Here is a 72,089-nt window from a genome sequence, read left to right as displayed (position 1 = left end):
TAATATTCTTTTTATTTTCTTAACAGATATTTATATTATCTTATGTAGTTTTTTATTAATCTAATAATCTAATAAAAAAAATCTAATATAAATAATCTAACAAAAAAAAAAAATTTTATTTACATTTAATATTTTCGATAATTTTATTATTATCTTTTTAACATATATTTATATTATCTTATGTAGTTTTTTATTACCTATCTAATAAAAGAAAAAAATTTAATTTTTATTGATAAGTGTGCGGTTTTACCCGGTTTTACTTTATCATTTTACTGAGATTGTAATTTTTTTTTATATGATGGCTTATTATTTGTTTAATACAGTCGACTCTCGATATCTCGAATACTTGATATCTCGAACTTTTTTAGCGGTCCCATGGACATAACGTACTAGTTTAGGCTAAAATCCTCTCGATATCTCGAACCTTATAATCTCGAACTTTTTGGTATCTCGAACAATATTTTCGGTCCACAGGACAATTTTCTCTCGTTATCTCGAACTTTTCAACATTTTTTTTTTCAAAAATGTTTTAATAAAATTTAATTTTTTTAAATTCCAGTTTTCGAAAAAAAAAAAATTTTAATTCGATTTTTAAATTCGATAATTTTTAAGAATCGAATTTTTCAAAAGTTTTCCTTTAATATATAATTTATTCTTTTTGTCAAACGCAGCAACATGCCGCTCGTTAAACGAAAACTCACGAACAAATCTATAATAGAAAAATGCAAGACATTAAAAGACCTAGAGACTGGGATGTCTAACAAAGAGGTTGCCAAAAAGTATGGAGTCCCAAAGAACACATTATCAACCTGGATTAAAAATAAAACCAAGTTATAAACCTCACTGGAAAAAAATGGCACAAAATCTAAACGGAAGAAACTTCGTAGTGGTAATTTCAAAAATGTAGACAAGGCCATATACACGTGGTTCGTTGCAAAAAGAAGTCAACAAGTACCAATTGATGGTACCATACTAAAAGAAAAGGCACTAAAATTCGCAGAAGCATTAGGAGAGTTGGATTTTAAAAGCATCTGATTGTTGGTTTCATAATTGGAAAGAAAGGTCAGTTAAATTTTGTCAAATCTTGTTCAATTTTAATATAAACAAATAACATGTATCTGTTTATATTTAATTTATTTAGTTTCTTAAACGTGTAATTAAAATTCAATTATTCTGTTCCTATTTTTAGGAACGGCATCAGCTTTAAAATAATCTCAGGCGAAAGTGCCGCCGTGACGAATAATATGACTGCTTCGTGGAATGAAACTACACTTCCAACATTGCTTTTGAATTACAAGCTTGAAAACATTTTCAATGCCGATGAGTTTGGACTATTTTACCAGTGCCTACCAAACAAAACATACCATTTATCACGAGAAAAATGTTTTGGGGGAAAAAATAGTAAAGTCAGACTAACAGGCATAGCAGCAGGGAGTGCAACGGGAGAAAAATTACCTATGTTTGTTATTGGAAAATCTAAAAACCCACGGTGTTTTAAGCACATTAAACAACTTCCTTGCACATATAAAAATCAGCTAAAAAGTTGGATGACTGGAGACCTTTTTACAGAATGGGTAATGAAACTTGACTCATTTTTTCGTGCTCAAGACAGGAAAGTAGCACTCCTGGTGGATAACTGTTCTGCCCACCCACACATTGAAGGGCTAAGCAACATCAACCTAATATTTCCCCCCCCCCCCTAATACCACATCTGTCCTTCAGCCCATGGATCAAGGCGTAATACGAAGTCTTAAAGCTCATTATCGTCACAAAATTGTGCGTTTGTGTATCAAGGCTGTCGATAATAACGAACCCATGCCAAAAATTTCTATACTTCAAGCAATGAAAGATCTTGTTTCTTCGTGGAATGCTGTGTCGAAGAAGACTGTCATCAACTGCTTTAAAAAAGCTGGTATCAGCAAAACAAACAAGAGTATTGAAGAAGCTGATGATGATCATTCTTTTAAATTTTTGACAGAAGAACTTAACCGTTTGCGAGAGTTAGATCCTCGTGCCGTCCAAGAAGATCTCTCAGCGGAATCTTACATTGGTTTAGATTGCGATGTAGTAACCACCGGTTCACTTGCTACTGATGCTGGAATCATTGCTCAGATTTTAGACCCTAATTTTGAAAACGACGATAATGAAGTTGAAGATAGCGTTGACGAAGCTATTGACGTCGAAGCCCCGCCACGCCCATCTGATATTCAATTAGAAATTGCTTTTGAAACAATTCAAAATGCTTCGCTATACAGCTCAAAATACGGAAATGAAATACAATCCCTAGCACTAAAACTTGAGGATTTAATGAAGATGGAAAAGATGGATAATTTAAAGCAATATCAGATAACAGATTTTTTCCAAAAGTTGTAGTTTTTGTTGTTAATGATTTTTGTCAGAAAAATAACTTGTTTTAATGAAAGTCGGGCAATTTTATTTATTTTCAACCCTTTTCTTGATATCTCGAACTCTCGATATCTCGAACTTTTTTTCCGGTCCCCTTAGTGTTCGAGATATCGAGAGTCGACTGTATGTAAATGATACATTGGGGCAAGATGATAACTCTTTTGTCTTCTGCTTGCTTTCGTCACATCTTGACGTCACATCTTAACGTCACATCTTGACTAAAAATATTGTAAATAATTTATTAAGAAGATGACGTTATATATTTAAAAAAAAATCTATAGATAAAGGTAAAATTATAAAATATGTTTATTTTAAATTAGAAACTTATTTTAAGAGTGAGAATTAATCACAAATTCAGTATTCTTTTAAAGAAGAATACTGACTAAAACATTAAAACACACTTTTCTTGTTTTTATTTATTTCTTTTAATATTTTAATTATTAAAATTTTGATTTTGTCATTCAACCATTATTATCTTTTATAAGCTTCAATTCTGTCTATGCACTATATTAATATTTTTATTTATTTAGTATTGTTTTCTTTACTTTTAATTAAAAATGACTATTAGGCAAGTTAAAAAATCACTTATAACACCTAGAAAATTGATAAAAAATCAGCGCTTTTTAAATTTTGAAATAAATTTCGCAATGACTATATTCTTCGTTGATACCTGCTTTGTTTATTATATTGTAATTAATTTCTTTCGCTATTTCAGATGACTTTATAAAAGACCAGTAAAATAAGTTGTAAATTTAAAATAGATAAGTTTGTAGAGTTAACATTTTGGATAGTTGCTAATTTAATTGGTTATACTCTTGGGTTTGACACATAAGAAAGTGTTCGTTTCGCCTTCACTTAATATCGAAGAATAAAAGTCATTGCTCTCAACCAATTAACTTAAGGTACAGCTAATGATCTTTAAAACCATATATTTAACTCAGTGAATTACAAAACCTCAATTTATTAACACTTGAACTTGCTTTTCTTTTACCAATGCTGTTGTTTTCTCTCAACCAATTAACTTAAGGTTATCTCCAGTTGTTTGATTATCTCCAGTTGTTTGATTATCTCAAATGTATCAAGTATTAGGAAAAAATTCCAACTAACCTTACTATAACCAAATTTTGTGAAACGTAGTGAGAAAATCTTAATGATAATCATCATTACTATGACTCATTACTCAAACCCACAACTCCACAATGTAGGTAGTTAATCGGTATGCAATTAAGCGATGGAAGCATGGAAGGTTATCCAAAACAACACTTTGTCATATATATTAACTAAAACAAGATCAGGCTTTGAATTATTATTTGCACGATAACGTAGGATGGGGAAAGATGACCTGTGGGGCAAGAAGTCTTTGAGCTTTTGTAAGCCTATCTTAGAATAGTAATGTTTTATGCCTCTATTATTATTGATAACGTTAAAATAGTATCACGGAACAAAAAAAAATTTTAATATTGCTATTACCTGAGGTTTTATTCGATGTATATCCTTTTATAGTAAATTACTTTAAATTCCAAACCTTTATTGGACAGTCAATAATTATGCGATTAAGGTAAGAAATGTTTTACAGAGAATTTATCCAACAATAATATAAAGTAAAGAAAGTTTATTACCCGAGCAATAAATTTATTTTTATTTGTATTAAATTTTCACTTACTACAGATGAAGCAAGATGTCATCTGTTTTGTGGGGTAAGATGCCTTCTTGCCTTAAGGTTTTACGGCATTTCTGCCATTTTAAAAGAACGAAATAGCGATTTTTGTAACGAAATAGCGTTTAGATAATTCGTCGCGTTGGTTTGACAAGGTTCTCACTGACACTTTTCCAAAATTGAGATGACTTTATTGGACTATTTTTATCGTGACAAACATATAAACTAAAATTTCCTGCTATCGTAAAATAAGCAAAATACCAATGTGTCAAAGTTCTATTTGCAGGTTTAGTTAAATAATATTTAATTTGACCTAATTAATTTGGTTCCACTAACAGGTCAGGGTATACCCTAACTAAGCTAAATATATTACGATAAAGACTTTCATGCTCATCAAAAATCGTATAAAAAGATTGGTCTCAATATCAATGTAAAAAAAAAACACAAAAACACTAATATTTGCTGTTTTTTGTAAATTTTTTTAAAATATTAAGTTGCGCAACAAAAAGTACTAATTTCTACCAGCGTTAAAATAACTATTAAAAACAAAAATAAATTGCTATTATAAGGTAAAACTCTTTTTTTAAAATTAATAATTACAATTCAGTCAAAAACTTACCGTTAGTCGATGTAAGTACATTTTACCGCGCATATCCTTAACTGTCAGTCAATGTAAGAACGTTTAATTGTGTCTATCCCTCAACGGTCAATCATGCATATTTATTGCCCATTAGCAATGTTAAAAAGCAGGCTGTATTATAAATAAAAAAGATTTTCAAAACATTTTAAAAAGACTTTTAAAAGTACTGTAAATTAAAATAGTAATTCTGGAAATAAAACTATTTTTTATGAGAGAAAGCAAAGTGTGATTAACTTAGCAGCATATTATTCACCAACTAATCAACAATACTGAGCAATATAGGCTGAACCAATGGTGGACAACACCTGCGCGCATTTTTCTAGTGTCGTTTTGAAAATAATGGATGTTTTGCCAAACGAAAAGTGCCATGAGCAACTCAGTTACTTTGTTTGACTGCTGCGTCCCTCAAAATCGGAACAGTATAATATGAAATAGTATGTTACATTTTTAAAAGGAGATTCCTGGCATTAACATAGACACTACAAAATACAAACTTCCTTGCCATTTATGTGTCCAGAATGTGGATCATGCGCATAATTAAATGGAAGAGCTAACAAGGATAACTGATTTTTATAGTTCACTTGGATTGATAAGGACACTCAAACAAGTTAACGAAAAAATTCCTTATCATTATTAGTATGTTATTCAAATAAATACACAAGACTTCGAGGACAATTTTTTACCAGCAAAGCTATTTAACTGCAAGTTAAATCCTTTTTCTAACATTGCTGTCCTGAAATTATCTATCTACAATTGAAATGAACCTATGACTTGTGCTAATGTCAAATTTAATGAAAAAACCGAACAGAAAAAATGCCGGCTCTAGCCCATTAATATCTATAGCTTTGAATGTTGAACTAAAGATTTAAACTTGCACAATTTAACGCTGTATTTTTTTTTTTGTGTCTCTCCAGGACCGAGATTACGAACCAGTTTATTATACTGTTGTTTCAGTTACAAAATTTAAATGTAGATAATTACTTCAACCACGAATTTTTAAAGTAGCTAAACTGATTTAACTACCGTTATAACCGCAGTTAGAACCTTGTCATAGTAAAGATATGACTATTTCAATATGAAAAAGTTCTAACTGCATTTTATGGGTATTTATTTTTCAATGAAGATTGAAACAAATTTTAGTTACAAATAGTGGTACTAAAGGCAAATACTTATGTTACCATTGGTGAAAAATTTTACTAATTGATATTAATAAATTTTTATGGTAGCAACATAACAATTTTTGACATCAATTTACTCAAAACTATTCAGTTAGAGCCTTGTCAAACCAACACGACAATTTAGTTGTTGACTTTGACTATATGTCGGTTTAGATGTATTATACTTGTTTATAAATGTGTTTTTTTATAACTTTATATATTAAGTGAAAGGTATAAGATGTAGCTAAGTAAAGAAAAGTTGTATTACTACATTTTGATATTTTTTTAACTTAAAATTTTAGTTAATGATATCATTTAACTTGAAAAACTACTTATAGAGCGATTCCACGACCGTCTCATCTACTTAAATAACCGTAACATCTACTTAAATTATAAAAAAATTTTATCAAAAATTATTTATAAGTATATTGTATTTTGTATATGTATTTTGTATATTTGTAATTAAGGCTTTATTTGTTTATGGCAATATCGTGAAAGCTTTTATCGTGTAATTCTTGAGTATGATCTTAATTATCTTCTAAATTAAAAAGTTTTATTTATGTTTCTAAAATATTGTATTAATTAGATTATATTAAGTAATAATTATGTGTGTTTGTATGTTTAACTGCTTATGTAATATAAATTAAATATAAATTTTAAGGTTTTTATATTTCTTCAGATTACATAATAAAACATAAACAATGGTGAGAAAATATGTTTAATAAACACAGAGAGGTGCAACAAATGATAAAGTCTGAATTACACGCTATGAAAATGGGTTGCAGTCTGACAAATATTGCATCGGACTTTAGTATTAACAAAAAAAAATATTACTACGTCATCGTGAAGAAAAAGTAAAGGTAGCTGGTGGTCTGTCTCTGGGTAGAAAACCTCCTTTTTTTAGTAAAAAATTTGAAATAAATATTGTTACACAAGTTCATATTATGGAGAGAGCATTATTTGGCTTGACAACAATAAATGTGCGTCGTCTAGAATATGGTTTTGCAACAAAAATGGGCATTGATAATCCTTCAATAACCAGTCAAAAATGGCTGGAGTGGATTGGCTGAGAGGATTTACGTCTCACAATGCATAACTTTCTATTCAAACACCACAAGCCACCTGTGTAAGCAGGCTTGTTGGATTCAATAAGCCAAAACAAATTCAATTTTTTTTTTCAATATACAAATCATTATTTGAGGAACATAAGTTTTTAGCAAAAAAGCTTTGGAATATGGATGAAATCGGAATCACTAACGTCCATAAGCCAGGAAAAGTAATTGCAAAAAAAGGCAAATGACAAGTTTCAAAAATAACTAGTGGAGAAAGAGGTGCTACTTTAACAGTTGTGTGTGCAATGAGTGCCAGTGGTGCTTATAGTCCAACATTATTTATATTTCCCCGTAAGAGAATGACCGATAGATTGGCTGTTGTTAAACCTTCAGGCTCAATTACTAGAGTTAGCTCCAGTGGGTGAACTGATTCCACCCACTTGAACTAACTCTAGCTCCAGTGGACGGAGTCCAGTTTTGTAGCTGCGACTCATGTATCTAAAATTAATGAGTAATTAATTGTACTTGATGGTCGTCATAGTCACAAAACAATTGAGGTCATTAATTTTTATCGCAACAGTGGTGTCCGTCTCATAACACTTCCACCTCATTGTACACACAAGATGCAACCTTTAGACCGTATAATTTTTAAACCATTAAAAGTTAGCTACAATACAGCAGTAAACAGTTGGAAGTTATCTAATCAGGGGCATAGAAATTTATTTTTTATCATGGTGGGTATTTTTACAACTGCCTATAACTTTACCGCCAATATTGACAAAGCAATCAATGGGTTTAGATGCTCTGGTTTATATCAATAAATGAGCTTATTTTTATTGATGAAGCCTTTGATGCAGCTTTGCTTACTAATGAAGCTGAGCCTTTGGAAATCTGTTAGCAACCACTTGTTTTGTCTTATTTACCCTTTTTTGCACCATTACAGTCACCAGTTGTTTTGAGCACACCAAATGCTGCTGCAAAGTTGAATTATATTGTTACAAAAAAAACACCACAATTAAATGGTGTAGTTCTACCGCTTTAGAAAACATCATTATTGCAAGTTGTTGATATGTAACTTGGCCTTAGTTCTGCCCCAGAAATTTTGGAAAAGATTTCCCTTCGTCCCATAAATGCTGTATTAAAACAGCAAAAAAAAAAGCAGGGTCCGCTGAAAATCTTACTTCATCACCTTTCAAGAAGCGACTTGAAGGAGCATGAAAACAGTATCAAAATAACAAACGGCCATAATGCTAAAAAAAAAAGCTGCACTCAATAAGGTGATCAAGCAAAAAATGAAATTAATGAATTTGAGGACAAAAATGGTGAAGCCTGAAAAGCAGAAAGAAAAAAACGTTTAATGAAAATAAGAAACCAAAGACAAGAAAAAAAATGGTTTCTGCCTCTGAATGTATTACTGATAGAACTTTATGCAACATATGTTCTTGTGCATAAAAAGTGCCATCATTTAATGATTGGACGCAATTCTTATTTTTAAAAATTATTAGTATGCTTTTTACTAATATGAAAACGATTTTAAGAAATTTCTGTTTGGCTTAAACAAAACAGATTACCTCCAATGTAGAAAAAAAACTAAATGGACACTCTTCAAAAAAACAGAAACTGCCCTATATCATTACCGGACTTTCTAATTGATAATACAATCTTAAAAAAAAGAAAAAGATACAAAGTTTTTTAGAGTATTTAGTGACGGAAATGTATACCAGTTAACACAATTATACTATTCATTTATAATTTGTTGTATAAACCTCCTAAATATTATATGATGAAGCACTCAAAAAAAGCTAAAATCTCTTTACCTTCATCACAAACGCGCAGTTCGCACAATAAATTTTAAAAATCGTTTTTCTCACACGAAACAACATTATAAAGAAATGAATATTTTGAATGTATGTTAACAAAATGTTGAGAAAATTTGTCACCAAACGTGTTACAAAATCTTTATTGTTTTAACCTAAAAACAAATACTATTTTCTTACAAATAACATTTTTATTTTTGGCGAAAAACTGTAATGTTTTTTTTGTTCCAGATATAAAAGACCTGTTTTTTAAATCTGGAACAAAATATCGTTATTAATATAAGTTTTGATTTTTCTACTAAACTTATGTTTCTATATTATTCAAACAAAACTTATAAAAAGTTATATTTTTTATTGAAAATATCTTCATTTATTATCTTCGGGTTGTTTTTTTTTTAACTTCATTCACTCTCAACAAGGCTGCAAGCAACTTCTATTAAGTTGGGAATTACAGATTATATTTAAAGTGCAATAAAACGGTTGACAGAATGCTTGAAAAGTTGTAGGTTGTATGAGTTATGGAAACATGCAGGTGGGAGAGAATTCCGAAGGGTTGAAGTGCAGTAAAAAATCGGACGAATAAAAGGTTGAAGAGCATGCAGGGACAGATATAGCTAAAGGGTGAAACTTTGCACAACGATAAGTTAAGCGAGATTGAGTTTTAGTTGATGGAACTAGAGATGATATCTCCTTTACGCAATGTTTATGATAGTGTTTGCAGAAAAAAAGAGCAGACTTTTTGTCAAGACATCAGTACAAAGCTGAGTTTTTAGCAAATAAATCTACCTCAGATGTAAGATTGTCAGGAAGATCATTAATGTAGATAAGAAACAGTACAGGATCAAAGATAACCTCTAAGGGTACGCCAGATGTACCCCAGAAATTACGAAGAAGAGTGTTGGTCTATAAGGATGATTTCAATGAAGCGGTTCGGAAAAAATTATTTCATAAGCTCATTTTCATAGGTCCTTGCCGCCTCCACCTAATGCACAATAGAATCTCTCACTCACAGCAGTTAGAAACAGCTGTAGAGCCGTACAGCCATAGAACGAGAAGATAAGAAAACGTATTGATTATCAGAGAGTAATTTATTAGATTAAATATGGTTTTTAGAAATTATTTGATTAAAGACTCAAAGATCTTGATAATTATAGAGAGAAAACTGATGGGACGATAGTTGTAGAGGTTAGAATGTTCTCTAGAGTTTTTAAATATTGAAGCCACGTATACCATTTTGCAGCAGGTAAGAACACCAGATTCAATCAACCACTTATTAAATAGTTTAGTGAGAATAGAAGAGTTCTTTTTACATTTCTTGTACAATTTTTTGTTTGTTGTTTGTTTTAAAGAACACTTTATATTTTGCTTTTCGTATATTGTTTTGTTTTAACAATTTGTCTTTTTTTTAATTTTCGTTTATTCAAATTTTATAAATTAAAAGTGAGTGATTTCACTGCAGTTTTATTATTAAAAATTGACTATATATTAAAAAAGGCTTCATGGTATGATTCTCATGATCTTCCAGAAGTGCTGCCATTGCTTATGTAAACTATTGGAAAATATATATGGTTGTTGTAACTGTTTTTAAACGACAAACTATAATTTTTTTTAAAAACTGTGTTTAGAAAATCAAAAGTATCGTACATAACCGGTATATTTTTAAAAAAATATTTGTGTTGATACATTATAAAAATAGAAAAAAACATGTTTAAATTTTTTTTTTTTTTTAATTTCTGGTCAAAACGCGCCAACAACCCGCCATGCCGTCTTTGCCCCCCCCCCTCCTCTCATCTACAATAAACAGTTAAGTAGGGGAGAGTATCCACCCATGATCCTAAAAATCTATCAGGCCAATTTACTGAATATATGCTTTCATTTCGATCTCTAAACTAACAGTACAAATAGCAAGTTTTATACCTTATTATAATTCAATAATCATTTTTTTACCAAAATATTTTAAATAGAAATAAAATTATAAAAACTAAGAACGCTCAATTGGGATCATGGGTGCATACCAGTATGCTCCCTTAAAGTTTTCAAAACTATGTCTATAATAAATAACAATAAAGTTTCTATTAATTTTACTACAAATTTATCTTTCTTAAAAGAAGAAAAAACCAATTAAAAAAATGTTATTTTTTACTGAGGCTCAACGTTTTTTTTTTTTTTTTCATTACTTTCAAGATCAAGTTTTTTTTTCCTTGTCATAAAGGTCTTGTTTTGCGTTTTATGTTTTTTCTTTTTTGACTAAGACTTCTTTTTTTCATTTCCTGAAGCCTATTTAGTTCATTTCGAGTGTTTGTGAGTATTTGGGTACGTTGACGCTTACGTCCTTTAATGGACTTCCTTGACCCAGCTTTCGGAAATGGCCTAATTTCTTCTAAACTTACTTGATGAGAGATATTAATAGAAACACTGGACAGTTGAATTACAGAGACAGATATAGGCTGAATAGGAAATACACTACAAGTTGAACCTGATGACAGACATGACATCAATGATTGAACAAAAGCTGGAGCATGAGCATCAGCAGAAACTGGATCAACAACACCTGGAAATGGGTTAGCAGTTATAGGTTCTGGACGGTCTGTTACATATGAAGCCAAACCTCATTATCAGAAGATACATTAGGATTGAAGAGTTCAATTCCTACCACAGCAAATCCTGCAGAAATGTTAAAGAAAGTAAACGTTTGTGCATAAGCTTTCCTTACAACTGCAGCTATATCATATATGGTCATCGGTCTTGGATTAGATAAAACCTAATCATCAGAGGCTGCATAGAAGTAACGTTTCAGTGGCCCATAAACTGACCAGTCTAATGGCTGCAGCTTGTGATTACAGCGATAGCACAAAGCCATGACCACAGTTGAAAAACAAGAGAATTTTATTCATATTTGGCACAATATAAAATAAAACAGCAACTCATTGAAATAAAAATGACTCTGCATTGTCAGTAATAAGCGCCACTAATAAAACATAAGAAATTCTGACTAAAAGACTAGTATTTTGTATGTCCTCCATGCGCATCGAGCACGGCCTGTACACGTCTTGGCATAGACTGTGCCTTTTGGATGGTGTCAGCAGGGATTGCTAGCCATGCAGCTTGCAAATGTTGCCATAAATATTCCAGATTGCTGGGTAAGGTTTTCTGTACCTTTCTGAAGAGCTTCTCACACAAATTTTCAATGGGGTTCAGGTCAGGACTTTGTGGAGGCCATTCAATAGCATTAGTACGAGCACGTTTGAGATATTCCATTACATTCTTAGCTTTGTGGCAAGGAGCATTGTCCTGTTGAAAAAAAAATGTTTTTTTTTTACCAAATAGTTTGTTTGCTGATAGTTTCATTTGTGTTTTTATTATTTCCAAATATTTATTCTGGTTTATCTTGCCCGTACAACGATATAAATGAGTTACACCTGATCCTGACATGCAACCCCATACCATAAGAGAGCCTCCTCTATGCTTTACTTTGGGAGCTACACACAGAGGACTAAATCAGTTACCAACTCTTCTCCTCACTTAAGCTCTTTTAGCTCCACAGAAAACAGTAAAGGTACTTTTATCACTCCATAATACTTTATTCCATTGTGCGACAGTTCAGGTTTTGTGCACCTTCGCGAATGTTATTCTTTTCGCGATGTTATCAGGTCGCAATAAAGGCTTCTTCGCAGCAATTCTCCCATTCAAACTAGCTTGCTCAAGGCGTTTTCTAACTGTCCTTGCTGCCAGATGAACTTCATGGGGAAAAACTTCGTTTTTCCCCATGTAGCTTGCAAGATCTGAAGCCGTGGTGAAACGGTTGGACAAACTTGCCCGAACCAAAAGCCTATCCTGTTTTGCGGTAGTTTTACGAGGTCGTCCAACACGCTCCAAGTCTGCCACTATACCGGTATCTTTCTCTTTTCTGGCTGTTCTGGTAACAGCTGACAGTCCAATTTTCATTTGCTTAGCAGTATCTCTGTAAGAAATGCCTTGTTTAATCATAACAATGATCTGCAGTCGTTGCTCAGTTGATAGCTTCTGATACATGGCATACAAAATAATGAAATGTTTGTTTAATGAAAGAAAACATGATTTCAATTATTATTTAAAAACAGTAAATGTTTAGAAACACAATAAAACTTAAAAAGTTCCAAAAAATTGTTAGTTATAACTAATTAAGATTAATTAATCCTAATTAGCAATGCTAATTATAACTATAATTAAATCTAATTAATTTATTCTCAATATTAGCTCCACGTTTCGGTACAATATGTAGTTGAGTGATAATACATTAATTTCAAGTAAATATCTATTAAAACAATGCTAGAAAAATCTTAAACTTACCAAACTGATATCAACAATTTCTGATCAAATCAACACAGAACAGTAATTAACAAAAATTACAGTAATTATAATAACAAAATAATGATATTTGGTTGCTAATAACGCGCCACATCGGTAACTAGATATTTAGTAAGGTTTCCAAATATCGCTACAAAAATTAGTTATTATTGCCTAAGTACACTATTAGAGAGATCAAAATATGCGTGTGATCATGAATTTGTGTCACCACTGTACAATGTGGTGGAAAAGACAGCACAGTTATGCCATTTTATTTAGCAAAATCTAAACACACAATTGTAACATGGCTCTCATGGTTGTCAAGAAGTAAAAGCACTGGTTAGCTGGTGAAAATTTCACATTTTGAATAAAGTGTTTCATCCACTCTAAAAACGTTACAACATTTATCCAACCAGATGGGTTTGCAACCCCACATCCAGGTGGACCACCATTTATCATACTTCCTTTAAAATGAACTCTCGGAAAAATAAAAAATGGAGGGATTGAGTTTTCTATTGCATTAACTGCACAACAAACTGTTACCAATGTCCTCCTTTTTGCTGAAGTTATCCATCAAACTTGTTTATCTCCTTTTCAGCAATTACCTTAACTGGTTTTTGAACAGTTGTGAGACCTGTCTCATCAACATTGTATATGTTTTGTGGCTGAAACTTGTGTCGCAGACGAACAAATTTTAATTCGGTGAAAAACTCTCCGACTGTATAACGATTAAAAGCAGTTGTTCGTGCCATACTGGTAGCTTCTGGATTTCGTAAAGATAACTCATTCCTACGTAACATAAAACCATGAAGCCACTGTTTCCCAGCAATTTGTAAACTTTTCCACGATTTAGGAATGCGCTTAGAAAGAGTCATTGCAAATTCATAGGCAAGTTTTAGAGTTGTTTTGGTTGACAATCCATAGCGAATTTTTGAAGCCCTTAAAAGATAGTCTGATAAAGATGTTTCTTCTTCGTTGGTAGAGATTTGCATGGTAATGAAGTTAGGTTTGCAGTCTGTATTTGGATTTAATTGACATTTCCTTACATATCTCTTAAGGGTCATTAAATTGATTCCCCTCTCTTTAGATACACGATAAACTGTACCACCAATAAGAACTGCATTAACAACTGCTCGCATTTCATTTTTATTAACTTTACCTCTAGATGGTCTATTAGTTTTTCTTTTTTTATGATAAACCATATTTAACTGTAAAAAAATGAAACATATTTATATAGTTTTGCTATATTTCTAATTTTTGGAGGAATATTTATAAAGACTTTTACTTATTAGGATCTTCTTTATTAACAAACACACATAACATATAATATCTTCATTTTAGGGCTATATTTTGGAAGAAAAAAATATATTTAAAAACAATATTACATATTTTACATGTTAATTTATTGTTACCGTTGGTGCTTAATCTGTATTTTTTGCTGATGGTGTATAAAATAAAAAGGCCTACCAGTTCACACAACTCAGCTCCATCAAAGCTTCCTATTGTCTCGTCAAAATCGGAATCTCCTGATTTTTTAACCCACGTTTTATTTCTTGTAAAAAGTAAGGATTTTCTAAAATGGTAAATAATATCAGTTGTGTTATCTGAAATTTACGTAAAATTTTTGGCGTGAGTCAAAGAATCGTGGAGAAGCTGTTTAGAAATGGAAGGGTAAAAATCAACAATATCATATTGAACAAAAACACAGTTTTTTTTGTCATTGATGTCATGGAACCATTTTAAAATGTCATTTGTACTATGATGGAAAAATATCATTTAACTTCATCCCCATTGCCTTTACTAAATAAGCGAAACGAACTTGCGTCTAAGTGTCGCCATGAAAACAAATATATGATGAATAACTTTAATGTCATCAAAGAAGACACTCCACAGTATTTTTAATATATATTTTTTTGACTATGTTTTTTTGAGATTTGTAACATCTCATGATCGCTATTTGCGTGAAACTCTGAGTAATGTTCTAAATAAATCGAGTGTTATAAATATTTAGTTTTTACTATATATTGCTCTACTTTGGTATTGAGCACTCTTTAACAAGAAATATTTACACAATTACTACAATATATATATATATATATATATATATATATATATATATATATATATATATATATATGTATATATATATATATATATATATATATATATATATATATATATATATATATATATATATATATATATATATATATATATATATATATATATATATATATATATATATATATATATATATATATATATATATATTGTAGTAATTACACCTATTTATGGGAGACAAATTTAAAGTAAAAAGTGTTTTGTTTTTTTACAAGCCATTACTGAGAAGTTCACTGCCATTCCACTTTAGTTGTTATTGTGTTTATTATTAATTGAGTATATTTTTATTGCTTTAGAAAATGATAAAATATATTAATTAGTAAATATTTATGATATTTATAAATTATAAATAAATATTATGTTCTCTAAATTATTGAAGTGAAAGTTTAATATTTTTATTTTTTAAATAAAAACTTGTCTCAAAGTTCTTATAATTTAAGTTCGAATTGAATTGAATAGTTATGTTTTTGAAAGCAACTAAAAATTTTTAAAATAAAAAATAATTATTTTCAGATTTCAGGTATTTAAAGAAATTATCACTAAATCAACTTGGAATTAATTTTATATCTTAGATTTAGTCTGCTGGGACTGTTTTAGTATTTTCTGTAGACTTCACGTTTTGAAATAATTCTGAATCTGAACGCAGATAATTTTTTTTAGTTAAGTGAGAAAAAAGAGTTATTTTTATGTTTTGCTTATGATTGTAACATATGAAAATATATTTTATCTTTTTCATAGTTTTAGAGTTGGTTTTTTCACATTCTTAATAATAAAATAATAATAAAAAATGCCTCAGTTATAAAAATTTATAGTAATTGATTGAGAAATGCAGCCATTGAAACTTTGACTATTTTTTTAACAGTGCTTTTGGTGTACATGCTTAGTGTACAATAATCATGCAAGTAATTTTGAAAAATTATTTATTTCTTCACAGAATATTGCTTTTCATTTTCATTTCAAAACACTTTTTGATTCAAGTACCATTTTCTGACTAACTTTTTTGAAAAGCTAAACCCACCTGTGAAATGTAATATAAACTAAAATTAAAAGATAATTTAACAAAACAACAACGCTTTTCTTTAAAAAACCTAAAAAAGCATTCAGACCTAAAGATCCATTTGACAAAGGAGCAAGTTTTGCTTTATTAAACGAAAATGAAGCAAAATATAAATTAGAAGAACAAATAAAAAATAGTAAAGTTATTGATTACGACCCAACACCTACATTCACCACTAAATTTCAAAAACTCTTATGTAAATTATGAAAACAGGGTAAGTTAGATAACGCCACTTACTTTAAAATGTATCCATCAGATTGCGTTCCACCTAGAATCTATGGAATGGTTAAAGCTCACAAACCAGAAAAAAATTACCCAATGCGTCCTGTTGTTTCCTCTATTAACACACCACCTTATGGAACATCAGAGTATCTGGTTAAAATCATTCAACCAACATTAAATAAAAATACAACTCGACTAATTAATTCAAGTAGTTTTGTCAACAATGCTAAAGAATGGAAGATAGACCCAATTGAAATTCAAGTTTCATTTGATGTAGTAAATTTATATCCATCTGTACCGATCGATGAAGCAATACCGGTTATTATTAGCATATTGAACGATGATTTAGAGGATTTAAAAACTAGGACTAAACTAACTCTTTCAGATATACACCAGTTAATTGAACTTTCACTAAGCAAGTGATACTTTTTGTATGAAGATAAAATCCAAATTTTACCTATTTCAGCTCCAATTGGTTTATCGTTGATGGTAGTCATGGCTGAAGCATTTTTGCAAAAAATGAAAAAAAGAGCCCTTAATATAGCCTTTGTTAATTCATTCTAACCAATACCTTACAAAAGATATGTAGACGATACCTATGCTTGCTTCGATTCGAAAGAAAAACAAGAACTGTTCCTAAAAACTTTAAATGAACAAAACCCCTCCATAAAATATACTGTTGAACTTGAAAACGGAAAAAAACAACTTAACTTTTTAGATATATCTAATATTAGTTAAACTACCTTCAATACCTATTATTGGCCCTAAACTCCGAAGAGAGTTTAAAAAACAAAACATCAAAGTTATATTTACTTCACCTCCCAATTTAAATAACATACTATGCAACAACAAAACAAAACTACCACCGAACTCGAATCTGGGTGTTTACGAGCTTAAATGCTCATGCGGAAGTATATATATTGGTGAGACCAAAAAGAAAACCATTTCAAAAAGTGCGGAACACCAAAGAGCCTTTAAAAATCAAAACTGGTTGAGTTCAGGAGCCACGGAACATTCTAGAACATGCCGTGGTACCTTTGATTTGCTGAATCCTAAAACCTTGGCAGTCATTCCAGAATACAGGATAAGAAAAGTTAGAGAATCCCTGGAGATATATAAAGCAAGATTTCGACACAAGATAGGTATTGGGCAAACTGTTCTAAATAAAGATGACGGGGATAGTGTGAAAACAAAAACTTGGGGACCAACTTTAACAAAAATTTAACTGACGTCACTAGTATATTATTTGGTTGGTTTTTACATTTTCTGCTTTTTAATGTCTTCTTTTTTAAACGGTTGATTTTATGTTGTTTTGTAACGTTCTTTTCATTACCTGATGACGCTGACCACAATAGGTCAACGAAATATTGTAAATATATTATAATATCTAAAATATATTTAAAAAAATAGTTATACGCTGCCTTTTTTATTAAAATCAATTTATCTATATACATATCGTATAACAAGATATGACTTTTAAAGATATGTATATATATATGTATATATATATATATATATATATATATATATATATATATATATATATATATATATATATATATATATATATATATCCTTTACGTTTTCTAACTCGCACTTAAAAGGGATAGGCGCAGCGGAGTATACATACATCGACAGAATTAAAAAAGGATAGATTGATTTAAATAAGATTGTGTACTTAAAACGACTGATTGTTTGGGCTTGGTGATTTTAAAGCCTACTTTCCTCAAATGCCCATGTAACATAATATGTTACATAATATGATACACGGGCGTTAGAGGAAAGTAGGCTTTTCAATCACTAAGCCCAAACGACCAGTCGTTGTAAGTACACAATCTTACTTAAACCAATCTATCCTTTTTTTAATTCAGTCGATGTATGTATACTCCACTGCGCCTTTCGCTTTTAAATGCGAGTTAGAAAATGTAAAGGTATTATTAATAATAAAGGTAAGACAAAATAAACAAAAAAATTTTACAGCCGTATATTATACGGCTGATAATTTTTTTTGTTTATTTTGTTTTTAGGTGCCCCAAGAAGTCTATACGGTATTATCACAGAGCACAACGGATGAGCATTTGAAAGGATGTTCACACCTCCTTTCTTACCAATGTTATAAAATTGGCCTAGAAGTGGCGTTGAACCATGGATCTCTAGTTTCTGAGGCAAGTACACTTACCAATGCGCTAAGGCTGCTCTAGCCTTGCTGTTGACTGTTATTAGTTGGTCAGTTTAGGCCAACATTCGAAAATTTTAGCCAAATTAACTATGCATAGTTTAGCTTAGAGTTAGTCTACAAGTTACGCGTTAGGGGAAAGAGTCAGCGATTGTGTGAAGATTTGTTACAGGGATAAGAGGGTGTTCAGTTTTGTTACCCAACATTTTTTTTCAAGTTTCATATTTTTTTTATTGATTAAAAAAGTGGCTGAAACATAAACCCTCAGTTGATGCACACTCGACTGCGGCTATTCCAATGGACCGTTCCCTCTATAGAAAAAACCGGCAATGCATGTTTGTGTTTGTATTCACCATAAAAATAAACACATAAGCGTTAAAAAATATTTAAAGAAGCAATCAAGTAATTAAACTTTTAAAAAGATTTAAATAAAATAACTACAAGTTACAAAATATCTTTTGATAAAAGTTGTGATAATTGATTTCATCTAAAAAATATTACTGTTGAGTCAACGATAAGATCAAAATACCGCGGTGTCACTCACTCAAAAATAATAATTTATCATTATCTCTCATCCCTCAAAAAAAAAAGAAATGGCTTATTTAAGTTATTTCTACTAATTTAATCTAAAATTAGTAGAAATAACTTCGACCTTTCTATTTCTCATTGGGTTAAATTATTGCTTTAAAAAAAAAATTAAGCAGTTTACAAGTTAAGAAAGAAAAAGAAATAAAAAAAATTATAATGAACTTAAAAAGACCCAATCAAAGTTTACAGTTAACATAATCAAGTGCACTTTAAATTTTTTACTGGCATCAAACCATACGACCTTTTTAATGCTTTACTAAAATATTTAGAATCTGCTGCAAGCAAACTTAAATATTGAAAGCTAAGTTAAAAAAACAACGGACTTAAACTACAATGAAGTAGGAAGACCAATCTCTTCCTTGTATAATTTTGTATAATCGGTTCTGAGTCTGAATTATTTTTAGTATTTGCAAGATTTTGACTAAACATTTTTGTAGAAATGGCCTTACGCTTTCTCTAGTCATGTTAGTAGAATTGTAGTGACTTATATTTGCATTCTTAAATGCGTATGCTAACAATTCGGGCAAAAACAACTAATTGCAAGAAAAACAATGCAAAAATGTTTTAAGGTAAAATATAAATTAACAATGGTAATCTTAGATTGCACTCAACTATTTTTTTGAATACAGTCTGCAACCTTTTTCCAATTATAAATATGAAATACAGGAAAAGAATCACTATTTTAACTATCACTATACCTACGATTATTAGAGATTTTATGTAAAATATAAAATCTCTAATAATGGCTCAACACCTTGACAACGATTCTTTGAATGATAAATATAAATAATTTCGTTAAACCATTGTTTTATTAAAAAAACATCAAAAAATTTTTTTTTGATTTTAGCAAGCTTCAGCTATAACTAAATCTTTTTTTTTAATAAGGATACTTTGTTTCAAGTCACATTAATTTGATACATTAAGGTTCTTTTATGATTTTCTTCAATCTTTTTTAAAATCACTCTTCTCATAAGAAACAATAAAAAGTTTAATTGTCTCTAAATTTTTGTTAGCAGCAAGAACATTCCATTAATGCAAAACTTCTGTGCATGTTTTATCAAATGGAATATAAAATGGAGAATGAATTTAATTACTTGGTAATTTAATTGAAATAATAAAGCAGCAATATGTTTGCAGCATCCTTCCATATCAGTATTACAATTACATTAAGCATATAAAACATCTCCTTCTTTTTGACAATGCGTATATAAATAAGGTGCTGATTTTTTTCCATTGAAGTTGCAACATTAGCTCTAAGAAGAAAATAATTTATTTCAACATTGACTTAACAACTTATTTAACAAAATTCTTTTTAAATATTAAATACCCAATGGTTTAATGTTTTAAAGCACCTCTGGCTCCAAAACTCGTAGAAATATTGTCCACGATTAATTATTTGTGCACTTTTACTTGACTTAAATCAGGTGGCAAGTAAAGATATCTAAATCTTAAACTTGTTTGCTGCTGTACATCTTCTTCAGCATCTATCTTAACTAGATTAGCTTTTTTTCGAAATACTAATTGAGAAACGGTCAAAATTATTTAAAAAAAACTTGCTTCAATTTTAATAACATTTAAATCATGTTTCAAATTGGTTTCATAGCTAACAACTGTTTATTCCTTACATAATAACGTTTGTTTATTTTCGGTTAATATAAAGACCAAAATGCATTGCGGTTATTTCTTATAGAGGCAACGGTTCATTAAACATAATTTGGAATTGATTTTTTAAATTGACTTGAATTTTATTAGAATTGACTATTTATAAATTGATTTGAATTTTAATTGAAAAATGTAGACTCTTGCGTCTACAGCTTTATGAATCAATCATATAGCCAATGTATCATTGATGAAAAAGTATTCAATAATAGTACAATTATTAAATGAAAATAATTATATAATAATTATCAAACAACAATAATAGTTAATACGCATTGCAGCATTAAATATTTAATTTAATGCTACAAACACTAATTTATTGCTAAAGAAGTTATTTAATTAATAAGGAAGAGTGGGGCGCCATGACACACTTTTGGTTTTGGTTTCTTAGCAATTTTTTAAATACGTCTTTCTTGGCGATTGTTTTAATTCGTTGAATAAATTTATTTCTACAAAATTAAATTTAATAATTACTAAAATATAACAGGTTAAACTTGTGCGACAATTTGAAGTAAAATTAGAGATTTGTTTTTAAGCCCACACCCATGGGGTACCTTGATACACATGAGCATCATTAAAAAAGTAAATAAAAAATGTAAATAAAATACAGAATACTTGAAAGATTAACAAATTAATATTAATTAATATAAAATTAAACCCAAATAATGCATCCAACGGTCGAAATCACATTTCAGAAGATCAGATAATATATCGTTTTAAATGTCATTCCTGAGCGTCAATTAATAATGACTTTGTACCGAAATGGGACCTCCTTGTATTATATTTACTTTAATTTTTTAAAAATTGAATGTAAACATTAAAAGGAATGATTTTTTGTATTGTTTATGACACGATGAAGTACCATTCTATAGTTATAGGGCCCCCCACAAATACTTAATCAAGTTACCCCATACTTGCTAATAGAAAACAACTTTATTTTTAAAATCAACTTGCTTTTTTACTGATTTTGTTTAATGAAGCAAAGAGCCCATGAATTGCAGTTTATAAAAAAATGTTACTTGCCGATAGACACATCGAATATCATACTTTAAAACTTATGAACTTTAAAAACTAATAAACTACTTCGTCATCAAGAAAACACAAATTTCAACCTCTCGCAGGCCTAATGATGTCATATAATTTATTTTTTTTAACATAGCTCTAGTAGTAACTGTTTCACCATATTAAAGTGGTTGTCACGACTCTTAAGATGTCGCCACAATTACAATCTTTCATGTTTCACTGTTAATTTATACAATTTTATATTGAACTACAGGAGTGCAAAAAAAATGTTTGTACACTCCACTTGAGAATGTATGTACACTCTTTAGGTTTTACCTGAAAGAAAAAGTTCTAATAATTTTTAAGTATTATTATTTATTTTATAACAAACCTTAACAAATTTTCTTTTTCTTTTTTTACTGCAAAAAATAAAAAAACCTGACAAAATATCTAAAAAAAATACTCCAAAAAATAATAGGCTTCCATTTTGCTATCTTGATAATTTGTAAAGTAAAAAACAAAGTCATTTAAACTTAAAATAAAAATATTTTTTAAAAGATAAACGCTGATTTTAATATGAACTTTTCTCACTTATTCGGCTTATGACATGTTTTCTGATTTATTGGATTAATTGAATTATAAAAATAAATTAGGAAATTGGGAAGTAAAATGTGTAAAAGTTGATTTCTAAAATAAGGGATCTGAGTTCCATATAAAACCAACTTTATATCCCAGCAATATACCAAAGCATCTCACGTGACGTGTGTTCAATTTTTTTTTTACTTAAATTCGTCGAAAAAACGCCATGTGTTCCTTGGGATAGTACAACAACCATTTACAGATGCGTTGTACAAATAGTTTTACACATGTAAATCTGTGCGTATATCTTCCCAACTACCAGTAAGAGGTTTAGTTAACTTTTTACCCTTCTTGCGTTTACCAGTAGGTAACGATGCTACAGATTTGGGACTCGGAGGACGCCTAAAATTCTCTAATGGAATTTGCTCAGAAAAAACACTGTTTTGATCGCTGTCGTACCCATTACCATTCCCACCTCGCTTACCACGACGTCTTCGTTTTCCACGACCCATACCACCCATATGTTCAGGATCTGTAATATATCCTGGATTTTGTTGGTTTGATAAAGCACCTGAAAAAATTTGATGAGTAGGTTCTTTTAAAGGTTTTTGTTGTTCACCGAATGCGTTTGAATATAATGGAGGAGGATAATAGCTAACACCAGAAGATGATGGATAACCAAGAACTCCTTGTTGCGATGGTGTAAATATTTTAGCCGGTTCTATTGTCTTTTGAGATGTAAGATTTGGAGCCTTGTATAAAGATTGCTCTAAGGGTGCAGGTTGGTCTTTAAATGCCATTTTTGTTTTATTATGTATTAAAACTCTTTTTAATTCTTCTAAATCTTTTTTCAGATCTGAAATTTGACTGTTCTGAAAATTCATTATATGCATGATACCATCAAGACCAGAGTCACCATTATCACCTCTTGGATGAGAACCTCGCGAAACTCCGGTAGTAGAACTGTTTTTATCACCACCTTGTTTTATTGAATCTTCTAATACATTGATACGATTTGTGATTTGTCTTGTAACTTTTTCAAACAAATCATTGTCATGATCATCTGGCATATTTCCTTCATCTCGTGAGTAAACTTCCTATAAATATTATTATATAAATAAATATATTTATATGTATATATAAATATATATATATAATATATATATCAAAATATATACATTTCAATTTATACCAAAAATTAAATTACAGGAAATAATTTAATTTTTACTCTACTGATCATAGTTTTAAATGATCAGTAAAGTAAATTCAGAGGTAAGTATATATATATATATATATATATATATATATATATATATATATATATATATATATATATATATATATATATATATATATATATATTTATATATATACATTTATATATATAAATATACATATACATATACATATACATATATATATATATATATATATATATATATATATATATATATATATATATATATATATATATATATATATGTATATATATATATATAAATAAATATATATATATATACATATATATATATATATATATATATATATATATATATATATATATATATATATATATATATATATATATATATATATATATATATATATATATATATATATATATATATATATATGATGCCCCCTAAATGTGTACTATGTAATAAATTAATACTAAGTTTAAAAAGTTTTTAAATAAAAAAAATTTTTAGGGGTCGCTAAAGGCCCTTAAACATCAGACGGGTCCCTAATATTAAAAAAAATTTCTTTAAAAGCATATCATGTTGGGTCTCAATAGAAAAGTAATTTTATAAAAATTTTAATAATAAAAATAATTTATATAAAGATTACTAGTTAGAAATTTATGGCTTAAAAACTATCGTTTTTTAACAAAAAGTAAAAAAGTACACATTTTCATAATTTTTTTAAATAAACTTTTTGAATTTGTGCTTCCATAAATTTTGTTTCATATTTTTAAAATTTTTATACAATTTCACTTCTTTTGAGATCCAACATGATAGGCTTTTAGAACAATTTTTTTGAAAAAATATTAGGGACTCGTCTGATGTTCAAGGGTCTTGAGCAACCCTGAAAAAATTTTTTATTTAAAAATTTTTTAAATTTAGTATTAATTTTTTAATAGAACACATTTAGACGGTAACATCAGACATTTTCAAACAATGTTTCTTTTATGACACACACACACACACACCACACACACACACACACACACACACACACACACACACACACACACACACACACACACACACACACACACACACACACACACACACACACACACATATATATATATACATAAGCTTTATTGAATTGTTGATTTTAGATATGTCAAGAGCAATAGCCTTTGCCTCGCCGCCTCTATCTAATTCACGATAGAATCTCTCACTCACAGCAGTTTTGTTTAGAAAAACTCTAGCAAACATGTAACACTATGAACATTAAAAAAAGTGATAGAAAAACAACCTCAGGTGAGCATTCTTTTTGCATGAAATGACCAAACTCTAATTTTCTTTTTCGATCTAATTTGTTTTCTAATAAGATAACAGTTTGGGCTTGTTGCATCACTGCATTAGCTTGTGCTTGGGCATATACTCGAGCAAAGGTGTCAGAAAGAAGTGCAATATAAAGGTTCATACATACAACACCAGCAAGAGCAAAGTAAGTGCCACATAAAATCTGGGCCATAAGACGATCAACAGCAACTAATCCATTCCAATCAAAATCTCCCATTAGTGTCATCTGTAAAATAAGATTCAAAATAAGTTAAAAAAAAACACTGCAAATCCAAAAAGAAAAATTTATTATATAAAAAAAATTTGTATTTAAAATTAGTAAAAAAAATATAGTAAAATAAAATAAATTACTAAAACTATTGATGATTTATTTTATTGATGGTTTAATAAAACCTAAGAAAATCTTACACTCCAGACAGAAAACATGAGATCATTAAAGTGCTCCCAGTTAACAGCACTACCATCCCCCATAGTTTTAGCATTAATTTTACCACCAAATAAAATCCAAAACCCGACTACATAAGGAATAAAGAACTCAAAAAACAAGAAAGCAAACTTCATTGTATCTGCAATCACAGAACCTAGAAATAAATAGAATGATTTTATTTACAAAAAAAAAAACTTTTATATAAATAACAAAAAATTGATCAGAAGAATAGAAATTAAATCTCCTTTTTAATTTTTGGTATAAATTGAATTTGATCATTCATTTCTGATGAGTCTTTATTGATAAAACACTGTGTAAAATGGAAAAATTTTGATACATAATTTTCTACTAACTTGGGCCTTACACCTACTAGCCACGTGTGTGTGCATATATATATACATATATATATATATATATATATATATATATATATATATATATATATATATATATATTTATATATATGTATATGTTCTTTTTTTTGTTTTTTTGAGCATCTTTACTTCCAACAAGACTGTAAGCAACCACTATTAGAGTTGGAATTTACTGGAAGAGAAAAAATGAAGTTTATAGACCAAGATAACGATTAACAGCCAACTTAAAAGATTGCAAATTATATGAATTAGAAAAACGAGATGAAGGAAGCGAATTCCAAAGAACTGATGTTTGAGGAAAAAATTAGATGAATAAGAATTTTTAGAGCACTTAATAACAGTCACAGTAAAAGAATGAGACTTAATTGAAGAACGAATAACATAAGAAAGAATTTTGGCACAAGAGACGCTAGCTCTTTAGAGCAGTGCCCATTATAGTATTTATAAAAAAGAGAAAGAGAAGCAACATTATGACGATGTGATAATGGTTGGAAGTTGGCTGCAAGAGCAGATCCAACTATGTTTACAATACATTTTTGCACTGTGTCTAAAAGAGAAAGGGCATCATTTAAAGATTTGCTTTAAATATGGCAACAAAATTCGAAAAAGGACAGATTTTAGATTTATAGAGATAAAGAATAGAATGCGGAGTAAGAAAGTGGCAAGAACAATAAAGAGATGCACCTTAGAAAATGCTAATTTTGCAATGGATTTGATATATCGTTTCGATACGTTTCGAACGATAGGAAGTAAGATTTAATCCTAGAAAATTAAGGGTAGATGACTCATCAAGTACACTACTGTCATAAAGGAAGATCTAGATTATTGCGATAACGATTAGCTGAAATTGTATACCTTTATAAGCTCAAATACTCGCTCCAAGCAATCAGAGAGTGTTGGCTTCTTTTCAAGATTAAATGGTAGTATCATCAGCAAATAATGCCACCTTGTGAGATGTGAGAATTTCTGGGAGATCGATAATAAAAATTAAAATAAGTATAAGGCCAAGGATAGAACCTTAAGGAGCCCCTGAAGTTACAGGATATGAAGAAAAGTGCTGTCAATCAAGAACAACTTTTATACTATATTGGTAAGAAAAGATTCAATAATCTTGTTACCTGATACACTGTAAGAAGAGACCTTATGGAGAAGACCAGCATGTCAAACTTTATCCAAGGCTTTAGAAATGTCGAGAGCAATAGCCCTAGCCTCCCCGCATCTATGTAATGCACAATAAAACCTATCAGTTTTTACCGTTAATATATCAGCAGTAGAATGAGAAGATCCATATTGATGATCAGAAAGTAGTTAGATAAAAGATGATTACAAGATACAAGATTAGGTGTTAATTATAGACTCAAAAAGACAAGATGTAGAAGAATCTAAGCAGGAAAACACTTTAGAAGTTAGAGTGATATGAAGGTCAAGCATTGGACTAACCTATTTGTTGGTTATGTCAGGTTGAACACGACTAAGGAAATCAGGAAATGATACTGACGAGAAGATCTTAGCAAAAAATTCAGATTTGATTTTGTGTGAAGTGAAAAAATCTGAACCATACAAGAGAGGTGGAATAACAGATTTGCCCTAATTATAAACACTGCCAAAGATTCGCCTGAAGTCACGAAAACCTAATTTTTGAGATGAAATCCGAGATTTCGTGACCTAAGAATAGCAGGCTTTGGCGTAACAAAACTTTTTAACAATCGTTTCTAGCAATAGTTAACAGACGCCTGTTTTCTGGAAAATTGTTTTGGTGATAGATATGAAAGTAATGGTTACAATTTGATATTGCAGCAGCACAATTAGAGGAAGACTATAAAGAAGAGTGAGGCTTGACTTGGAATCTTCTAGAGGGAATAAAAGATTCCATGCCAGCCTGAATCCAAGAAGTAACATATAAAGCATATTTGTCAGAAAGAAGACAAAAGATTTCTACCTAAGGGCCATCACAAAGAAAATCACAGAAAGAGTCCCAGTCATCTTTAAGGTTGTTGTAAGAAGTACAATGATAAAGGGATTCTGATGACAAAGAAGAATGAAATAATAGTTTTAGAGAGATTAAACCGTGATCAGAAACACCTAAGGGTAAATGTGGAGACTGACTAAGATCAGAAACATGACATAAGGTAAATGATTTGGATTGTCTGGAAAGTGAGTTGGAAAGTTGACTATTTGTGTTAGAGATTGAGAAAGGTAAAATTTATGGGCCTTAATGCCAGCAGAGTCACTGACATTAGAGCCAAGTCATTCAGTATGATGAGCATTAAAGTCACCAATAACAACAATACTGGCTGAAGGATAAGGAGAAAAGGCTTGGTCAATTTGATCAAAAATAAAATTGAAAAGAGTGCAGTCTTGAGATGAAGGAGAGCGTTATAAAACAAAGAGAAAGGCAATAGAGTGAAGTGGTGCTAAACGAAAGCACATAAAAGAATAGTCAGTGGATTCAAACCTAGTTTCCCAAAAAATGGGTGAGTTCTTAGGAATGTTATGCCAAGGTCGAGCATGTGATTATTGGAGTCTTTATAAATTAAAGGAAGATAACCATCAACGCTAAGATAAAAAAATGAGACAACTGAACTCAAATTAGTCTCACAAGAGCAAATAGATTTTGTGAACTTTGCAAGAGATAAAACTCAACAGAAGAAAAGTTACTTCGAAGATAACAATTATTAGGGAATGATAGGTTTAGAAAACTTGGTAGTGATGATGGTTTTTTGGGTTTTATAGTTTTTGGTACTTTAGTCATTTTTCAATTTGTTAAAGAACTTGACTCGAAGCATAGATAGTACTCAGTACACTATATAATAGTCCAAGCTATTGCCTCATTACTACTAATAAACCCTAAGCTGTAACAAAGGGCTCCAAATGTGGCTTTGACAATGAATACCAAAAGTACCAGCAGGGACACCATACATGCGCAATATAGCACTGTTAGTACTCTGATATTTTACAGCTGTTGATGGAATCAACCTCTCTGAGAGCTACCACAGCATTTAGGAAATCTGACTACCAGCCGGCCTCAGAACCATAAAACTGAGTTTTAAAGCTGTACCCTTATTAGGAGATAATAGAATGAGTTGTCTAGTCATAAAAACACAAGCAAAATCTGTGAATTGAGTCAAGAAGATCCAGCATTCAACATCCTAAACTGGAAACAATGTAATTACATCTGCGCCAGCCTAATAGATGAAGAAGAGGTGCAAGGCTGGTCAAAAGATACTGTTTACTCTTTAACTCTTTGCCTTGGAGACCTTCTAAAAGACAATAACTTGATGCATTTAACGTCTGCCTTAGATAAGTATTTTAGATGTCTGCCTAAAATGAGTATCCAGACAATATCTCTCTCTCTTTGTGTGTGTATATATATATATATATATATATATATATATATATATATATATATATATATATATATATATATATATATATATATATATATATATATATATATATATATATATATATATATATATATATATATATATATATATATATATATATATATATATATATATATATATATATATATATACAGTATTGGACAAAACATTTGCAACCAACATCGAACAATGCTAAAAAGTGTTCCTAATTTTATGTCTTAAAATTGAAACGAACTATACTACCACAGCAAACAGTTCAGGAGTCTGGAGTCATAGCATGCCATGACATGAGCAATCAGCTGACAGGTGACTGCACACAGGCAGAATTTCGTTGACAAGTGAAATTTTGCAGCGGACAAAACAAGTGCAACTTTTTTGGTTTGTTTCATTTTCTTAAGTCTGCTCCGTGTCAACGTAACGGAAGTTTTTTAATAATTAAAGGAAGTATCCAGAAGTTTCCAGAAGCATGCAGAAGCTTCCAGAAGTTTCCAGAAGAAGCATCTGGAAGCATCCAGTAGCATCCAGAAATATCCAGAAACATTCAGAAGCATCCAGACGCATCCAGAAGCTTCCAGAAGCATCAAAAAGAAGCATCTAGAATCTACCAGAACAGGTTCACACATGTTCATTTTACTATATAAGAGACATGTAAATGGACATGTAAATCAGTCAGTATATGGAAGTCAATCAGTCAGTATTATCAAGACAGTTTATCGAAGTGAGTTTTATCAAAGTGTTTTATCGAAGAACATCATTACAAGAAGTGAAATACAACAAGTGTTTCATTACATCAATACAGTCCACATCCAACCAAGACGTTGTGTTCCACAGAGCATTATTGTATCATCACAAGGTAAATGTAACACGGTAAGCCTTGAAAAGCGTGATTATTTATTTTTATTATTTTTATGATTTCAAGTGCAAAAATGGCTCCCAATAGTCTTGGATTGGAACTAAGAAATAAAATTATTGGCGATTACGTAAGTGGAATGTCACAAAAAAGTATTCGTGATAAATATCGCGTGAAAAAATGGACCATATCAAGACTATGTTCCAAATATCGTTCTATGGGAAGTTGGCAGCAGATAAAAAAGGTGGAAGACCGCGTTCCACCACTTCTAGAGAGGATTCTATGATCATCAGATCCGTCAAGAAGGATCCCTTGATATCATCAGTCAAGATACAAAAGCAATAAGAGCTGCCTGTATCGGACCGAACAATAAGACGACGTGCTGTTGAAGCCGGATTGTTTTCTCGACGCCCTGCAAAGAAACTGCTGATTTCACTAAAAAAACCAGAAGAAAAGACTTCTGTTTGCTACATCTCATATTGACTGAAATGTGCAGAAATGGCAAACTGTCCTGTTCAGTAATGAATTGAAGTTCAACATCATTGGGAGCAATGGCATTTGCCATGTACGTCGACCGGCCGGACGCCTTGGTTTAAGTTACTGCCATATGACCATGAAGCATGGTGGAGGCAATATAATGGTCCTGGGAGGGTATTTCTGCTAACAGTCTAGGTCCAATACATCGAAATGTTGGAATAATGGACCGTTTCATGTAAAAATATTCTGAAAGATGTTATGTTACCTCATGCTGAATGGAATATGTCAATAAAATGGGTTTTTCAGCAAGACAACGATGCGAAACACACTGCAAAAGTAGTAAAGCAGTGGTTTCAAGACAACCATCTTTCGGTGATGAATTGGCCGCCTCAATCTCCGGATCTTAACCCTTGCGATAACCTGTGGGAGATCGTCAACTGCAGAATTATTTGTGAAGGTGTTCGTAATAAGGATCAACTGTTTGAACAAATCCAAAAGGCCTGGGCAGCGATTCCACAAAGTTTCATTGATCACCTGATCGAATCTATGCCTCGAAGATGCAAGGCTGTGATCAACAACAAAGAATTCGCCACGAAATATTGATAGCAAAATACAGCTTGGTCAACATTTTGTCGAGTTGCACTTGTTTTGTCCAGAAGGAAATCAACTTTTTTTAATACTTTTGATTAATTTATTAATTTTCGTGTACAAATAATGAACTTTGTGATGAATAAAACTTGAAGAACTTTGTATATATATATATGTATGTATATATATATATATATATATATATATATATATATATATATATATATAACTATTTTTTAACTTATTTAATTTATTTAACTTATTTTTTATTTAAATTCCTTTTATAGTCTGTTTTACCTTCTTTCACAGTCTAAGAAACTGTAGAAGAAATTTTTTACTATAAAACTTTAGAAGAGTGTTTTTACTAATTTATTATTGCTCTGTTCTTTTAGAACATTGATCACTATTTGTGGTGAATTTGTAGCAAAAAAAGTCTTCAAGTTGCATTTACCAATAATGCAAAATATGAGAACAAAAGAAAATATGAAACAGAAAAATCTGTTAACTATTTTAATAATAATAAAACACTAATATTAGAAAAAAAATTTAATAAAAATAAAAATTAATTTTTAAACCATTTTTTTTAGCGATACTGATTTTAATAACATAATTTTTTTACAAACCTAATATTGCAATAAACGGCCCAAGACTTCTATAAGCACGACATGACCTCATAAATCTTAGCCATATAACAATTAAACCAAGTGAATATACACGTGGATGAACCTCACTTGCTGTTTGATCATTTAAAGCCACAGCCATTATCCGAGTTAAAACCAATGTTAAGACAACAAAATATGCAATCCATTCAAAAATATTCCATGGCTCTCTAAAGTAGGTCCTTTGAAATGTGCGTATTTGAGCAAGTTCAGACTCCAAGTATTTGCGTTCTTCAGGCCATCTAGGGTGACAGTAACGCAGATCTTTTTCAACATGCTTTGTGCGCCATTGACGCCACATATTATGAGCATTTTCAATTTTTCTAAGCTGAGACAATTCCTTAAAAAAAAGGAACAAATATTTTTTTTTCCTAATTTATTGTTATTCACACAAATACCAGAAAACCCATAAATCCTAACAAAGCATATTTGCAAAAATTAATTTCTTAAAATTTATTTCTTATAGTATATTTATAATTTTATAATTATTGTAATTACAATTAATGTAATTATACAATTATTGTAATTATACAATTATTGTAATTAAACAATAATTGTACTTTTTTATAATATATCTTATAATGTATTTGTTTTTTATTTGTTTTATAATGTATTTGTTTTTTATTTAAATTATTTTTAGAATACCTACCATAAAAATAAAATAACCAGTAAGCATCACCCCATTGATTTCTAAAACTAATCTCCACCAATTTTTACTCAGCGGAGAATAATAATTTCGATCACGGGGTATAAAAATACCTAAAAATGTCCAGATCAATGTAAAGTACAAGTTAATAAGAAGTGTGTATGTGGAGCCACGTTTAGCAAACAACTGCCACTTTACCAAAAGCAAACGCTGAAATACCACATGCATAACAAGATCGAGTTGGTTATATTGAACTATAACCTAAAACAAAGCATCTAAAAATGAAAACTAAAATTTAAAACAATCAAAATAACTTTTGATCATTAATAATAAAAAAAATTTTATTGACAATGTTATTAATATATTTAATTTTAATTAATCTTTATAAATTAAAAACAAAAAAGTTGAGTAAAAGCAGGTACAATGAAACAGAGAATAGAATGAAACAGAGAATAGAATGAAACAGAGAATAGAATGAAACAGAGAATAGAATGAAACAGAGAATAGAATGAAACAGAGAATAGAATGAAACAGAGAATAGAATGAAACAGAGAATAGAATGAAACAGAGAATAGAATGAAACAGAGAATAGAATGAAACAGAGAATAGAATGAAACAGAGAATGAAATATGACAATGTTTATTCTTTTGCTTATTTTGCAAATATTTTTCGATCATGTTGTGGAGAGTTTTTTTTTAATAAGATTATATAAAATTCTAATACAAAATAAATAGTTTCTATGAATGGTCAAACTTTCAGTCAGAAAATAATTTCTATTTTTTTAATAAAAAATGGGCATAAAACTCTTGGAAGGTAAATTTGCTAGCATTGAGCATAAAATGCATCCTTGTATGACTTTTATGCTAATCAAGAATCTTTTTTTAAAATTAAACTTGCTATTTCCAGTAAAAAGTTATGAGTTGAAAACAGAAACAGTGAACAATTGAATGAAATGCGCTATTTGTTTATTTTGGATATTCAGACTAAGTCCTCAATGCAGGTTGGACCTGTCAGTCTAAGAAAAAAAAAAAAAACTATAATAAAATAAAATAAATATAAATAAAAGGGAGCAAGTATAACATTAAATTATTTTAAAATTTTAAAAACAGTTTTTGTTAATAAATTTGGTTAATTTTGCTGTCAATTACAATTTTAACATGTAACAATAACAGCAGCAAAACAAGTCAAGAGTAAAAAGTGCTGTAGTGTTTTGAAGCAAGTCAAACGTCATAAAAACATAAGCAAAATCTGTGAATTGAGTCAAGAAGATCCAGCATTCAACATCCTAAACTGGAAACAATGTAATTACATCTATGCCAGCCTAATAGATGAAGAAGAGGTGCAAAGCTGGTCAAAAGATACTGTTTACTCTTTAACTCTTTGCCTTGGAGACCTTCAAAAAGACAATAACTGGATGCATTTAACGTCTGCCTTAGATAAGTATTTTAGATGTCTGCCTAAAATGAGTATTCAGACAATATCTCTCTCTTTGTGTGTGTGTGTGTGTGTATATATATATATATATATATATATATATATATATATATATATATATATATATATATATATATATATATATATATATATATATATATATATATATATATATATATACATACATATATATATATATATACATACATATATATATATATATATACATACATATATATATATATATATATATATATACATACATATATATATATATACATACATATATATATATATATATATACATATATATATATATATATATATATATATATATATATATATATATATATATATATATATATATATATATATATATATATATATATATATATATATATATATATATATATATATATATATATATATATATATATATATAGAACTCTTATATGTTGTCCGAAGGTTTTTTCCATATTTTGTTGACAAAAAGTAAAAATTAAAATGCAAGACCGGAATTTTTTTTTTCATTAATTGATAGACTGCCTGCCCCAACCAAACCTTCAGTCGATGTAGCAGCACTTCCTTGCGGGTCAGGCTAAAAGATAGTAGATGTAGCAGCACTTCGTTGCGAGTCAGGCTATTTGTCAGTCGATATAGCAGCACTCCCTTGCGAGTCAGGCTATTTGTCAGGCTATTTGTCAGTCAGGCTATAAGATAGTTGATGTAGCAACACTCCGCGCATGATTTACAGTAAAAAAAATAAAAATAAAAACATTTTATTAAAAAAATTAAAAATAAAAACATTTTATTAAAAAAAATAAAAATAAAAACATTGTTTATATTGTTAAAAACATTCAGAATGTTTTAAAAACATTCTGGTCAGTTAAATTTGCATTTTTGTGGTTTTTTTAAAAAAACAATTAATTTGTAATTAAATTAATGGTTTTGACTTTTGTCCAACACGCAAATGTTGGACGAAAGTAAAAAGCAATTAAAAGTGATGTATGTGTTGGCATAAGAATCACTTTTTTCCTTCCGTGCTTCCCAAATGCAACAAACTATAGAACTATATATATATATATATATATATATATACAGTATTGGACAAAACATTTGCAACCAACATCGAACAATGCTAAAAAGTGTTCCTAATTTTATGTCTTAAAAACGAAACAAACTATACTACCACAGCAAACAGTTCAGGAGTCTGGAATCATAGTATGCCATGACATGAGCAATCAGCTGACAGGTGACTGCACACAGGCAGAATTTCGTTGACAAGTGAAATTTTGCAGCGGACAAAACAAGTGCAACTCTTTTGGTTTGTTGCATTATCTTAAGTCTGCTCCGTGTCAACGTCACGGAAGTTTTTTAATAATTAAAGGACGTATCCAGAAGTTTCCAGAAGTTTCCAGAAGCATGCAGAAGCATTGTTTCCAATAGGTTTGTACTGCAACTTTTACCTTTTACAAAACCATGCTGTTCGTTTTTACTTGCTCTTTTTTCACTATTGATAATATTTGAAGTATAATAAACTGAATTCTTTACTATTGATATTACTTGAAGTTTACTTAAATGAATATTGATAATATTTGAAGTTTAATAAAATGAATGGGCAACGGTTGACTCTTACATCAGACGCGGATTAATCATTTGTGGGGCCTGAAGCTAAGTGAATTTTTTGGCCCCAAAAGCTTATTACCAAAATATAAGTAAAACGTAATGAAACGCAAATAAACTTTGGAAAACCTATAAATTTATTTTAATTCATTAACGTCAGACAAACGTCATCGCCACTTATGCTTTACCCCGCGACTAACAATAACAGCAAGAGTAAAAAGTGCTGTAATGTTTTGAAGCAAGTCAAAATAGTGAATGGTATCAGTGAGAACATTCAAAATCCAAGTTTGACTCGGTCAAATATGCAATTCAAATGCAATATATAAAAGACACTGAGTTTTATTTAACTAAAAAGTGCATCACAAGTGACAATTCAACTTAACCTCTAAAAACTCTTAAAGACTCAACATGGCCACTTAAATAAAAGTATTTTCTTGAATAATTGGTTGTTCTTTTAATTGTTATTATTGTTATTTTATTTAAGAATATTCTTAATTACCAGTCAATTTGTATATTCTCCCCAAATATGAGGGAAATAAATTTTTTTTCAAATTTAATTAACTTTTTTTAAAAACTTTTTTAAAAAACTATTTGATTAATATATATTTAAGTAAATCTCAAAATTCTCAACAACATAAAAAAAAAAAAGAATTAAAAATATTTTTTCATTAAAAAAGAAATAAATTTTAACATTTCAACTTTTTTTTTCAGTTTAATAGAGTAGATTTGGAAATAAATAATTTAGGTTTTTTAAAGTTCATTGATGTTAGTGTTGCTTAGCTCACTTACTAAAAGCTTAAGAGGAGTTTGAAACTTCTTGGTCATAAAGTTTTATTGTACACAAAATTCACAAAATTTGAAGCATAAACTAAACATAAAGTTTAGTTTATGCTTGAACTTTTTATATTTAAGATCATTACTTTATTTACTTTTTTATTTTTATTTTACTTTTAAGGACTTTATATTTAAATCATTAAATGGTTTATATATAAGTTATATAAATCATTTAATGATTTAAAAATATCCTCTCTCTCAATCCCACACTACACAACTTTTATACTATAAAAGTTGTGGAGTGTAGGATTTAGAGAGAGTGGCACAAACAAATATAAATTAGGAAAAAAAAATTGAGAAACTTCTTGATTGTAGTAAAAAAAAAAAAAAAAAAAAAAAATTTCATAAACTAGTATAAACTTGGCTTGTTTAACCTATATTGTTGCCTTGATTTCAACAAATCAAGGACTGAAATATAAATAAAAATTGACTATCAGATATAAAACGATATGATACCAAGATTTAAATGTTGATCTCTCAATCTTTTTACTTCATTATAAACTTCTTTAATTTGCAGTATCCAATATATCATCAAATCACAGACATAATGATTCCATACCTCAGCACCCTAGCTAACATAAACGTCAATCAAATTACAAATTTATTTGCAATTACTATATCCTGCTGTTCTGAATTTCTAGAATTTTTTAAAACATGTGAAGCACAGACTGCTTCTTGTTGCCAAAAAGTTCTCTCTGATTTAAATGTAATTCTACAATGGCAGTTGCCAGTTGATTTATTACACTCCATGTCTACTTTAAATATTTATAAAACTTGATACATAAAAATGCAGTCCTTAAAATTCAAGTCCCCATTCAACAATCTAAAACCAAGTTAAAATAACATATCTTTACTTTACTGTACCATACAATTTCATTATGTAAATTTTTAATTTTTAATCAATTTCAAATTTAATAAGGCAAAGAAACTGAAAGATGCATTTATATATATATATATATATATATATATATATATATATATATATATATATATATATATATATATATATATATATATATATATATATATATATATATATATATATATATATAGAACTCTTATATGTTGTCCGAAAGTTTTTTCGATATTTTGTTGACAAAAAGTAAAAATTAAAATGCAAGACCAGTATTTTTTTTTTCATTAACTGATAGACTGCCTGCCCCAACCGAACCCTCAGATGATGTAGCAGCACTCCCTTGCGGGTCAGGCTATTTGTCAGTCGATGTAGCAGCACTCCCTTACCATTTAGGCTATTGGTCAGTTGATATAGCAGCACTCCCTTGTGAGTCAGGCTATTTGTCAGTCGAGGTAGCAGCACTCCCTTGCGAGTCAGGCTATAAGATAGTCGATGTAGCAACACTCTGCGCATGATTTACAGTAAAAAAAATTAAAATAAAAACATTTTATTAAAAAAATTAAAAATAAAAACATTTTATTAAAAAAAATAAAAATAAAAACATTGTTTATATTGTTAAAAACATTAAGAATGTTTAAAAACATTCAGAATGTTTTTAAAAACATTCTGGTCAATTAAATATGTTTTTGTGTTTTTTTAAAAAACAAATAATTTGTAATTAAATTAATGGTTTTGACTTTCGTCCAACACGCAAATGATGGACGAATGTCAAAAGTAATTAAAAGTGACATATGTGTTGGTGTAAGAATCACTTTTTTTCCTTCCGTGCTTCCCAAATGCAACAAACTATATATATATATATATATATATATATATATATATATATATATATATATATATATATATAAATATATATATATATATATATATATATATATATATATATATATATATATACACACACACACAAATATATAAATTATGCTAGTGTATTCTATAAAGAGAGTGCTCAATGTTCTTAAAGAACAGAGCAATAATAAATTAATAAAAACATTTATCAAATTTTTTCTTTCTTCTACACAGTCTCCATCAGTAGGCTCATCAGGAAGAAGATTCTTCCTGATGAACCTACTTATGGAGAAACACTGTGTAGAAGAAAGAAAAAATTAGATAAGTGTTATATATATATATATATATATATATATATATATATATATATATATATATATATATATATATATATATATATATATATATATATTAAAAATAAAAATGAAAAGTTATTTTGTTATATATTGACTTGTGAATTATTGATCAAAATTTAAAAGTTTTACATTTTTTATTATTAAATTTCATTAAAGAAAACAACAAAGAAACCAAGAAAAAACTCTGAAAAATTTCTGAAAAGTTAACAATAGGGCTTATCATTTTGTTTTATGAAGCAAAAACTTGATACTTAAAGTATAAATACTTGATTTATTTTTGATACACAAGTTATTATAACATTTATCAAACAATTAACCATTATTAATTTAATAAGTCATTGAAAAAAGAAAATAAAACTAAAACAAATTATTTGTTTCAAGAATGTAACCAGAAAGCTAACCAAATACTTTATCAAATAATGAATAATCTTTTAAGATAATCCAGCAACTCATTTTTTGGCTAAGCAGTTTTGTAAGTATAGATTTATATCTGGCTTTGAACCCATATTGAATATTAGAAATCTCAGAAACTAATTTTACCTCTCATCACTCTGGAAATGAGAGGATAGGTCCTGAATAACAGGATTTATTTTCTTTTAATGAGGATGTAAACATCAGATAACTCTTTTTTAGCCTGTGACTCTTTTTCAATATGAGCAAGTATCAATAAGATTGATAAGCAGTGTCAATAAGATTGATAACCAAGATTTATAAACAGTGTCAATAAGAGATATCCAGTTTGCAAAATTTCAATTTATTGAAGCTTGAACTGCCTCAAACTGTACTTGAGGTTTACTATGAATTTCTTTAGAGCATTTTATCCCAATTTTTCCAAAAAAATTTATTGCTTTATATTGTTTTCCATTCAGTTTTAAAAAAAGGGTTTTTAGAGAGATTTCATTTTGATTAAGGCTTCAATCTACTGTGTGCAGTTTTCTTCCTACCATCTCTATAGATTAACTACCAAATCACTTCTCCAACCAGTGTTTGATACCCTATTATCTTAAAGAATAGCACTGATGCTCTCCTGGCTGTAATATTCTTTAAGTTTAGGTTATGAATTTTTTTTACTTCAGACTTTGTTTTTGAGTAGATTTTAGTATTTGTATCTTTTCATTCAAACCAATCCAAAATAAGTGTGCCCTCCTTTCTGAACCATCTTTTTATGAGATTATTTTTAATTTTGTCTAATTTACACTTATCTATTAGAATGTTATTATGTCAACATATGGTAGATATAGTCATAATAACAGATATAGCAGATATCACAGATACAACAGTCATAATAACTGATAGTCTGGCCAATTGGGCAAAAATCTGAAAAAATGGCAAAATCAGCAGACGAACAACCCATTGATCATCTCATATTAGATTTAGACTCAGATATAATTTTCAAAAACAATAAGTTTCGAAGTGATGTTGATGATCTGTGAAATTGAGAATGGAAATTCTTTAATCAGTTTTAATTGCCAGCAGTGTGTTAAAAAACGTAAGTCAGAAAAAGGGCTCAAGCATCACATAACAACTTGTCTTCTCAAATAGTGGCTCTCTAACACAGCCAATAGATCCATTAACTAATGTTAAATGTGTTCTGTAGATGAGTTAAAAACTTTTGTTTTTAAAACATTCTTAAAAATGATCTTTGCTACCCTCCGCGTATTAGAGATGAACTTTCAAAATATATATTCTCAGCAGATGATGCAAATGCATTTATTCAACTTAATAAAAGATCTTATTGAAAATTTTAATGGTGACGTGGAAATTTTTTATCTAATGTTTTACAAAGTTGCAGGTCAGAAAGCATTTTTGAAAAATCTTACAGATAAAACCTCAACTCTTGTTTAATATGACCTTGCTTAACATATTTTAGCTCACTTAATGAAGTCTAAAAACAAACCTCAATTTTAGTTTTTGACAATGCAATTCAGTTTACAGAAAAAGAAAAAGCATTAATTGAATATTTGGGAGGGTATGTAATTAGTATCTTTTATCGAAAGATACATTATTCAAAAATTTGGCAAAGTAGATTTGGTCAAGAAACACTTTTAACTTTGTTGGCTGGAAAAATTGTCGAAAATAAATTTGAAGAGCATCATGAAACTAATAGAAAATTTATTAATTTAAAAAATCAAGGTAGTCTTTAGTCTATATCATCAGATGTTCTTTCACTATTTAGAATAGTAGAAATAGCATTCAGAAATTCAACAAAAATTTTGAGTAAAAATATCTACTGCAGCAAGATGACACTAGAATTGCTTCAAGATGTTGAGGTTTTATTTTACTTTTCAAAAGATTTATATTTAAGTAGTTTTTTACCTTCAAGATTGAAAGTGAAAGCTGCGCCTCAGCATTGTGGCTACATAATATATATTTATAACCTATAATATATATATATATATATATATATATATATATATATATATATATATATATATATATATATATATATATATACATATATATATATATATATATATATATTTATATATATATATATATATATATATATATATATATATATATATATATATATATTTATATATATATATATATTTATATATATATATATATTTATATATATATATATATTTATATATATATATATATATATATATATATATATATATATATATATAAATATATATATATATATATATATATATATATATATATATATATATATATATATATACATATGAAATATTTACTGTATTAGGCATCCTATACTTTTTAACTATTTAAAAGTTAAGAAGCATCAAAAATGAGACTATTGTCAGAAGCAGGTAACATTTTTGATGAAAAAAGAGCTTACTTGTTCCCAAAATCAGATAACAACTCTTTTTGCACCACAATATTCTAAAACTTTTAGAAATCTTTACATAAATGATTACTGCAAATAAAATTAGATAAAGCTACAGATATGTGGTCTAAAATAAATTTATTTTATCGCTTGTTGCGCTTTCATGTGGAGACTTTTTAATATAAACAGAATATATGTTGGCTACATACATCAACTATCTTATAGCCTGCTGTTACAAGGGAGTGCTGCTACAAAGGAGAGCTACTACATCCATTATCTTATAGCCTGCTGGTACAAGGGAGTGTTGCTACATCAACTATCTTATAGCCTGCTTCTACAAGGAAGTGCTGCTACATTGACTAAGGATTTGGCATAGGGCAGCAATCTTTTTCTTTTATTATTTCAATTAAAATTTCTAATGTTTAAAAACCCTCCATTAACGAGAGTGCAACACGCAAAAAAATAAAATTATTTTAGACCACATATCTGTAGCTTAACCTAAAATTACATTGTATTTGTTCAGAATTTTGTATTTTTTACCGAGGTTTACCTATAGATCTTTATTGCCGTGTAGGACAATAATTTTTTAATTTAATTTACACAGTCTGTGTCACATGTCTTAAATAAATTAATTAAAAAATAAATTCCGGCATTTCGGCCTGGAATATTATAATTCCAACCGGAACCAGAATAACCTAAAAGTCACAAAATCCAGCCAGATTTCCGGTACATTTCTAATTTTTTGTTCCAATTTCGGTGTGGTAATTTTTCTTTGGTAAAAGCTTTTGGATCAGGATCATTATCAAGACTATTAGTTCCTACTATTAGTTTGAAGGTACATTGGTTTCTTATTGTATTGTCATTATGCCAAATATCTTTTCTTCTTCCTATGGCTCGCTGTAGGCCAAAATAGTTTTCTAACGAATCTTGACAAAGCCATTCAATTTAAACATATTGAACACCGATATTTAAAAGGTATTAAACAAATCAACAACTAAATGGACAGTGATATTGTTATCTTTATATGTTTGCCAAGATAAAAACATATTCCCTCAATCAGCCTTAGTGAAATTTCCAGGTCTTTGATCTATAGACAATTTCTAATCTTCAAAATATTTTTAAAAAACTTCAGTCAACCATGTTAGTCTTTCATCACTTATCAAATAAAATGACTCATTTTGCTATCTAGTGCAATCTAAAATATTTTTTACATTGACACAATTAAAAATATTATTGAACATTTGACAATACTCAGCAATTCTAGAGACTTCAGCTGGACCAAATGTTTACAAAGCAATGCTAACAGATGAACTGATTACTTGAGCTGCTAATCTTACATTCATTTTTACATTCATTCAGCAAATTTATTTTTGATGCGATAAGTAAATCTAACATTTTTATTTTTATCTTGTATTTCTGTCATATAAAAATGCATAGAAAAAAATTTACGATTACACAAGGCACCATCATTTGTAGTAGCAATTACTTTTAGATTGCATGTAAGTTCAAAAATACAGACAACTTTTCAAAATAAGGGGAAGAACTAAACAGCTTGAATATTTGTTGTAGCAAAGTTTGCAAAACTATATTTAAAAGGGTTTACAATACCTCTTACAAGAAAAACAAGAACATGTGTTGCAATTTCATCAGCCTTATTCAAAGTTGTATAGTTGTATCACCAAGGTCAACAAATCCTATAAGATCACGGGAATATTTATCCCATACCAAATTTTCTTGAATTTTCATTTCATCTAATAAAAGTGTAACAACCCGTTCTTGATCAGAAAAATCTTTTTCCATTAAACTCAGTTCGTTTACAATTTCATGGTTAAAACCTTTTTGTGGTTGGATATAATGTTTGTAGTCTCTCAAACGCCTTTGTCTTGGTAAAATGACAAATCCAGAATTTGTTTTTTTCATTGAAACGAATTTCCTCATATGGAGCAGGTAACTTTGAAGCAAGACCTAAACAATAGTGAATAATCATTGGATGATAACGAATTCACTCTAAGGAGCTCTGGAGCTCTAAGTTTAGCTGGAATAAGTAATTTATCACTATTTTTTTAATATATACTTTATTTTGAGACTGAAGACATTGGCATTCTTTACAAATATCATTTTTTTTAAATAATAACTTCACATGAAAGAGCTCGGGTATTAAATTTTTCTCTAACACAGAGAAAAATTTTAAATATTTGTTAAAATTTAACTAATAAATATATTTACTCATCTTAGTTTGAATAGTTTTTCTTTTGTTACCTGGAACTTTTACTCATAAATATAGAGAGAGAAAGAGAGAGAGAGAATAGATCTTGATATTGTGAAGACTTTTCTAAGAGCTGCGCTGAGATTTGAAGAACATCTGTATCTGACCGGCTTTATTGCATATGTTGAAAATTTCTGAATGTTACAATCGGCTTGAGTTCTCTAGGTTGCCATTCATTATGTTCTTTAAATAAAAAGTTAACATATTTTACCACAGTTATAAAAGACATTAAAATTAATTATTAAAAAATTATATATATATATATATATATATATATATATATATATATATATATATATATATATATATATATATATATATATATAATGAATTAAAAGTTTAAATTAAATTTTTCCATATCATTTACAAAAAAGTATAAAATAAAAATACCTGAGGTTTTATCTTTTGTTTGAGTGATGTATTTGCCAAAGACATCTGAAATAGCAGCTTGGATCCCATTTTTAAATGCTAGTCTCATATATAAGCTCTTTATATTTGCACCTAACATAAACATTGTTACATGACATGTCCAATGAACAGCAACAAGTAGATATGTCAAATAGATTATCTAATTTAGAATTGAGGTTTCCTTTGATATTTAATTTTGCGTGTTTGTAATTTATTATTTTCAGTTGCAAATCGATTTATCATATATGTAAGGCAATCGTGGATCAACTACCAACAATATAGTTTATAAAAAACATGAAATACGCTTATAACTATAAAAAGATTGGCTTGAAGTTAAAACAACCTATGCAGTAAAAAAATTGAATCAATTCTCTATAGATGTTTGAATCTGTTTTAAATAAATCACAAGGGCAACCTCCATAATAGACAAAATGAATTTTTAAAATGAGTGTTAATGTAAAACATTTTCCCACGTATTTTTATGTATAATAAAAACGTAAATAACTTATTTTTTAATTTTTATAAATTTTTAGACATGTTTGGGTACTGTAAAAATGGGTAGTTTTACATAAAAACCATAATATTAGATAAACTTGTGTAAATGAAAAATTAAAAAAAAACATGGTAGCAACTTATTTGGGTGTAGATAGACATGGTAGCAACTTATTTGGGTGTAGATATTTGGGTGTAGATAGACAAAAAAATTTTAGATATTTTTGTGTTTAAGTTTAAAAAAAACAATTAAAATTTTAGCCTAAAAAAAAATTAATATAAAAAAATTAAAATAATAAACGTAAACAAAACTAAAACTTTCCGCTGAGAAGTTTAAATTTACGTTCTCTTATTTTTAATGACGCATTTCTTTGTAAACCTACAAAAAAATAGCATCTTTAAAGCGGTTTATTTGTGTTGATTTTTCAAACTTAATTTTTAAATAAGATAGCAACCAGTTAACTAATACCAAAACTTGCTACTCTGTAACTTTCTCCAGTTTTGTATTGCCTTTTATTTTATAGCATTTTTTTTAGTTTCTAAACCCAGAAACTTAATTTATGTTTTTATAAGCTGACACTTAAATTTATTGCAATAAACCAACAACACTTTAATATTTAACTATTTAAATTCTCTACAAAATAAAAATTTACTTCTCAATAATCATTACTCAAGAAACGATTATTACAAAAGTAAATCTTGTTGGCCAAAAGTACATTCTAAATGCATAAGAAATGAAGAAAATTTTTTAGCTTTTTTAAAATAAGGTATGTTGACCTTTTAAACTTTATGTTGATAGAAGCAAAGTCAGCTTCAGCTTTGAACCTAAAAACTGTAAAAAAATAAAATATGAAAATACTGTAGGCTCAGTTATAGACAATCTATTTATTCAATTAAAAAAACACACATTTACTTAGAGCCAAATCTAAGCAAGGTATTAACTTATTCATAGCAAGCATAGTGCTCTAAAGTTTATATATATATATATATATATATATATATATATATATATATATATATATATATATATATATATATTAATTATCTGCTGTTCTCTTGGATTTTTTCACTAGAAAATTAACAAATTAAAATGTTTTATTATTTATTTACAGTTTATTTACCATTTTTAAGTATTTTACTATAATTTAAAATAAAAAATATTAAAGTTAAAAAAGTTCTTTTTGCATAGCGATTCATTTAGTTTTGAATGTATTTATATATTTTACTATTAAATTATGGTTCGCTTACATATTTATGGTTCACTTACATATTTATGGTGTGTTTGCATATTTATGGCTACTTTACTATTATTTAAAAATTTAAATTTTAGTCTTCGCATAGTGAAGCTATAGTTATAAAAAATGTTGAAGAGAAACAAATATTATTAATGAATAATACTGATAATATTGAATATATTTTAAAGCAAGCAAATGTTTTTTATAAAGCAAAAATATAAATGCTAGTGTTATTTTTTTGATTACTAATGTTTCATTGTTATAATAATTAATAATTATTTGTTAATATAATTATTTTAATAACAAGTAACATAATTGTTACTTGTTATTAAAATAATTATAATTGAAAATAATTATTATTACTTAATACTAAGCTATAAATAATTATTACTTCACATGTTTTGCTGAAATAATTAAAATGAACACAAAATTTAACAACTTAAGAATATTAAGGCATAATATAAATAAAAATAACAATATTAAAAAATATTATTTAAATACTCTTTTAAATTTATTAGAATATGTTTACTTTTTAATAGTAAACTTTATTAAGTTAAAAAAGCATCATTCATTCATCATTCATGAAGATTTAGGACATATATTGCAAATATTTTTCTCAGCATACAGGCATCAAATAAGAATAATTTTTTTAAATGTGTAGTGATTATTGGAAAAAAACAGTTGGTGTCATTACATGATGGTTGTTATAACACTTTTGAGTTTAATAATTCATTGTTTTGCAAATTATTCTTATTATGATGATTTATAAAAAAATTTAAATTTTTCTACCTCTAAAGGTGTTTTAGCATAAGTCTTTTCTTTTTTGGGCATTTTTTTTATTCTTATTATGATGATTTATAAAAAAAATTTAAAAAAATTTAATTTTTTCTACCTCTAAAGGTGTTTTAGCATAAGTCTTTTCTTTTTTGGGCATTTTTTTTCCTTGGTCTTTTAATATTCTTTTTTCATCTTTTAATTTCTCTTTCAATTCCTTTTGTTCTCTCTTACTTTTTGGTATTGGTTCAGACAGATATTGAGGATCTCGTTCTAAATAACTTAAATAATAGTAGTGCTTTCGAAATGCTCTATCAAGAAAGTGAAACTGTTCTATAGCTTCCATTGCTATTTGGGGCATTTTTTCTATCATTAAGGATAAACAGGGTGTTCCACTTGAATCATAAACACCAGCCGGAGCTCCTTGTTCAATAAGAAAGCGTGCAGCATCGGCACGAGCTATGAAAAAATATTATAAGCATCAGAAATATTTGTAATATTAGTAGAGTGAATAATATTTAAGAACCTTAAGCACATATTATACATACTTCATACATACTTATGTGTAGTACATAATATATATATACATAAACACTCATTGGCATTACACACAAAAAAGAGGCAATGATGTACTATGGTTCATAGGAACTAATATGAATTTCCATGTAAAATTGTGTATTGAAGTATTGTAACAACTGATTAAGCTAGAAACCAATTAGTTACAATTTTAGTGATTATGTTTAAAATTATGTACACATATGCCTAAAAACGCAAACAAAAAAAACAAAGCAACAAAAAAGTGATAGAAAGGTAATGCTACAAGAAGGCCTATCAACTTCTTTGAAACTTCTTTAACTTCCTTGCCTACAAAGCACTTGCTAAATATTGGTCATGTAACTAGATGCATATTGTTTGTTACTTCAGTTAAAGTTTAACAAATAAAGCCAATCAAGACTTGGTTGTGCTAAAGACAGCTTCTAACAATGTAAAAAGTAAGACAGTTTCTAACAATGTAAAAAGCAATAGGAAAGATGGACCTTGTAATGCTGTAAAAAAAATTCTGCTTGCTTTGGAGTATTGTAAATATAGATATCCTGCAATTTTATAAATTTCTTTGCTGCAAAAAACATACTGAATGTCTGTGAATTTAAAAGCAATATAAAGCTGTTGGTAAGGAAAAAATGCCTTAAATGAAACCTAACACATCTGAAAAGAGAAAATTTAAATTTCTAATAATGACTAAAGAACTCTTGTATATAAGATCTCAAAAGTTTGAGCACACCGCAAATTTCCATGCCAAAAGATTGTTAGACAATCTTGGAAGGTTTTAACTTTAAATATTAAAGGCTAGAACAAAAAAAGTTTGTCAGTGTTACTTTTGACAAGGAGTTAAAGGCAATAATTTGCTATAAGTGAAACATAAGTATTTTCATACTTTAAATAACAAAAAGTTAGTTTAGAATACAACTTTTTATAAATAGTATACCAGTTTCTGCAGCGACAAATAAAGGAGTTCTTCGTTTATAGTCTCTATCATTAATGAAGGCACCAAGTCTCAGCATTGTCTTTAATGAAGCTGCAGCATTGTTCTTAGCTGCATAATGCATAGGTGTCTGAAGCTCACCATAAGTTTTTGCTCCCAAATTTGCTATAAAAAAAATTTATTAACTGAATTAAATGACTATAGCTATAACTAATTTTTTTTTTAATTTTTAATGTTTTATTGCAAAAATTTATAATCATTTAAAGAATAGAAATTAATTAATGCTACAGTAATTTTTATTTGTTACAATTAGTAAAAAAAAATGTACACAGTGTACAAATGTACACAGTGTACAAATGTACACTGTGTACTGTCTAAACAGTAAACAAACAAACATTATAGCATTCATACTAAAAAAATTATATTTAATTATTTAAAAACTTATTTCTTTATAAATTAAATACATTAACTGCAAACCTTGTTTGTCATCAAGAACACACCTTAGACTCAAATTTTTATTTTTGATAATAGTGAGGTGAAACATTAAATTAAACAAAATAAAACTTACATCCCATCACAACATTTTATCACAAGTTTTATTGGAAAAATTTTGTTTATACTTTTCTTTGATACTTAAATACTGCTAACCAACTGCCTCAAATATGCCCTAATAAAAACATCTATTACTTTTAGAACTTTTATTGTCATTGCAGTTTATTGCACCACAGTTTTTGTGAAGTGATTTTATATTTATAATAAGTTGATTTTGATTGGGTGGCTATATAGTCTTGTTTGGTGAAACAAGATTGTATTTAAAATTGGAAAATATTTTTTTCCAACTTGTGTTATAACTAACGGCTACTGTGTGCTTTAATGGACAGTTTTAATTTGACAATTCTATTATATAATTAGACATTGTTTGTTAGCCTTATTGGAATGCACTATTCAGATTTGCTATTGAACATTAATGTCTTAGTGGAGTGCACGGTATTGATTTTCACAAAAAATAAAATTCACTTTAAATCAAAAAAAGTTAAATGCCTCTTTAGCATTTGCCCAGTGTCTTGTAGACTAATCTTGAAAAAAAAAGAATGTTTGTCTCAATCTTGAACATTAATTCTTGTTGTCTTAAACTTGTACTTATATATATACTTATATAAAGTCTTGAACTTTGTACTTATATACATACATTCATACATACATACATGCATGCATACATACATACATACATACATACATACATACATACATACATACATACATACATACATACATACATACATACATACATACATACATACATACATACATACATACATACATACATACATACATACATACATACATACATACATACATACATACATACATACATACATACATACATACATACATACATACATACATACATACATACATACATACATACAGACATACATACATTTATACATACAAAATCTTGTATTTTATTTTAAAAATTAGGCTCCAGAGACTACTGGAGAATCTTTAACAGTCTATAATAAGGGCAAATCTATCATTCCTTTTCTCTTGCATGGTTCAGATTTTGTTACCTCGCCTAAAGATAAAGCTGAATTGTTTGCTAAGAACTTTTCATCAATCTTATCTCTTGATTCCACCAATCACATCCTACCTGATATAGCCGACAAACAGGTTGATCCATTGCTTGACATTCATATCACTCCAGCTTCAGTATCTAGAGTAACTTCCTGCTTAGACTCTTCTACAGCTTGTGGTCCGAACAATATACCTGTTATAGTCTTACAAAAATGTTCTCCAGAACTGCTGCCTATACTTTCAAAATTATTTAACAAGTGCTTATCAGAGTCTTGCTTTCCAGCCTGCTGGAAAACAAGACTTTGATAAGCACTTAATCTGACTTCCTAACTACCATCCAATTAGTCTTCATCCTATCTTAAGAGGGGTTTTTGAGTCTTGAGTTTATATATTTATATATATATAATATATTATATAATATACATACTATATATATATTAGACCATTACAAAATTGTATATAAAAAAAATAATTTTTGAACTTTATTTGAGCTACCCTTTGATTTGATGTGGTTTGTGGTCAGGAAAATTAGTTCAAAATTGCAAACTTAAATAATGTGTTTTAGGGACAGCTCAATTAACTTTATTTTATAACAGGTCCTTATTATTTTGAAAAAAGAAGTTTTTTCAAAAGTATGTCATGTGTTGGGTCTTAAAAGTAGCAAAATTATATAGAGATTTCTATATAATTTTGTATTTTTTTTTTTTTTTAATTTAATTTTTAAAATTGTAGTATGAACATGATAATTTCATACTACAATTATTATTTTAGATTTAATTGCACAAAAACTATGGTTTTTCAATTAGAAACAAAAAAAGTACATTTTTACAAGTTTTAATAAAAATAAAAATTTTTTAATTTATATTTTATAAAACAATAATTATTTTTGAAATTTATATATTATTTTGCTTCTTTTGAGTACCAGGTTGACCTACTTTTAAAGAACTTTTTTTTTTATTTTAGGACCCCATTGAAAAGTAAACTTAATTGAGCTGTTACTAAATATTGGAATAATGTTTTGAAACTTTAATGATTTACTTTTTTTCATCAATTAACAACATTTAAACATCTAGCCACTTAATAATTAAAAAAAAAATTTTTTGAACTGTTCTAATATATATATATATATATATATATATATATATAAATATATATATATATATATATATATATATATATATATATATATATATATATATATATATATATATATATATATATATATATATATATATATATATATATATATATATATATATATATATATAGTGTGTCAGGGGCTATTCTAAATCGTTTCGACAATGTTGACCTTTTTTCTTTTTTTTTATATACAGCAAATATTGTTTTTTTTGCAATAAAACACGTTTATTCAGCAATATTTCTGCTCAACTTTGCCAGGACAGGGGGTACCACCATCCAAGTTTAAAAATAATGATATTATGAGTTTTTGTAGTAGAAATACACTGTACACATTTCACTTACAAAACTTGCATTTTTCATACATGCGTGCTGACAAAATAACAACAACAACAACAACAGCAACAACAACAACAACAACAACAACAACAACAACAACAACAAGATATTTATTTTTCTTTTTAAATCATACAATAATATTATAATAATAATAAATATAATAATAATAAAATTTTCATAACTCTGTTGATTGTAGTAAGTAAAAATAATTGCTTAATAAAAAAAAAAAGTATGTATATAAAAAAAAAAATAATATAAAATAATATAATAAATTAATTATAGTATAGTAATATAGTAAATTAATTATAAGTATTTAATAATAATAACTAAATGATTGATAAGGATGGCACCACTCAAACAGAATTCTGATCAAAGGAGTGACGTCAGTTTTTAAATATAATATGATTAATAATAAGCATACGCACATAGAACATAACTAAGTAAACATTTAAAAATCATACTTTGATAATAATAATAAAAAATAAACAATCAAGAAGTTAATGATAATAGTTGTAGTAATTATAATTAAGAAAATATTTTAAATATTAAGTGAAAATCATGTCAATAAGTAAGAATAAAATTGTTCTCAGAATTTTTTAAAATTGATTTTGTCTTAAATTAAGAAAAGTCGATAAAGGTGTTCGAAGTTGTAGTTTTTTGAACTAATTCGCTATGCACACAAGACTCTAGTTCCATTCACAAATGCTCTGATAGACAAAGAATGTTTACCATATTATGTTATTATGGTTAATTTAACTTTTTTTGGTTTATTGAATAAATAAATCTTAAAATGATACATCAATGTTACAAATTTTAATGACATAAAATAAACTTACTTATAAATAGGGATGGCAAAAATCCCGGAAATTTTCAATCCCGGGACTTTGAGATTGAAAAAGTTGTCCCCAGAAAATCCCGGTATATCCCAAGATTGAATAGAAAAAAACACAATTGTAGAAAGAGAAATATAAGAAGAACTAACGTTTTAAGTACTTATCAAATACTTAAAAGTGATTAATTTAACTATGATATAAATAAAGTACTTCATTCGTTAATGAACCTAAGTAATTTAAATTATAAAACAATACTTTAAAATGATAACACAGTATAAATAAGAATAATAACTAAAAATAGTATGAACACGCATGAATATACATGACTTATATTTGTTTTTGAAAATACTACCCTAAAAAAAGTGTCAATCATTTCATCGCTTAATCATATTTGATTTTTTGAACATAAAAAGTGAGAATGCTTTTTTGGAATTCATACTTGTTGGCCGTATAGATAATATATAATCATAATTTTTTTAAGGTGATCTAATTATAAGCTACTACTTTCAAATAACAGTATTTCTTTTTTAATTTTATAAGTTATTTTTTACCTTAATATTTTGTGTTCGTATTGCTGCCAATCTTTTTTCCATCGCTTCATTTAGTTTGTTCATTTTGATTGTTTTGACATTATTCTACTTAAGTCTGCTGCTGTTATTATATTTGCCGAGTATAAATACTTTATAAGGTTTATCATAATTTTTTTATTTTTGATACTTGTATTTGGTAGAAAAACTTCTGGAATTTTTTATAAAGTAACCTGGCCATGAAGATATACTAAACTCCTTAATGGTGTTCTCCACTCTTAAATTTGGTGACTTAAAGCATTATACGATTGTTTTCTGATTTCAGATTATTGTTCATTTATTTTTGTCAACATAAACTTTTATGCATTGTCAGAAGAAATTAAAGTTGCATCTTGTCGACAAAGTGCTACGACCATGGTAGGGATGGCGATCCCAGAATCCTGAATCCCAGGATTTCTGGATTCCGGGATTGCCATCCCTACTTAGAAATAGAACAAATTCAAATAAAATTAAAAAATAGAAACATTAATTTTTATACGAACATATTAAACAAAATTAGTAGCTTTTTAAGTAATTTAACTGTTCTTTTACATATTATCATCATCATTGTTGTCATCGTCATAATCATCATCATCATTATTTAAGCATCCTTGATTTATTGCCTGCTTATTCATGATCATAAGCATATTTCTTTTAATCATGAAAGATGCATTTTGTGCTGTTTTAAGTGGAGATAAATCTATAAACTTGGTCTAGACATACCTTTTCCTTATAGTTTTTTCTGATCCACCAGCTGATCCAACTGTATTTTCAAGATAACAAAACTTACCAACATACTCTGTCTTTCCACTGCTTATTTTATTCTCTTTTTGACTTGATATTCAGCAAAAACACATTTTCTATACTCAAAACCAACCATCTCTTGTGAAACAATTGATTACAAACTGTACACACAATAGCATTTGTTTTAACTCCATATAAGCACTTTCTAGTAATTTCTACTTGCTCTTTCTTGACTTTACAACGCATAAGATTTGTCATGTTTTTTTTTTTCAAATTTTTTCATATTTATCTTTCTAAAACTGAAATCATAGTACTAATTCTTCTTCTGTCTCTGCAATCAAGCATAAATCATCTGCACAAAACAACTTTTGTTGCTAAACAATACTGAGCTTTATAGAGAGCTTCTGAAACAATAATGCGCATCTTTACTTTAAAATTACAACTTTTTTCATCTTTTGTTTTGATTGCTGTTGTAACATTTTTATACACGGCAATAATAACTGCTACCACAACTCAGCAATTTTGCATTGGTCAAACTTCTTTATTCAGATTTTAGTTTAGATTAACAATTATAAGTGTAATTCAAAAAATGAATTGATAAAAAAGTAAAAAAGTTGATATAAAAGACCAGAAAAGTTAAAAAAAAAAAAAGCATTTTTTGAGCCAAAATTAAAAACAAAGCTCTTTTTCAGACTTTTTTAACATGATTTTTTTTAAGAAGGTTACATTTTAAAAAGTTTGTTATAAAATCTCTATAAAAATGTAACTTCTCCCAACATTTAAACAATTTATTCAAAAATTATTGATGGTAATTATTTGCACTATTTTCACTTGACAGAACAAATTTGTGCTAAAAATATTTTATTCAAGAAAATATATAGTGGTGTTTAATTGATCCCCAATATTATTAAAATAAAAAATCTTTCTATTGACTCTATTACATCAATGTATCTTAGAATTACAGAAAGTTGATCTGTGTGATATATTGGGGGTTGAATCAAGAGAAATTCTAAAGTATTTTGATTTTTTCACATTAATAAAAGCAAAAGATTTGATTCAGAAAAAAGACATGTTGCAATAAAAGATATCATGGCTATTATAGCGGCTTTTTTTTAATAAAAAATAAAACAAGATAATAATAAAAATAATTAAAAAATCTTTAAAAGCTTTAAAACTTTTTAAGACATAAATTTAATAAACTAAAAGATTTTATGGTAAAGATTGGTACAATTCTTTTATGAAAAAGCATCTTGCACCAGGTTTGTTGCAGTCAGAACCTACATCAGTTGCTAAAACGTGAGGTTTCAACAGCACAGCTCTTGGTTGTTATTTATGACAAGCTACAATATATTCTGGATTTATATTTTCACTTCAAGCCAATGATATTTACAAATAATTCCTTTGTGATATACAAATAGGTGTTTGTAATATTTCCTTAAACTAACTAGTAAAAAGTAGAATAAACTAAGGACTAAATAGTAGAATATAATTATTATTAAAACCAAATCAATAGTTAGCAAACAAATCTTTGTAACAGCTGGAAAATTTTACTGGCAAATTATTTAACCATTTTTTGCAAGTTTTGCGGTATTAAAAAATAAGTTTCTTAATACTTATTATTTAACAGTTTAACGAGGATTAACGAGGTTTAGGTTAAGGAGGATTAGATTAAGTACCTCTTTGAAATAATCTTTACCATTTAATCTTTGTTCCAATTATTTAGGAGTTATTTTATTTCATTTTAATTCCAGAAGTTATTTTATTTCTATATAATTATATTGCAAAAATTCTACATCCCCTAAAGCTTGTCATCTGTATCAGCATATTGACCATCAGTGTATTTGCCCTCTGAACAGCTGATTTTGCTTTTCTACGATTTATCAGCAACATTAAACTATTAACTTTATGTACTACAATTAAACTCTTCATTTAGCTACTTTTTATAAAGTATTTTTCCCATCTAGCTTTTTAATGCAACCAAAAATACAGACATGTCTATTTTTTTCCTAACCATTTGCTTTAGAACTGTGAACATTTTTCTATATCTAGCATCTCACCTAATATCTGTTCATACAATTAAGCTTTGTATACAGCTGGTTTTGCCTAATGTTTAACAAAGCAATACAAGAGCATACCTTCTTCTTTCTCAGACTTTTCACATTTAATACATTTTCTTTCTGCAATGATGGTGCAATAAATGAAGATTTAGCTTGACTACAAAATACTTATGACAAAATCCATAATAATATCACTTAATTAGATACTCTACAGTTAGGTTTACCTCTTATACAAATATGAGGTTAACATAGCTGTAAAATTGAAAATATAAAACCACTTAATGTATATGCAATTAGTAAATGTAACTTTTTTCTTTTTTAATGTTTACTGTTCATAGTTCTATATTTGTGTTGTTGACAAGACAAGTTTTCATAACTCTATGTTCTTATTTAAATATGGCATTATAAAAGAGCTAATGCAACTTTTTATAGCTGGATGTTCTTTCTGACACTTACCTGTTTTGCAGATCAATACTGAGTATTTTTAATTATCTACTTTCACTAAAACGATTACTTTTTAGGATTTACAAGTTTCCTCCACACATACCTATAATTAAATTGAGGGTTTTACATCAGAGTTTCCTTTTACTTGGTAAGTTTCCTTCACTATAGCTAAAGAGTCTCACCTACTCTAACTAAGTATTAGTTTAACATTATGATTATAAGCTCTTCTGAATTGGGACCAGAATGCTCAGGATTTTCATCTATTTATAAAAAGTGTTCTGATCAAGTCATATTTTACAAAACAACTGATATGCACTTACACTTATGTGTTACAAAAGATTAATATATATTTTGTACACAATATTAAAGCAGCATTGCATTATTTTAACTTTTTCTTTTATTATTGTTATTTATTCTAGGTGCCCCAAGAAGTCCTTACGGTCTTATCACAAAGCACCGCGGAAGAGCATTTGAAAGGAAGTTCACCACTCCTTCTTTACCGATTTTATAAAACTTGTCCAGAGGTGGCGTTAAACCACAGATCTCTTGCTTCTCAGGCAAGTGTGTCAACCACTTCGCTACAGCAGCCTATTGATGCAGTGATAGTGATATAGTTCACAAGTAACTTCATCTATAGCAAAATAAAAAAAGAAGAAGATAAAACCTTTTAGATTTAAATGAGCGAGATTCCCCAGACTCTTTTTGCAAGCAAATGTAATAATAATTAATATCATGAAAAACTAAAGCAAAGATCTTTAAAATAAATTAAAGGAAAATGCTATTAAAATCAATTCAAAAAGTCTTCTTAGTTTGAGCACTAGCTTTGTTGAAAAGTCCGAATATTACACATAACTTTAATAAAACAGATAATTTATTTAAATAATTCTTTTAATAAAAATTTTTTATAAATTGATCTGTAAATTTCTGTGCACTTAATGATTGGTTGATTTAATTTTTAAATATTATAACTAGTGTAATTTATTTTTGATTTTTTGATATTTAAATACTTTAGTAAGCCAAAGAGAATTCAAGTTTTTTTGGACTTTTTATTTTTGTTGAAGTCTCTTCACAAATAGGAAAGCTAGCATCATAATTGAAATATTGTTGAATATTGAAAATGTTTAAAAAAAAGTTTTTGTAAATGATGTTTGATTGCTGCTCCGCCTTTGGCTCTGATGCAATAATGTTAAAAAATAAATACCACACAATCCATTAACAACTTCTAACTAGTGTTAAAAAAAAAATTCTTCATAAATCTTATAAATGCAAGTTCAGACATTGCAAGAATTATATTTTCATTATACATTTTCTATAAAAGACTAGCTTATTGCAGGTGCACATAAGTAATTAAACAATATTAAAAAAAAAAAATACTCCATAGGAGAAGGTTAGACATTTTTTTTTAACTGATTCACTCCAAACAAAGCTGCAAGCAACTACTGTTAAAGTTATGAGTTACCAGAAAAAAACTATTAAAAAACAAGAAAAAAGTTGACAGAAAAATTAGAAAATTGAAAATTGTATGAGTCAAGAAAACTTGAAGAGGGGAGAGATCTCCATATCATTAATGTGCAAGGAAAAAGAAAATAGAAAAGATGAATAAAAAAATAATAAAAATAAGAAAAGATGAATAAAGGCTTTTAAACCATGATGGGCAAATACAATAATAGGATGTAACTTTGCTGAATGATGATTCAAGCAAAAAATGAGTTTTGGTTGATGGAATCTTGTTCCATCAACCGATGATGATAACTTATTTAAGCAGCAACCATGATTGTTTTTGTAAAAAAGAGAATAAGATGCAACCTTAAACAATGAGATAGTGGTCCAAGTTTGACAGAAACAGCTGGTTTAACTACACTTACAACATATTATTAGACTTTGTTAAGAAGAAAAAGGGTACCTTTAAAAGAACCAGCCCAAACATGACAACAGTAAAGTATGCAGGGACCAATAAGAGATTTGTAGAAAGGTAGAGAATGGAATTGGAATGACTAACTTTCCAATTCCATTCTCTACCTTTGGATTGTATATATAGCTTCCATGAAAGGTCAGTAGTGAATGATCTTTAGAGAAGACGTAAAGTAGATGTCTTAGTTAGAGAACTGTCATGCATTTATATTGGAGTATCAACAGTATTGCAACAATTGGTTAAATAACTGAGTTTAAAAATAAGTGAATTCTACTGGACTTAAAACCAACAAGTCATTCCAAGCCCCAAGCTGTTACATAAAAGAAATCAGATTAAAAATTGACTGCCTGTATTAAGCAATCAAAAAGTGATGGTTTTTTGTCAAGACAGGAGTATATAGTTGTGCCATTAGCAAATAAACCCACTTTAGATGTAATATTGTCAGGATATATTTATTAATAAAGATGATAAATAATATAGAACCAAGGATAAAACCTTGTTGTACCCTAGAAGTTATTGGAAATGAAGAAGAGTGTTGACCTTTGAGGATGACTTTGATACTATGGTTAGAAAAGAATGATTTAATTATCTCAAAAATTTACTTAGATACTCCATATAAAGTGATTTTATGGAGAAGACCAGTATGCCGCACTTAATTGAAACCTTTGATGTATCAAGAATCTCTAGGGCTAAGGTTATTGTTGTAACAATTGCCCTCTATGTTAGAACCACCATTATGTGGTAACAGTTATAACAAAGTGTTATAACAATCTGTTATAACACTTTGTTATAACTGGTAACAGTTATAACAGAGTGTTATAATTGTTGTAACAGAGACTCCAATATTTTTAGTAATTTTTGAACTTTATTTTAAAAAATAACAATTCCAGGACATTTCAGAACATCTTTGAAAAAAATTCAGTCTATCGAGATATTTTAGGACATTTCAGAACATTAGTAAAAATCTATTTCAAACTTAAACTATGTTTAGTGGGTTCAAAGTTTAGGACTAGTAGAAAAATCTGAGTTCAATTATTATTAAAATCTTTATTCAACCCTGCCCATTTGAAACTAAAAAAAAGGAAGGAAAACCATATCAGGAGCGAATTAAGAAAATTGACTGAAAATCAATATATTGCAACAACAACAAAAAATAGTATAGATTAACAATAACTAGATTAACTCAAAAAACCTTTTTAATATCTGTTCTTTATTTTGTTCGAATGTTTAAATGATTTTTAAAATGTTTTAACTAATTAAAAACATTTTAAAAAAACCATTTGATTCATATATTAAAATAAATTTTAAATACCCAATCTTTTTGACATTGACAAGAAGTTTTATTTAAATGTAACTTATCAAAAGTGAAATGTCTACGCTATTTTTTGAAAATAAACAATAATGATTTTAAAATATCTATCTAAGTATATTTTTTACCCTTTAAATAGCACAAAGGATTTTAAAAATTTAACTCCAAAGTAGATCAAATAAATCATTGATTTCAATATGGCTAAATAACACCAGACATTTTTACAATACAATAAATAAATTTTAGAAAATAAATTTTTGATTTAAAATATATATATTTCTAAATTTAATGTCACTTTTGAGCAAAATTATTTTTGCCATTTTTGGATCTAACACTCTGAAATTTTCATCGAATATTCATTATCCCAAGCTTATTGTAATAATTATTTTAATGTGCCTCACCATGCAATAGAATAAACAAGGGATATGTGACACGTAATTTTTAATGTCTATTGTCATGTCAAATCTATTGATTATAAATAGCCACCGGCATTTATGATATATTTTGTTCTATTGGATATGCATCATACATATGCAGAACACAAAAAAGACATAGCATATACATTCTAGTTATTCTTGGTCTGGTGTCCAGCAGACATATACTTTATAAATAGCTAAACATAAATATTCTTCTGTGCATATGTTTGCACAACAAAAATATATGACATAAAATGTGTGTATTATAGGTTTCACACCAAGTATTTAAATTGAAAAAAAAATTTTCAGTATTTATATAAAACTAAATATAAATATTAAATTGAACATTTTACATATTATTATAAAGAACTCAAGGAATAATATTATATTATTATTTAAAAAGACACATTTTTTGCTGCTATCAAAATAACAATAAAACATGTGTTAATCCTTCTTTGATTCTGGAATTCGCCTCATAAAAGTGATGAAGGGGTCTAAAACTTGATGACTATGCTAAACCTTTTTTTTTTTTACTTTAAAGCCTCATTCATCACTTTTTTCATTGACTCACTTTTTAAAATCAAATTATTTTTAAATTAGTTAAACACAATAAATTAAAATGTTTTATTAAAAAAAAAATTTCAGCTGAGATAAAAGGTTTCAGGTATAACTATCTCATTATGCCCTACTGTCCTAATATGCCCCATTCTACCCTAAAACTATAAAAAATAAAATACTTTTTTTGTTTGTTAAAAAACTGCTTTCTACATAATTTTACGTACAATTTTACAATTCTTTTTCATAAAAATTTTCACATAATAAAATAAATATTTATAAAACAAGAATTTAGAAAAAAAAAATTAATATTAGGATTCAACAAAAATCTTGATTCCTGGAAGAACCTAGAAACTAGTTTAAAAAAAAAAGAGAAAAAAGCAAAGTTATTTTTTATTACTATAACTATTATTATATTAAAAGACAACGATTAGAAATACAGACAAACAAAAAAATTTTAAATAAGCAAATCTAATTTTAAAAATTGTCTAAACCGTTCCACCCTAGTGTGTACGTATATAATAACCTGCTTTAAATAAACAAAAAATATATATGTGCACTATACATACATACATACATACATACATACATATATATATATATATATATATATATATATATATATATATATATATATAAATATGGTAGTATCATGTTAACCATACCTGTTTCTTTGCACAGTGGCCTTATTTATCAAACTTTGTGTTTCAGAGTTATAGAGCAAATATATTACTGTATCTACTTTAAAAATATAAAGTTTTTTAACAAAATATATATTTATAACTTACCCCCATTACACACAAGAAATTCAACCATGTCATCATAATCTACAGCAGCTGCTAAATGTAAAACAGTACGACCAGTTTTATCAGCTTTATTTACATCTGCACCATGTTGAATAGCAAATTTTGCAACATCTGGATGCCAACCACGAGCAATTTCATGCAAAATTGTTTGTCCATGTTTATCAGAAAAATTAATATCAGCACCATTTTGTAGTAAAGAGTCAACAAAGTTTAAATCAATTGTTTCATTATCATCTTTGGACTTAGCTAATTTTGAAAAATAAACAACTAATGCTCTACAACTAGCAAGTGAGTCACCTTTATCATTAGTTTTACTTTTGACTTTTCTATAAGGGTCTTCTACTAATTGAGAGTTCCGATTATCTTCAAACTCTAAATCTTCTACATCAGAATCTAGTGTTCCATAAGTGGCTTTGGAAACGCTTTTTTTTAAGGCATCTGCATCTTCTATAGGAGCAGGGCCTTTTCTGTGAATATTTGTTTTTTCAACTCTTCGAGTAGAATTAAAATTTTTCCATTTTGAATTTACTTCAGATTTTAAGTTTTGAGGCAATGGTCCTCCACTGAATTCGACATTTGTTGCTAAAGTGATGTCACTTACAGAATCCATTTCTGGATGACTTAATAATTTCTGGTATGCTGACATTGTGGCAATGTAAATTATTAAATGATGTAATTAAAATATTGAAATTTGTTTTTAACATCTAATATTACCCTCAATATTTTATAGAACACCCATAACATATTGTTAAACATCAGTTGCTTCTGAATATTAGTACATATTAGTATATTAATAATTCTGTACACAAGTTTATATTAGTAATTAGTTTTATATTATTAATAATATTTCAATTGTGTAGCAATCTTTTATAAGATTGTTGCACAGCAATATAAATACGCATGTACATATGTATTCAAAAAAAATATTTACAATGTTATTACACAAAACAATGCGATCAAATAATAAATATATTTTTAATATATGTTAAACAGCTAAAAAAAGTTTTAATAAAGCGACAGTTTTGACAAAATGAGTTGATTTCAATTTTCGTAACAGCTTTTTTCTTTTTCTCTTTTTTTCTTTTTTCTTTAAAAAAAACTTAAACGTTGTTAAAATTTGTTAAATCTTGAAAAAAAGGATATCGCATTTTTGAAAGTTAAAAAATGTGTTTTCCTGTTTATTTGTTTCATCGTTTAATTTTTGAAAGAGTTGATAATTGACACTATTGTCAGTGGGATGGAAACACTTACAGTGAAATGTATCAACTTAATTAATTTTTATTTCTTTGATTGTTAAAATTGTTTGAGAACGACCAATTAATTTTTGTGCTTACACTAAGCACCGGCGAATAGTTTTTTCATTGAAACGAATAGCAAAATTTTGCTCTTCGTTTCAAAATACTATTCAAAATAGTAAACAAATAGTACGCTATTAATAGCGTACTATTTGTTTACTATTTTGTTAAACGAATGTACTACTCGTCAAGCCATAGTCATATTATTTATCGAGGGTGGAAACGTTTTCTTATAACGTAACTCTAACGTAGCCTATTTTAGAGTGCATCAAATAGTATTCACTGTTTTTCGCTATGGTTAAGTTGCATATAACTGCGTTTCTTTTCGAAATTGTGTTTGTTTTGGTTATTCAGTTTCAAGAAATTATTTTGGATTGCATATATATTTTGTATTCCGAATAAAAATGATGAATGTGGCATAAAATTAAAGACATCAACAGTTAATAAATGTAGTTACGTGACAGAGTTTGCAGTGGTTTGAATATGCTACATAAAAATATGTTATAGATGCAAATGTTTAATCGACAGTATATCTAGATGGATGTTTATCTCGCATGTTTAGCAGCTAGCAAATACGCTCGTGATACAACTTATACATATTAGAACTAAAACTAATTGTAGAATAAGAGGTACCAAAACATTCCCACTAACAAACCATAATAGAATATTTTATTTAGTAATTGAGAGGGATACATGTTTAAACTTTATAATATCAATGATATTATGTCATTGATAAAACTGGTACCAGTCAGATAAACCAAAGACGTAAAACAAGATTAGGAAGTAAAATAATCAAGGAAGTAAAATAATCTTATTTTACATCCTTGGATAAACAAAGTCAAGATTTGCTACTTCAAAACTTTAAAGAAAAGTACAATAATGCAAAACTAACACTTAAATATACTTTCTTCACTTTGGTTCGGATAAACTAAATTTGGTTATCTAATATTTGAACTAAAATTGAGGTCTGCTTTCAATAAATAGAGCAACTCAAGAAATAAATTTCAATTGAATAGCAACAGCTAAAACAGCGAATTTATTCAAATTATCAGTCTACGCCATAAAATATCATTTAACTATTATTTGATGCACTCTCAGTAGAATGGTTCTAAAAACAACTTTTTTCAAAAATGACTGCTGGCGCCCCCTGAATATATTGTATATAATGAAAAAATGCTGGATTTAAAAAAATTTTGATTAAAAAATATTTCAAAGGGTTGTTACCGACCCTCGAACATTTAATAGGTCCCTATTATTATTTAAAAAAAAAATTATTCAAAAGTATGTTATATTGGGTCTTAAACGAAGCAAAATTATATTAAAATTTCAAAAACAATTATTATTTTGTAATTAAATTTTTATTTTAGATTTTAGTGAACAGAAAACTACGTTTTTTAACTAAAATCGTAAAATAGGGAATCTAACAAGATTTTTTTTAACGATGTTTTTTTATAAAATGAATATTATTTATGAAATTTTTATATAATTTTGCTTCGTTTGAGACCCAACATGACCAACTTTTTTTTTTAATAATATTAGGGACCTATTTAATGTTCGAGGGTTGGTAGCAACCCCTTTAAATATTTTTTATTCAATATTTTTTAAATGTGGCATTTTTTTATTATATACAACGTATTCAGGTGGTGCCAGCAGTCATTTTTAAAAAAAGTTATTTTTAGAATCACCCTAACTCTCAGTCCGGTCACCACATAAAGTTAAAGTTATTTTACAAAATCTATAGACAACAGCCCGAGTTTTCAGACTAGTTTAAGTACTATGACGATGGTTAAGCGAACTTTTCGTTAAGAAATTGATGTAAAAACTAGGCTTCACCACTAAAATAAATTAAAAACTAAATAATGAATTCATAACATTGTGAGAAACGTTGAAGCAAATACTAATGGGATAAAATGAAAATAAAAAATGTTGGGGAAAATACTAATGCGGACAAACAATGCCAAAAATCAACTCAGCATACACCATAGCCTTGTTCATTAAAATAAAAAGATATCTTGACTCTTTTTTTACTATTTTATACAACTTTTATTAATTCAATAATTTCTATAGCATTTTTTTTCCGTCAAAATGGACATAATCTTGATTTAGATAAATTCAAAATAAATAGTTAAATTGAATTGAATTATTTTACTTTTATCGCTCTTGGTTGATACTAGCATCAAAACAAGTACCAGTCATGTTGAAGCAGTAAATATGTTTTAAAAATAAAAAAACATAAAATTTTTCTTATTATCACCTTTTCCACTTTTTTGTTTTTTTGTTTGTTTCTTTCTTTCTTTCTTGGTATAAATGTCTTAAATGCTTCAGCAATGCCTAGGAATTGACTGACGCTCGGTTCAAACAAATTTGATTTTGGTTTGTATGCTTTGCATACTTTCAACCGATTATTTTGAACAAACTTGTCAATATGGCAAAAGTTTTAATATGCAAATTTGTGGAAAGTAAAAATGTTTGATGATTTGTAAAGTATTCTTTTGAATGAAAACAATGCACACTGTTGTAAATTTGCAATAATTTGCTATTTAACATTTTTAAGTAAGGATAACTGCATAAAATTTATCAATTTCCCTTTTTATCTATATTCAAGTGTGCATTAACCTTTTTTAAACAATATATTAATAGAATCATTATATTTATTTAGACCAAAGTTCTATTTAGTCATACTAATTCTCAGTGCCAATAATACCCAAAAAAATTTTGAATTTTTTTTAAAGAAAAACGCGCACACATGCACATATACGCACGCGCACAACATATATATTTGTCTAATAATATTTAATCTGAATATTGTTTGAGAACAAATAAATTTATTTAAAATTTTTCTTGAAAACTATTTTTTTAAATGTTATAAAATATATAGTTTTACTTATAAGGTTGCTTTTGTGCTGGTGTACTCTTTCAACCATTTTGCATTATAATAAATATATAATACTTTTATAACGATTTTCGCAACATAATAGATATATAAAACTAATATTAAACACAATAAAACATGAAATAAAAACTAAATCAAATAAAAACTTATAATGCTTTTTCCTCTGAACAAAGTTAGTGTCATCCTTTATGTTTTTATTTTATTCTTTTTATTTTTTTAATCAAAATTTTATTTTCTTAAACAAATCAGTAACTGTTGAAAAAACAATCCGAACTTTATCTTAAAAGAAAGCCGTTTATTTAGTTTAATTTTTCAGTATTTAAGGTTTTCATAAATAATTCGTTTTTTTTTTTTTTAATTAAAGTAATTTATATGAATGTTGTATTTGATTTGCAATTGGAGAAATCGAGCGAAAATTCTATTTAAAGTTAATTTATTGCTTTGTATTCACACAATTTATTTTAATCTTAAAACTAAACAAAAAAACAACGTTATGAAAGTGTCCTCATAGCTACTTTTTTAACAAGTTGTTTAAACAATTTTTAAAAATGTGGTTTTTCCTTGGTTAAAAGGTTTCAATGTTGCTTTGATCTTTAACAGATTTGCACAATATAAAAGATGTCATTTTTACCCAACTTGTTTAAAAATGACCAAAAAGAAGTTGTATTAATTTTTATTTTTTATGCAAATATAAAGCTTTAAGAAACCGTATACTTTACAGACCATTCACATCAAGATCCCACGGAGATCTACGGTTTAAAGTGAAACATTATTCAGGGCTGACAACATGGGCTTTGAAGTTCGTGTGTATTTAGGGGGGGGGGGGGGTTGTCAAAAAAGTACTTTATATCTTGAAATTTCTTAATAATAAAATAAGTCCTTCAGAAAAGAAATGGGGGAAAACATGCTCTTCTGGCCCTGAATAAATGTGTTTTTAGATCAAATACATAAATAAATACAATCATAACAAAGATTTTGGTTTTATCTAAAGTTAAGAAATTAAATTAAAAAATTTAAGTTACAAGTTAACAAGTATATTTTCATACGTAAAGCATAAAAAGAAAATATCCAGACGGAATACAAGAATATCCCATCGGAATATACAACTTCGATGCTATAGTCAAAATTGGAATTTGAGATTTTTTTTCAGCTACTGCGTACGCTATTAGTTAAAAAATATATAACAGAATACTTTAAAAAAAATAAAAGTGTTAAGAGTTATTCTTTTATTAGAAAACAGAACAGAATAAAAATTGCAATATTATGGATGTCTTGGAATATATATGTATGTCCATGGGGTATATGTGTGTGCATACACATGCGTGAGCACATATATACTCAAATGTGTTTGTATGAATATATACGTAACTATGTTTTATCAGTGGGTGTATGTGCATATGTATGTATTTATGTATATATTTGTAGACAGATAAGTAGCTATTTTTATGTATATGTATGTATGTTTCACATTAGGTGTCCAGTACTACATAATGTGGTTGTGCATATCAGGCTGTACATAATATGCCTAATGTTACTATAGATATACATGATATTTAATACAAAATACACTAAAGGTACTACATCTAATATTCTTTTTATAGTCATTGCATCTTTTATATATTTTTATACTATATATATTTATCGTACCTATAACTCAAACCACACCACACTAACTATATATAAAACAAATCATTCCACTCCAAATATTCTACTCCAGCTCTGTTACATACACCACCTGATAACTACTTAAAAAACGAATAATTCTACTCCAACTCTGTGACGTACACCCATACATATCCCTCTATAAAAGATAAGTAATAACACTTAAATTATAATTTAAATTATATTTAAATATATACACATGTTATTATTAATGTATCATTCTCACACTGTTAAAATACTATAATAATGCTAATAAAGAGTTATTAAGCTAATGAGGAATAAAAAACACAAGTTCACATTATCACTAGATACCACACAACTTAATTTTGATAACCAGCTTCTAACCACTAATATTGTTTTGATACTAAAAACTCATACTAAAGACACCATGAATATAAGTAAACACTATCTTAACCATACTATACATATAGTTTGATTAATTGACAAGAGACTACCTGCTATCTGTTTTATAAAACGAATAATTCCTCTCCACTTCAGATACTCCTGTTAACATTACAGTCACATGATATTTTCACAGTTACTCTTATAACTTATACATAATTCCATATAATCTTAGATTATTAGTTGTAAAATATATATATACAGACTATTAGTTGTAAAATATATATACAAGTTCGTGTTACTATATTGGTGTACTTCTGTTTAAATTTTCCAGATTATCTAGTTGCAATAGTCTGTTATTTTAAAATACATGTTATTGGACTGCTAGTATTCACGTCTACCTTACGTTACACCAGTTTAATGACTTTCAACCAATTTTATACTAACAACTCATACCATCAAGACATTTTATTACAGTAGACACACAAGTACACAGCATTGACTGTCTAAATTACATACGCATCTACAAGACTCAAAACAGTTCACAACTCTTACTGACCCTCGTTATACTGCAACAAAGCACTGCACTTATCGACACTCATTTCAAAAAAGTGACTTACAATTGTATGTTAGTTGTACTGAGCCCCACTAAGTGTCCTCTGGTCCCAGTGTCATTTCAGAAGTCTGTGGCAAGTCGTCCTGACAGGATACTCTGAGAATAGTTCTTTTGGGATAACACAATGGGATACCTTGACAAGGTACCCTGGTGTATACCCAGCGTGGAACTTCTTTTGGGATGCCGGTCTCGGACAAAAGTTGGAGGTCTTCTTGTGTTCATACTGTACCATAAGGCCCGAATCCATACCGTACTCGAGACGTCCATGACACACTTAAATCGATAATGTATATTTACCCTCCTAATAATACAGACCACATGATAACTACTTATAAAACGAATAATTCTGCTCCATCACTGATACTGTCTACACATTACACTTACACTTGACACTAACAACAATTTAGTAAAACAACAGTAAATGACTCTTATGTATCTCGACTATTGTTTATTATTATTGTTTATTTTTACAACATTTTACTTATCATTTTCTTAGTAATTTTCTACTTTGAGGCTCTTTGTTTTCCACTGGACATCTGTCCTTTTGTACTTTTATCTCACTCTGCTAAACTCTTTTTAACTTATTATTCATCCCTAAGGCGTTCACTGCTTGGTGCAGCTTCACTAAAGTGCTTTGCATTTACAACAAAAATTTATTTCCCGCGTGGACTGCGGAGCAACGACTATTTTCCTGACTAACACATGACCGCTTGGTAAATTTATTTACCTTACAAAATCTACAAAGAAGATAACCTACAACATTAACAAACACATGCTTATGCACATACACCTCACATCCTGAATTAACACTTTACTTTTCTCTTTTTTAATTTATTTCGATTTTCTTCTATATTTATTCCTTATAACATATTTTTATTATCAAATATTCACTGTATACGACACAAAGTCAGCCATGTTATACATACAGTCTGTTCAACTGACTAGAGGCTATTTGCTAACTGTTTCAGAAAACGAATAATTCTACTCCACTTCAGATACTCCTGGTTTCATTACAGTCACATGACATATTCACAGTTAATCTTATAACTTATAAAAAATACAAAATTCTATATAACTCTAGATTATGAGTTGTAAAATATATATACCGATTATTAGTTTGTTAAATATATACACAAGTTATTGTTACTATGTTGGTGTAATTCTATTTAAATTTTCTAGATTATCAAGTTGCAATAGTTTGTTATTGTAAAATACATGTTATATAAAATACGTTACACCAGTTCAAATAAATTTCAACCAATTTTATACTAACAACTCATACCATCAAGACATTCTACTACAGTAGACACACATAAGTATACTGCATTGACGGTCTACATTACATACACATCTATAAGACTCGAAACAGTTCACAAATCTCACTGACACTCGATATACTGCAACAAATTACTGCACTTATCGACACTCATGTCAACAAAGTAACTTACAATTGTATGCAAGTTGCACTGAGCCCCACTAAGTGTTCTCTGGTCCCAGTGTCAATTCAGAAGTCTGTGGCAATCGTCCTGACAGGATACTCTGAGAATAGCCCTTTTGTGATAAGACAATAGGATACCCTTACAAGATACCCTGGTGTATACCCAGAGTGGAACTTCTTTTAAGATACCTGTCTTGGCCGAAAGTTGGAGGTCTTCTTGTGTTCATACTGTACCAAAAGGCGCGAATCCATAATGTACTAAGACGTCCATGACACTCTTATATCAATAATGTATGTTGACCACCCTAATAATACAGACCACATGATAACTACTTATAAAACGAATAATTCTGCTCCATCACTAACACTGTCTTTACATCATGCTTATGCTTGATACTAACGACAATTTAGTAGAACAACAGTAAATGACTCTTGTACAGTAAATGTATCTCGACTATTGTTTATTTTTATTGTTTATTTTTACAACATTATACTTATCATTTTTTTAGTAATTTTCTACTTTGAGGCTCTTTGTTTTCCACTGGACATCTGTCCTTTTATACTTTTATCTCACTCTGCTAAACTCTTTTTAACTTATTACTCATCCCTAAGGCGTTCACTGCTTGGTGCTGCTTCACTAAAATGCATTGCATTTACAACAAAAATTTCTGAAATCCACTTCCATAACTACTGTTAAATATGTGAAAACAGATCGCCGTGTCTGCCGCGGAAAAAAATCATCAAAATAGGTAGCCTATGATTGTTATAGCTTTTTTAATATTAGGCCTTAAACGAGTAAAACAGAGTCTTGAGATAACCAAATTTAATTTGCTATTTATTCAATATATTTATATTGAAGACTAGCAGCAATAAATTTATATATTGTATCCAGTTTAGAACTTTATTCCTTATCTTCAGCATTTCATCTTCATCTTTATCTAATATCTATTTCTAGATGGATGTTTTCATCATTATCAAAAATTAAGTATAACATTTCTAAGTCATTAAACCCTTCCGATTATATATCAGATGAGGATTCAGAATTGCCAAAATTATTTTAAAGAATTCTTAAATCAAATATAACAGGAGCAACTCTACTTGAAAACAAATGCTAAGAAAATGCAAAAAAATTTAGTAAACGCATTTTAGCGAGGCACTGTAAAAACTTAAAATTAAAAGTTAAAGTTAAAAATTAAAGCACAAATAAAAAATCTTATTTTTTTTAAACACACGTCACATTTTTTAAAAACCTAGTGTGGACTTTTTGATTTTTATATTTTTAATGTTTTTTATTTTAATTTTTTTTGTGTTTTTTAATTTTCATATTTTAAACCTTTGTGCGGGATGAAAACAAAGAAGAAGAAGAAGAAGAAGAAGAAGAAGAAGACGAAAAGAAGAAGAAGAAGAAGAAGAAGAAGACGAAAAGAAGAAGAAGAAGAAGAAGAAGAAGAAGAAGAAGACGAAAAGAAGAAGAAGAAGAAGAAGAAGAAGAAGAAGAAGAAGAAGAAGAAGAAGAAGAAGAAGAAGAAGAAGAAGAAGAAGAAGAAGAAGAAGAAGAAGAAGAAGAAGAAGAAGAAGAAGAAGAAGAAGAAGAAGAAGAAGAAGAAGAAGAAGAAGAAGAAGAAGAAGAAGAAGAAGAAGAAGAAGAAGAAGAAGAAGAAGAAAAAGAAGAAGAAAAAGCAATTTATAAGAAAAAAACGTTTTAGAATTAAACTAATGCGTTTGGTAAAAAAAGTTGACCGAAAATATCCGCAGTGTTTCTAGGGTCATGATAATTATATTTTAAAGTAATATTTTTCCTAATGTTCTTGATTATTAACCTGATCACTGTCATTAAGTTAATTTTTGAATTGCTAAACATTTAGTGGCTCCGGGTATTCCATATTGTATTCATGATGATTTGAGTGATTGTGAGCAGCAACTGCAAGGTCGGAGTTTTCTCCGATAAAGTCGTAGTTCCGAGCCAGAAAATTGAATTTATTATCTTGAGCTTTTTCACTTCTATGTTCAGAGCTAAAATCTAGTTAAAATCTATAGTTTTACTCAGTCTTGTATAAAAAGTAACACCTAATATTTTAAAACCGGTTTTATTGTTCCACTCTATGTTGTCCAATTTTGGGTAAATTTTGGGATCAAAATCTACAAGAGCAAGACGCTTGGCTTTTGAGACTTTGATCTCTGGACCACTTGCTATTTCAAATGATTTTACGTTTTCAAAAAAATTGCGGTCAGATTTTACGTCCATGGCAAAATGTTTGAATCGTCTGCGTACTGCTGTAGTTTAAGGGGTTTCGGTGTTCCCGGTAGTGGAAAACCCATATTCTGCTATCCACTCTGATAACCAAAGCATAAGCTTCGGCAACAAAAGCGTACAACAAAAGAAAGAGGGGTCACCTTGCCTGACTCCTCTTTCCGTTGATAAAAAGACCGACAAGAAACCGCAATTCAGATCAGATGCCGAAACCTCTGAATATAAAGTGTTAGTAAAAAATATAAAATTTTCTCCAAAGTTGAATTTTTGGAGAATTTGTAGCAGAAATGCACGATCAACTTTATCAAACGCCTTTTTTCTTGGTCAATTGACAAAATAAAACTAGGTAGATTTTTAAATTCTGCATAATCTATTAGATCACGTACTAAGTGTAAATTTGAAAAAACATTCCTTCATGGAATTTCGCAAGTCCGATTTGGTTCTATAATTTTCCCCATTACTTTTGCAAGTTTTAGGGGCAGCGCTTTTGCTATTATTTTGTAATCAGCGCCAATTAGAGATATGGGACTCTAAATTTGGCATTCAGTGAGATAATATCTAAATTCGGGTTCGCTTTTTGTTGCTCCCGTTGGATTTAGTTTTCAATCCTTTTGATGTGTTTTTTGTTTTTTGCACTTTCCTATATCGATATGTGTTGTTATTCAGCCCTTACAAAAAAATTTGCAATCTTCCCTCCATTTTTCAAAATAGATTTATAAATCTGTTTTTTTGTTTGCCAGGCTTAAACTAAGAGTTCAATTTTTTGCCTATGCACCTCTATTTCCAAGAGGGAACAACTTAATTTCCAGTGTCCTGGTCCTCTCCTAGTTTTGATAAAATTTATAGTTCATGTCACAAACTTATGGTCGGAAAATGGGTTGGTGAGATTTTTGGTGTTTTTTGTTTTTTTGGCTTTATCAGGGCAGTAGATTCGATCGAGTCTACATTTTACTAACTGATTTACCAACTAAATTTTACGAACTGATTTTGCCATGTGAGTTCTCTTTTTGTGGGAAACTTATAACGAAAAGCATCTACTAGATTGTACTTAACACGGAAGACCCCGAGTTTATCAATGCCGTAGGTATG

At 28.3% G+C, this 72,089-nt stretch overlaps 2 protein-coding genes across 2 annotated transcripts; one reads left to right on the top strand and one right to left on the bottom strand.

Annotated features, from left to right (window-relative positions):
* The first annotated feature begins 1,018 nt into the window (after positions 1–1,018).
* On the top strand, positions 1,019–2,422 carry LOC136085770 (tigger transposable element-derived protein 4-like). The gene is made up of 2 exons (XM_065807199.1): positions 1,019–1,062; positions 1,190–2,422. Exon 2 carries the CDS (start codon positions 1,726–1,728, stop codon positions 2,371–2,373), a length of 648 nt encoding a protein of 215 aa, XP_065663271.1. The 5' UTR covers positions 1,019–1,062; positions 1,190–1,725; the 3' UTR covers positions 2,374–2,422.
* A 19,816-nt stretch (positions 2,423–22,238) lies between these two features.
* Positions 22,239–61,878, bottom strand: LOC100211734 (uncharacterized). The gene is made up of 8 exons (XM_065807198.1): positions 60,486–61,878; positions 47,814–47,975; positions 46,446–46,786; positions 32,404–32,661; positions 31,719–32,094; positions 25,402–25,574; positions 24,944–25,219; positions 22,239–23,556 (listed from the first exon to the last, which is right to left on the bottom strand). Exons 1-8 carry the CDS (start codon positions 61,147–61,149, stop codon positions 22,741–22,743), a joined length of 3,066 nt encoding a protein of 1,021 aa, XP_065663270.1. The 5' UTR covers positions 61,150–61,878; the 3' UTR covers positions 22,239–22,740.
* Between the last annotated feature and the right edge of the window lie 10,211 nt (positions 61,879–72,089).

This window comes from Hydra vulgaris, chromosome 10 (assembly GCF_038396675.1).
Source record: "Hydra vulgaris chromosome 10, alternate assembly HydraT2T_AEP".
Classification (NCBI taxonomy): domain Eukaryota; kingdom Metazoa; phylum Cnidaria; class Hydrozoa; order Anthoathecata; family Hydridae; genus Hydra; species Hydra vulgaris.
Note: the sequence above shows the minus strand (reverse complement) of the source record. Positions and strands in the feature narration are given on the sequence as shown.

Excerpts from the sequence above, each read along its gene's own strand:
- LOC136085770 (XM_065807199.1), top strand. The coding sequence starts at position 1,726 with ATGGATCAAGGCGTAATACGAAGTCTTAAAGCTCATTATCGTCACAAA.
- LOC100211734 (XM_065807198.1), bottom strand. The coding sequence starts at position 61,149 with ATGTCAGCATACCAGAAATTATTAAGTCATCCAGAAATGGATTCTGTA. Across the intron at positions 47,976-60,485 it reads ATTTCTTGTGTGTAATGGGG|CAAATTTGGGAGCAAAAACT; the intron begins GTAAGTTATAAA and ends TTTTTTTTATAG. Across the intron at positions 32,662-46,445 it reads ATGCTAAAACACCTTTAGAG|GTTATAGTTCAATATAACCA; the intron begins GTAGAAAAAATT and ends GCTTTGTTTTAG.